We start from the raw sequence: 59,177 nt of genomic DNA on the forward strand, positions 1-59,177 counted from the left end.
AAAAAAAACAAAAACAAAACAAACAAACAAAAATAAAAACAAACAAACAAATAAAAAAAAAAACAAAAACAAAACAAAAAAACCAAAAAAAAAAAAAAAAAAAAAAAAGGGGATTAAATTAAAAAAAAAAAAAAAAAAAAAAAGAAAAACAAACAAAAATAAAAACAAACAAACAAATAAAAAAAAAACAAAAACAAAACAAAAAAAACAAAAAAAAAAAAGGGGATTAAATTAAAAAATCAAAAAAAAAAAAAAAAAAATATATTTATATTCCCCTAGTGGCGCCTGGCCAGGACGCCGGAGCCACGGCCTGGGCGCCTGGTCAGGACGCCGGAGCCACGGCCGGGGCGCCTGGTCAGGACGCCGCCGCCATGGTGGCGGCGTCCTGGCCAGGCGCTCTGGCCGTGGCTCCGGCGTCCTGGCCACGCGCCACTACCATGGTCGAGGCTTCTCCACCAGGCGCCGTTACCACGGTGGCGGCGTCCTGGCTAGGCGCCACAACCACGGCATGGCCTTTTGGCTAGACGCCAGCCACCATTTCGTCCTTACGATGCGTTACGAACCTCGTTTTCCGATGACGACGGCGATTCTCCGGTGATCCTCGGCGATCCGGTGCTGCTCCACATTTTTTTAGTGCGAAAAATTTATCTTCGGTTAAAATTATAAAAAGGGCAAATTTGTCAAAAAATTATAAAATGTGGGCTTTATGTAGAGATTTGCGGGCGATGAATAACAAGTCCCAAAAACAAACATTATTTTGGGCCTCTTCTTGTTTCGGCCCACACTTTTACACGTCTATCCTTCCTTGTTTGATTTGTTTTTATATTATTTTATTACTAGTTTTGTGCTTGGACAATATTAGATTGTTAATGAATTCTAGGTTAATTTTTTGTAAAATTTGATAAAAATTATATCATTCGCTTTTGATAATCTCAACTATAATGATAATAATTCTCTTTTTGATATCATTCGCTTTTGAGTTTTGATAATAATTCGAACTTCAGAAGTATTTTATTTCATTATTAGACCTAACCAAATTCCAACGTGTTATAATAGGTTAAACACAAGTATTGTGGCATATTTCTAATAGATGTGAAGGGCGTCATGTAGCACATATTTTGTGAATAGAAACAATCTAATATCATATATCAATAATAAATAAAGACGGTCTCGCAAGCAGGCCACGAGACAGCGACATTTGGCATTTTAGTTTTTTGCCAAGTGTTGACCCACATAGGTTACAAATAGATATTATTGATTATTTTAATTAGATTAGATTGTTTGGATTTGTTTAGGATAAAAAAAAAGTATACATAAACATACTCTTTTGAGAGAAAGGACCTCCTCTCTCGAAAAAAGGGTGACCTTCTATCCATGAGATAGAATTGCTGTCGGATTCCGGCATAGCTACAGACCGAATTTACTCCCTTCTACTTCGATGGAAGAGGAAATCACAAACAAGTGCGTGCAGTTACAGATTCAAGAAGAAGAAGGAAAATCAATTGATTTGGGGGCCATAAACCCTAGTGCAGAGGAGAATAATTTTTTGCTGATGCTCGTGGGAAAATTGCTCACAGAACGATCCTACAATGTCGAAGCCTTCAAGAAAACAATGACTAATGTATGGGTGCCTAGCCATGGTTTAGTAATTAGGGTTCTTAGCCCTAACTTTTATGTCTTCCAACGGCGTGACATGGAGAAGGTTCCAAATGGCCGACCTTGGTGCTTTGATAATCTTTTGGTGATGAACAACCTCAGATGACCTTAACTCACTCGCCCTTTTGGGTGAGGATTAAGAATTTTCCCTTTGATTGCAGAACGAATGACCATGTTCAAGCGCTGGTTCGGGGTATGGGGGAGGTGTTGGAGATTGAAGATGATGTAATTGGGATAGGCCGATACCAAAGGGTAAAGCTTCTTCTTGACACTTCTATGCCGCTACGAGGTTTCAGATGATCAAAGATAGAAAGGGGGGGAACTCAGGGTTGATTTTGCTTATGAAAGACTCCCTTTCTTTTGTTTCACGTGCGGTGTTATGGAGTATTCTGAGAAAGACTGTCGAGTGGTGGCGGAGGAGGATAAGGAGGAGAAGCTAGGCTGGAGTCTAGCTTTGAAAGCACCTCCTAGAAAAGGGAGGGCAAAGGAGGTTGAGGATGCAAAGAGTTTTTAAGCAAAGATGGGTGCCCTGTTCGTGAATAAGCCTACTGAAGAAGCTACACAGCAATGTAATGATATAGAGACCTCTCAAAGGACTCTAAGCCTTGCTGAAAAAGAGCAGGCAGTAACATCTAAAGAGAAATCCTCTATACCAGAACTTTCTTCCCTTGGGGAAAGCTTAATCATCCCTGGGATTTTGGAGAAAGAAAAACATACCATTTCACAGGAGAATGCAGACTCTTTGAGTGAAGATTTGTTGAACTTTACCCCCTCCTTTAACATTGGTGCCTATTGTAGACACCTGATTGTGTCTCCCCAAAAACCAAACCTAGTGATGAGTACCTTTCACGTCTTTGATTATCGTGTTAGGTGAAGACTTGAAGAGTCTCGTAAAGTTCTGTTAAGCCTTGACCATTTCTAACCCTTCCTTAAATGCTTTAAACCAAAATCATTTATTTCGTGCTTATAAAGCCAAAGTCATTCATTTCGTGTCCAATTGTAAAAACTTCCATACTAGTAATTTTTAGTCCATAATTCTGGTCCAATAATTTTGTAGTTGGATAGGGTTGAAAAGAGCTTTCCAACGATATATTATAAGCTCAAATCCGACTTATAATGAAGAAGTTATGGTCAAAATACTAAACCGGGCCCAAACCAAGCTTTACCTGCGACCCAATGAATGTGGAGGGTCATTAATCTTAACCTCATTCCTAAACCTATGAGCTTCTAGAATCCTCTAGAAGGTTGCTTTAGATCTTAAATCCCTTAGGATTTATAGTGAGCTTCCGGAAATCCTTTAGAAGGTTCTAATTTGTCCTATTTTTGAAAAGATAAAGATTTAAGAATTTAATATCGGATAAAACACTTGTTTTTCGATGATTTTAGTTCTGATAAAATTAGAATACGTATGGAAATTCGATTAACCCAATTTGATTAGAAGTCGGATTCCGTACGGATTCTTTTTCTAAAAGCATCGCTGAGTGATATAATTATCGCGCTGCGATAAATCTATCACGTCGCGATAGAAACTTGTTTTACTCCGGTCGGATTCTGAATCTTTTCTGATCTTCGAACCTCGTTTTTCCCTATAAATAGAGGTCGTTTTACCCCGTTTTCAATTATCAACAAGCTTGATCACCAACAACCATCATCTAATCCCCTCTATAAGCCAAACGTTTTTCTCTCTCTCTCTCTCTTTCTTTCTAGCCTTAGCCTAGCCTAAACACATCCCAACACCTTCTTGGCATCATGCACCATACCTCCTTCACGAGCCTTGAATACGTACTCCAAGCCAATCTCGTAATTGCCTTCGACCTCAACGTGAAAGGTTGATAGTTTTGAGGGTTTGGTCCCAAATCCATATTTCAATTCTTATTTGATTTATTTGTTTGATTTAATCTTTCTTGAAGTTACTAACGTGTATATTGTTTTGATAGAAAGAGGTACGAGGCATCAAAGTGAGTAGATCTACTATCTTTATTCCTCGCTTTTGATATAGAAATCATGCTTAGAATATTATTTTAATTTCTGTGTATCATGTTAGGATGCTTTTGTGATTTCTAGTATCATGTTAGGATGTTTATTATGATCCCTAGCATCATGTTTAGGGTGTTAATTAATATTTCTAATATGCTTTCTAGTATCATGTTTAGGCTACAACTTTGATTTTTATTGTTTAATGACATGGTAGGGTTTGTTATTAATCCGTTTAGTATCATGTCTAGGATCTTGCTATTAATCATGATTTAATGATATGATGATTGTTGTATCAATTTATTATATGTTGCTTAATTATTTATAATTTATTGTTGTTGCTTGATCACGCCCTTTTTTGCATGTTTAAAGGGATGAAATCACGCCTAATAAGATAATTAATAATTTGATATTAGGTTAATATGATTTTAATTCAAGTGATCGCCAATAATAGATTTACTTGTGCATTAATAATCAATCAACATAGATTAAACAGGTTTAGGAGTAATTTATTGTATGTATGTTGATCGAAAAGCGCGCATGAATATCATAAGAATTAAGTAGAGGCCAATTTAGGGCGGGTTCAATCTCTTTTAGGTTGGATTCATACCATCATCCCCGAATATCCAGTCATGGTTCAGGACCACTATGGAGTTAGAGATCTCCGTGATCGTGAATGGGGTGTAACCTTCACACCCGTGAACAGTTTACAAGTTCCTAAAACTTGTTGGCGACTCTTTTATCTCTAGCTTCCTTCCCTTTGGGACGCCACCATGCCTAAAAGCATGACCACAGTGGGGCTCAAAGTTGATGTTTGAAATATTCCCTACACCTATACTTCAAGAAGCAATGTGGAACTGGAGGGCTTCAAAAAAGGGCGCAAAATAGTGAAAGTCACTAAAACAAAGATGTACAGCACAAGGCAGACACCCCTTTGACACAACATAAACGAAGACTTTCACAGACAAAGGTAGTGTTGGAGGATGAAGAAAACCCAAGGAAGCGACATAAACATGAATTGGTTGTTAATATGGACACTGATATTTCGCCGGAGGTTAGCATGGACCAACCCCGCCACGTCCAATGAGTATCCTTTGCTGGAACTGCCGGGGGATGGGCAACTCCCGGTCAATTCGTCAACTCCATATGTGGAGCAATGCTTATGCCCCCGACATCATCTTCTTGTCGGAAACCATGATTAAGAAGAATGAAGTAGAAAATCTAAAGGAACGCTTTGCCTTTCCTAATGCCTTTGGTGTTGCTAGTAGAGGCAAAACTGGTGGATTGTGTATATATACTGGAGAGATGCAATTGATTTTACTTTAGTGTCCTTTTCTACATTTGTGGTGACATTACTCATGGCGATGTGAAGTGGAGATTTGTGGGTGTCTATGGGTGGCCCAAGGAGGAAGACAAATATAAGACATGGAAACTCATTCGGCATCTTTGTGATAATGTTAATTTCCCCATTATTTTTGGTGGGGATTTAATGAAATTATTTCTTACGAAGAGAAAGAGGGAGGCGTAGACAGAGAACGCCGTGAGATACCTAACTTTTGTGATGCAATTGATGATTGTTGTCTCCGTGATTTGGGCTATAATGGCCAATGGTATACACGGGAAAGTGGAAATTCAGCTGACAATCGAGTTTGGTAACGCCTAGATTGCTTCCTCGCATCTCAGGATTGGGTGACTTTGTTTCCGAATCATACAGTTGAGCGTCTAGTGCGATACAAGTCTGATCACACCACCACAATGTTGCGTGAGATATCTCGGGGAAGAAGGAAAAAATAGAAAAAGCGAGAGTTCAAATTTGAAATTTTTTAGTTACTTGATGAGGTATGTGAACAAGCTATGAAGAGGGCTAGGGAAAGTTCAGAGGGGCGCATGACAGTAAACAAAATTGCAACCATGGATCGAGGTTTGTCTACCTGGAGTGTTGAAAATTTAAACAAAATTGAAAAGTAACTTGTGGAGAAGGAAAGGGAGCTACATCAGGCGCAACATTTTGATATTTCAGAGGAAAGTGTGCGAGAATGTGCAGCTCTTGAGAAGGCTTTAGATGAGTTTAATGAGAAGCTAGGAGCGTATTGGTACATCAGGAGTTGTGTTTCGGAAGTCAGAGATGGGGACAAAAACACACAATACTTTCATCATAAAGCGTCACAGAGAAAAAAGAAAAATCGCATTGATGACCTTTTTTACAATCATGGTTCGTGGCGTTCTGATGAGGAAGACATTGAGCACATAATTACTCACCACTTTAAGGGACTATTCACCTCGGATAACCCCTCAAATGAGTGCGTCCAGGAGGTTCTGCAAAATGTGGAGAACCTGATTCCACTAGAGGTTAATAGAGAGCTCTTGATGCCATTTTTGAAAGAAGAAATTCTAAGTGCTCTTAAGCAGATGCATCCTTGTAAGGCTCCCGGTCCCGATGGTTTACATGCGATTTTTTATCAACGCTTTTGGCACATTGTTGGTGATGAGGTAACACATTTGTCAGCAATATTTTACATGGCATATCTTCACCAAAATGTGTAAATAATACTAATATTGTCTTGATCCCGAAAGTCCAATTCCCCACTACCACAGCCGAATTTCGGCCTATTTCCCTATGTAAAGTGCTTTACAAAATTGTTTTAAAACACAATTGTAATGAGATTGAAATCTGCCCTCCCTGCTATTATTCCTCACTGCTAATGAAACGCCACTTAATTGAGTCTACATCATGCTCGTGGTGTGGAAATGTAGAAGAAACAGCAGGTCATGCCATCTTTAGCTGCATACGAGTCCAAGAACACTGGCAGGAGAGTCATTGTTTAGCGATGGTGAATTGGGAGAATTTTGATTCAATGAGAGATCTTGTAGCAAGTTGGAAATTGGTGGATACAAGGACACGACAAAGAGGTATGTTCTTAGCTTGGTGCATTTGGGTGAACGAAATAGGAAGGTTTTTGAGAATTGTTCCACACCAAATAATATCTTACTTAGCCATGTCAACCGTCTGGTGGATGAACATGGGAAATATGCTCAGTGCATTTATAAGAACTCGTTACCACACCCAGCTGCAAGTCCAAAGAAGTGGTGTTTGCCATCTACTGGGAGCATTAAAATCAATACTAACGCCTCATTAAGGGAGGAATGCTGGATTAGACTTGGATTGGTTGCTCGTGATCATAATGGTGTTGTATTATTTGCGGCAACAAGGAGGATGAAGGCTTATTGGCCTCTTGAAGTGGCTGAAGCTAAGTGTAGGGAATTTTTCAGCTCTCGCCCTACTATGGTTCATGCTTTTAGGCATGACGGCATTCCAAGAAAAAGAAGCTAGAAAAAGAGTCGTCAACAAGTTTTAGGAACTTGTAAACCGTTCATGGGTGTGAAGGTTACACCCCATTTATGATCACGGAGATCGCTAACTCCATAGTGGTCCGGAACCATGAGTGGATGTTCGAGGATGATGGTACGATTCCAACCTAAAAGAGATCGATCCCGCCCTAAATAGACCTCTACTCAATTCTTATGACATTCATGTGTGCTTTTCGATCAACATACATACATGAAGTTAATACTAAACCTGTTTAATCTACGTTGGTTGATTATTAATGCATAATCAAATCTATTATTGGTGATCACTTGAATTAAAGTCATATTAATCCCAAATCAAATTATATTATCTTATTAGGCGTGATTTCAAGTACAAACTTTCTTTAGACCTGCAAAAAGGGGCGTGATCAAGCAATAGCAATAAATCATGAATAATCAAGCAACATATGATTAATACAACAATCATCATCATAACAACATCATCAAAACATCGTTAGTAGTAAGATCCTAGGCATGATACAAAACGGATTAATAACAAAGCCTAGCATGTTACTAATAACAAAATCAAAGCGTTATCCTAAACATGATACTAGAAATCATAAAACATCCTAAACATGATACTAGGAATTAAAATAACATCATAAACATGATTTCTACTCCAAAATCAAAAGAACAATAATAAGGGTGATTGAATTACTCACTTTGATGCCTCATTCTTCTTGCTATGAAAACAATACACACATTAGTAAACTGCAAGAAAGTTAATAAAGTAAATAAATCAAATATGGATTGAAATATAGATTTGGGACCAAACCCTCAGAACTATCAACCTTTCACGTCAAGGTCGAAGGCAACGTCGAGGATGGCTTAAAGTATTCGAATATCATGAATGAGGTATTGTGACTGATTGGGAGAGTATCAAGGATGTGTTTAAGCTAAGGCTAAGAACATGGATATTCGATGATTGATGATGATTGGAGCTAGGTGATTATAGCTTATGATTGATGGTTCTAGCTGATTTGAAAATGGGGGAAAACGACCTATATTTATAGGGTAAAAAAAGAGTCGAAGCGATCAGAAAAGATCAGAATTTGGAATGGAATAGAACTTTTTCCAAAGCGGGGCAATAGTTGTATCGCAGCGCGTTGGACCTTATCACGGTATGATAGGTCTGACGTGACGCGATGGTTCTGTTGTCCTGCGATGGTTTCTAAGGGAAAAAAATTTGTACGGAGTTCGATCTCCAATGAGATTATGATTGTGAAATATATTTGAATGTCTTTGAATTCGAATGGAATTAGAATAATCAAACATGAAGTTTTGTTATTCAATTTCAATCTCTTTGATCTTTATCTTTTTGGAAAGGATAAACTAGAAACTTCTAAAAGAGTCCTAATTGATTTAGGATTGGGAATATGATATTTGGACTCTCATATAATCATTGGGTCGTAGGTAAGATGGATCTAGGCTCGGTTTGGACTCGGTTTAGTATTTTGGCCATAACTTATTCGTTTTAAGTCGAATTTGGGCTTATAATATATCGTTGGAAAGCTCTTTTCAAACCCCATATAACTAAATATAGTTGGACTGAGAAAATAAACCAAAATAATCTGGTTTAGACGTTTTTAAAGTTTGGATACAAAATGAATGATTTTGGGTTTAAAGACACAAAATGAATAATTTTAGGTTTAAGGACACGAAATGAATGATTTTGGATTAAAACATTTTAGGAAAGGTTAGGAATATGGTCAAGGCTTAAGGAAAATTTACGAGAATCTTCAATTCTCTACCAAACTCGTTAATCAAAGACGTGAAAGGTACTCATCACTGGATTTGGTTTTTGTGGAGACACAAGCAGGTGTCTACACTAAGGCAATTGCCATGGCCTTGCGTTTGGGCAGCAAGTATACGGCTTAGAGAGCGTGATTCTAGAATCAGATTGTCAACAATTGATCAACCGTCTTTCGAAGGGCTCAATCTTCTTTAACGACCTCGATACAGTAAAGGAGATATTTTTGCTTTGTGTGCTCATTTTAATTCTGTTATTTGGTCCCATGTTAGGAGAGATAGTAATTATGTAGCTCACTATCTTGCTAAGCTAGTTCCTTTTGGAGTCAAGCAAGTCTGGGAAAATCATTGTCCCCACGATATTGCTCTCTATGTACACATGGATAATTTATCTTGTAATTAATGCTAGCTTTGGTTTCTTTCAAAAAATAAAAATTATAATTTTTTTGAAAAAAATTTATCTTTTTATTGACAATTGGATTTTACTTATAGCAACACACTTACACACCACATATTATAATTGTACACCGAAAAATATCTCCCCGACCATAGCCCGATGACGAAACAACCTCTTATTGCCTAATTTGGTCCGATTTACATAATGGATCTAAGAATTAATTGAATAGTCCTTTTATTCAAGCCCAAAATTATTTTTAAATCCATTTTATCCATTTCGTTATTAGCCCAAACTTAGCCCCTTTTCCCTTTTCACAACTCCAGTCCCAAAATCGGTAAAAACTGAATTTTGTGCCTCATAGTTTTTATCCAAATCTTGTATGGTTGGATAGCCCTTGAAATAAGCTTTCCAATTATATACCATAAGCCTAATTCCGATTAGAAACGAAAAAGATATGATTAAAATACCACACTCTATCCAAAACTGACACCGTTCCACTATTTCGATCATATCTCAAATTTTACAAAAGATATCAATCTGATTCTAATTGTGTTGGAAATTAGAATTCCAGATATTTCCAACGATATATTATTTATCTTATTTCGATTTCTGGATCAAAAGTTATGATAAAAACAAAAACCGCAAAACTGCTGTCCCTCGCTACGAGTTTTTGAAAATCTATTTTCTTCCATAAATCTATATTCACCCGATTTTAAGCCTATAAATACCACCATTATTTCTGATTTTTGGAAGAGATTTTGACAACCATAAAAATATTTTATTAATCCCAAATCATCCCAAAAGGCTTAGACTTAAAGCAATTCAAAGTCCAAAACAAGATCCGAAGGTTCTACCTTTTTTAACCAAGGCATGAAAGTATAATTCCGAGGGTGATATTAACTTCTCTAACTCTTTAATTAATTCTTGTGAATTATTATTTTTATTGAAGTTACTAATATTTATTCATGATGTAGTATTCAAAGTTGCACATTCTAATTCTAAGTAAGTATTTAATTCTTTGATTTATTTACTTTAATTATTTTTATTGTTTTGATTACTAGCATCATGTTTAGGATCGTATTTTTAATTATTTAGTAACATGCTAGAATTGTTATTATTCTATTTAGTATCATGTCTAGGATCTTACTACTAACGATATTCCATGATGATGATTATTATGATAATTATGTGTTGCTTGATTATCGATGATAATTTATTGTTTGATTACACCCCTTTTTGCAGGTTTAAAGGGAATTTGTAATTGAAGTCACGCCTAATAAGATAATTAATAGTTGGATTTAGGTTTAACATGATTTTAATTCAAGTGATCACAAGTATTAGATTTAATTGTGCATTAATAATCAACCAACATAGATTAAGTGGTTTAGGATTAATTTGATGTATGTATGTTGATCGAAAAGCGCGTATAAATATCAAAAAGAATTAAGTAGAGGCCTATTTTAGGGTGAGTTTTACCTCTTTGAAGGTTAAATTCGTACCATCATCCCCGAACATCCAGTCATGGTTCCACACTACTACGGAGTTAGCAATCTTTGCAATTGTGAATGTTGTGTAACCTTCACAATCGTGAACGGTTTACAAGTTCCTAAAACCTGTTGGCGACTCTTTATCTCTACCTTCTTTCCTAGGATCACCGGCATGCCTAAAAACATAACCCATAGTAGGGTGAGATAAAAATTCCCTACAATAATTAATGCGAATGTCCAATTAACAATAGAATCTTACTCCTATACGAATAACCACGTAATTATAATTATAAATATGGCCATGTAGCATTAATTTTTTTTTTAGTCTACTATTGATTTACCATTAAAACTTTTGAATAAGGTATTCTTCATATTCAATTGTTTTTTTTTTTTTTTTTTTTTTTTTTTTTTTTTTTTGTAAATATTTGTGATTTTGTTAATGAAATTAAATAAAATAAAAAAAACTACTAAAATTAGGACACAACAGAAATGATACAATACAATGAAATCTTGAAGTGAATTCAGATCAATGTTAGCAAGGTTTTAGAACTTTATGGGTTTTACAAGGCCTCTATAGCCTATTTACTAGTCATATATTACAAATGGTCCAATTAGGCCAATAATAAAATTTATTGATTTTACTTGTCAAAATAATAATTACTTTAAAATTATATTTATTTTATTATTTTTTTACCGGCACACTCTTCTTTTCACAAGATGTAATCCCTCTATTATTTTAGTGTCCCATTGAAATTTAGCACATATGTCGACATAGAACTGTCGACATAGAACTTTGATAAAGAATATCTTATTTATATATATACACAAACATTGGTCGTAAAAGACTGAGTGAATATAGTGCAAATTACAAAAACAGAAAATAATTAATAAAAAACGTGAAAAAAGAAAAATAGGTAGTGTTTCTACTCTTTTTTGTATATAACATTTTATTAAAATATAAATACTAATAATAATAATAATAATAATAATAATAATAATAATAAAAATAATAATAATAATAATAATAATAATAATACAAAACATGCCCACAAATAAGCAAATTCTTTAAAATGGGTATCCGGGGCAAAGCCCGGACACGTACTAGTATATATATAGAGGGGAGTTTTTTCCCGAGTTTTTAAAGCACCAAGTAGGTTTTTAATTTAATTTTTTTTTAAAAAAAAAATAGAGTGCCATGTAAGATTATGATTTTTTTTAAAAAAAGTGCACTAAGTAGGATTGTGATTAAAAGTGTGAGAATAACGATTATCGAATTAAAAAAAAAAAAACTTATTAAAATTAATCTTGAAAAAAACTAATCCTTATAGATTAATTTTGTAAATAAAATTATTGATTATCAAATAAAAAAAAAAATCATAAAAATAATCCTCTTTGACGACATCAAAAAAAAAAAGTAAAGAGATTTTTTGAAGACACTAAAATAATTAATTTTTAAAAAATGATAAAATTTAAGTTGAAAGGAAGATTTCCTTAGCTCCTTGGCACAGTCTGATTCCTTATCTTTTATTTTTTCTTATTATAATATGATTCACAATTTATATAAATAAATACAATATTTTATTTTTATTATATTAAATACAATATTTTATTTCTTATCATCTCATCATAAAATAAGTTACGTTTAATATCAATTTGTAAAGTGCATATTTTATCCAAAATTACATTTAACATTTGTAATTATTTGTTAAAATATTTTTATCCAATTTTTTTTTCCAAAAGTAAAATAATTTGTAAAAATATTTTATCTAAAAAATTACGTTTAATATGAACGTATAGAGTACGAACAGTTTTTGAAGACATTAAAAAAATTACAATTTAATAAATGATAAAATTTTAAGTTGAAAAAAATATATGATTTGATTTCATTAGCTTATGATTTTTTCTTATTATAAATAAGCTTTAATTTAATTCATGCACCACTAAAGAAGCGAACAATACTTCATACGAAACAATTTGGGATTTCATATTGTGATTAAAAAATTTTTGTATAATTCCTTAAACTACATTCCTTTTTTTTTTCATTGCATGAAATATTATTAACTGAATTCTTTTCATTGCATTGTTTTCTTAGGTTTATTTCGTCGATTCGAGAAATAAATCCTTGCAAAAATAATTGGAAAATTAAAGTACGTGTATCAAGGCTTTTTGATGTTTTGAACTTTCGAAAACATAATAGTTTGATTAGTATGGAGTAAAAGAAGTTTGCATTTTATAATATAAAATTCTAAATGGCGTACATATCACCCTTCTTAAAGAAAATTGGAAGATCAAAGTTAGGATTGTGAGACTTTGGTACGTTTCAGACTACAATAAACCTGAAATTACCGGTTCAATTGACTTGGTTTTGGTTAATGAAAAGGTACACTTTTATTTTTATTGCTCCATAATTTATTCAAACTAACAATGCTTTCTTTTTATTTATGCATATATAATTACTACAATCTTTATCACAGGTGTCAAAGATGCAAGCTTGTATAAAACAAATACTTATTCAGCGATTTGAAAAATTTGTGAATGAAGGCTCAACTTGCATCATTTAATCTTGAAAAATTATTGTTCAAGGTTCAAATTTCAAAGTATTGTTTAAGGTTCAAATTTCAAAGTACAATCTCGAAAAATATTAGGATAAGTTTACAGTCTTCAAAATAAGTGATGATGAAAATTATTTATTCAAATACTTTTTGGAAGTCAATAGTGATATGGAGGTAACTAATGACATTATAAATCTCATCATAGATTATGTGCAATTATGATGTAAGGTCAAATTTTAAAAGCATTTTATTTATTTTAATTTTCAAGAAGATGATGTCGATGTTCAGTCTTTCAATAAATCAATAGAAGCTTCATCTGAGAAAGAAAAGGTAAATTTTTACTTTATAAAAAGTTGCTACATAATTAAGTATATGGTGTAGTTTAAACATAATTGATTCAATCAATCAAAGCCTTAATCTCATAAATGGGACGATAGGAATATGCTAAAACATAATTGATTAATGTACTAAAAAAAATCTTGAAATTTATGTTATAGGAATATACATCTGTGATAATGGGGATCCAAGTGTTTTCTTAATCACTCCAACAAAAAGACCTCTTGAGAATGTTTCGTATGTTGATATTGAAGACGAATCAAGTTATCAAGTTTTGCACAACACTCTACCAATAAAAGGAAGATAGTGGTAAAACAAGAAAAAGAGGACAACTCTAACAAGGACTGAAGTTTGTATGAAAGATAGTTTATGGGGTCAAAGCTTTTAGTATTATTGTTTTGTTTCCAAGAATAATTAAATTTTACCTATTAGTTCAAACTATAATGAGATTCGTGGAATATAACTTTGCCTATTAGTTTAGTAGTAAATTTTTAAAAAATATTCATTATTTTATTTGTCTAATTTGACATTGCCTATTTTAGATTTGAATTGATAGTAATATGGATAATGAAAATAATACACATGAGAAAATTTTACTCCAAATGTTAACGTATAAAAAACTCCTCTGTTTGAGGTACGTGTATTGATGTAGAGAAGATTCCATAAATCCCATATATTGAATTTGTCGACTTATTTTCAAAACGGTCCGAAAATTATGTACTTCATGACCAACTTAGGTAGTTATGAAAAGATCATATACAACAACCTAACTATTTATTTCCTAACCATTTAATTCATATAATGAAATTCAATATCTTCATAGGGTAAAAAGATCCATTAACTTTAAGTTTTTTTAAATAAAAAAAATAAAAATAAAAAATAAAAATTCAAATGATACCTAGATCTTTTATACAATAATCGTTCATCACATATTGTAGATTCATTTTATAGTGCATCTTGTAGCTTATGACATAGAGGGTAGATAATGGAATATACACTTGGGAAGGAAATAAAAATATATTTAGGCATAGTATATAGATTGTCAATAATATGATTTTCTTGATTCCAATATATCTAATATATATGATTAGTAGATTACATGATCAGCTTAGGTAGGTATGAAAAGATATACGACAACCTAACTATTTATTTCCTTATTATTTACTTCGTATAATAAAATTCAATATAGTATATTCATAGGGTAAAAATATTCATTAATTTTAAGTTTTTTCCAAAAAAAAAAAAAAAAATTCAAATAATACCTAGATCTTTTAGACAGTAATCGTTCATTTTGTAGTGTAGGTTCATTTTATAGTGTATTTTACAGTAGCTTATGGAATTGATCTGAGTATAGAATAAAGATAATTAATTATTATATAAATGATAAATCAATATATATCTACCTATAATTAAAACTAAAGTAATAATCGCTGACATCATCTTTGTACACATGTCATTATTTCATGAAAAATTTCCCTCCAAAATTGATTATGACATCATTTCTTACTTCCATTTTTTTTTTACTTCCCAACAAAATCCAAATTCAAAAAATCAGAAAGATAATTCTTTAATTAAAATATATAAAAGTACTAATCATTTATGTGATTGATGCAAATACATTACAAGAATTTTTTTAAATAGTGCATCGCAGTAATCTAGTCTATAACTAAACTAAAGTAATAACCGCTAATATCATTTTTGTACACATGTCATTATTTCATGAAAAAATTTCCCTCCAAAATTGATTATGACATCATTTCTTATTTCCTTTTTTTTTTACTTCCCAACAAAATCCAAATTCAGAAATTAGAAAGATAATTCTTTAATTAAAATATGTAAAAGTATAAATATCAATTAACAAAAACACATTAATGACCTTTTTCTTCCGAAACTAATCATTTATGTGATTGATGCAACAACATTACAAGATTTTTTTTTTAATTTTTTTTATTCTAAAACGTGCATCGCACGAGTACTAATTTAGTATAATACTAAAACAGACACCAGGAATGACATGTGTCATTTCCTAGAGCTGTTTTTTCCCTCCAAAAACAATTTCCAAACAAAAGGTTATTTATTTCTTCTTTCAATATCTTTTTTCATTGACAATCTTATTTATGGACAATAGATATATTTGTATTGACTTTATAGATTATTAATAGCAATTAAAGATTCTTAGTGATGATATTAATATTATTTGCTAAGAATGATTTTTCGTAAATAGATTTCAGTCAAAAAGATTTAATTTAATGTAGGGAATAGAAAACATCTTTATGTAATATTGGATTAAATTGACATTAAGCATCGAGAATATTTTCTATTACATTATATTACTCCCTCCGTTTCATAATGTTAGTCCTATATGGAATCAATCACATAAAATAAGAAAAAAGAATATTTGGAATCTAACATTAAAGTACGAAATAATTCATAATTAGTTTACTTTATTTAAGTTTTTTTATTTCTTTTTTGGAAAAGCATAAGTCATAATGCATAATTCAAGATAAAAATTTCCTTACTTAGAGCCATGTCATCAATCCACAACCAATTAATTCCAAAAGAATGAAGTTAAAAATGGAACATATTCAATATGGGTAGATATTTTTGAAACGCCCAAAATAGTATATGGAACTAACTTTATGAAACGGAGGGAGTAACATATTAAGTGCATATATTTTATAATGTTACGATACAACAGATACCAAAATTACACAGGTTACTTGCTATTTTAAAATTTTCAGCCAAATCCCCTATAAAAGGAAAAAAAAAATCATAATAATCATCCTTACTCCACATTATTTATTTTATTCTGTTATTTTTATTAACCAGTTATGAATGAAAAATAAGACGTATAAATTTTATTATTTAACTTATAAACATATAAAAATATCGTTACCTAATATTATACACCCAAAACACCTAAAACCCACCCATTTAATAGGGGACTTGTTAAACATCGCCCGCGTTTTTCTACATAAAGCCCACATTTTTTAAAAATTTTGACATTATTGCCCTTGTTTTAATTTTTACCGAAATTGAAAATTTTCACTCACCAAAAATGTGGAGCAGGACTGGATCGCCGAGTGAAACCGAAGAGCCCTCAACGTCGGCTAGATGCACCGGAGAGACGCTGTTGACGCCGGAAAAGGAGGTACGAAGCCATCTAAAACCACGAATTGGCGGCTGGCGTCCTGCCGGGACGCCGTGACCGTAGTGGTGGCGCCTAGCCAGGACGCTGCCTCCGTAGGTATGGCGCCTGGCCAGGACGCCGCCACTGTGGCCGTGGCGTCTGGCCAAGACGCCGCCACCATGAAAGCGGCGTCCTGGCCAGGCGCCATCGCCACGGTGGCGGCGTCCTGGCTAGACGCCACCGCCACGGTAGCGGCGTCCTGGCTAGGCGCCACTGCATTTTTTTTTTTTTTTTTTAATTTAATTTAAAATTTGTTTATTTTTTTTTTTTTTTGTGTTACAATTTTTTTTCGTTTTTTTTTGGTTTTTTTTTGTTTTGTTTTTAATTGTTTTAAAATGTAATGTAAAATTTTGTGTTTGATTTTTGTGTTTTTGATCGCTATGTTTTTTATGTTTATGTTTTTTTTTTGTTTTTATTTTTTTGGTTTTTTTTTTATTTAATCTAAAGTTTTGTTTATGTTTTTTATTTTTGTGTTTTGTTTTTTTTTTTTTTTTTTGAATACTTTTTGTTTATGTTTTTTATTTCTTTGTTTGTTGTTTATATTTTATTATTGTTTTTGCTTTTGTGCTAATGTTGTGTCAAATGTATTAATTTAATCTAATCTTATGTGATTATATTTATATGTTATTGTTGCAGGATTATGGTGGAGACGGAAATGATTATAGTGGGATTTTTGTACACGATGGTCTGTTCGAAGATGCTCAACAAGCGGTTGATTGGGCGAAACATGTTGCAATTAGATCAGGTTTTTGTTTAGTAGTAGCAACTCATAAATCTCAACGGGATGGTAGAATGGATCGCATTTTGAGATGCGACCGTTATCGCAAAAGGGAGGAACGAGATTTCAGTCAAGCGATTCGGTTTGATACAAAGCGGAAAGGTTGTGGGTGTCAGTTCAGAGTAAAGGTTCGACAACAGCAAAGGGGTGACGGTTGGGAAGTGAAGAGTTACGGTAAATGGGGGTATCACAACCATGAGATGATCGCATATGAAGTGGGTCATCGACAGTTAAGTGGCCTAAGTCCTGGTGCGAAACTAATTGTAAAAGAAATGAGTGATGCTCAAGTGAAGCCTGCTAAAATATTAGCATCTGTGTTGGAGAAATTTCCTGAAGACCAGCCAAACCGAAGACACATCTACAACGTCAGACAGAAATTGAGGTTTGAACGGTCAGAGGGAAGGAACCCTATACAGCAGCTTCTACACCAGGCACAAGCACGTGGTTACCTGTACTGGTTTGAATCTGATGAAGACACATCGGAGGTGACTCATTTGTTCCTTGTGCATCCTGATTGTGCTGATATGATTTCGTCTTGGCCATCTGTGATTCTGATCGATTCAACGTACAAGACAAACAAGTATAAGTTTCCACTGGTTGAGATGGTTGGGATGACTCCAACGAACCAGAACTTTTTGATTGGTTATGCAGTTATGAAGGATGAGACGGTTGCGAGTTACCGTTGGGTGTTGGAGAAGTTGAGAAATTACATCGGCCCAATATAAAGACAGGATCCCTAACATCATGATGCCGTTCCTGGACGGGTGGAATGATGTGGTTGCAGATGGTAACTGCGGATTTCGGGTTGTGGCTGATGTGTTTCAGATGGGTGAAGACAACTACGGTTTAGTGCGTCAGTTGATGTACAGTGAAATCGCCTCAAACCGAGCTGTTTATCGCCACGTGTACGGACAGGACTTGGATAGGTCTCTGCAGCGTATCCGGTGGGGAGGAGGACGTTGCGGTCAAAATCATTGGTTCGACGCGCCACTTGATCTCTTCGCCGTTGCAAACATCTACAAGTGTGCAGTGATGCATTTCGGCCTTGGTTTGCATGGTGGAGCTTACTATCCATGTACCACGGTTCTGCCTTGGTGTTCGCGTGAGACCGTCACCAGACCGGTAAGAGAGGTTGCTATTGGATTTCTGGGGCCGTCATACAGACATTTCATCCGACTAGACCTGTCACCCGATTTTCCGGTCCCACCGATCATACCAACGTGGTACACCATTCGTACAGCAAGCGTAGAGGGCTGGGATGCGCTATATCATGACCGGGTGCAGCAGTGGAACAATCTAGTTGCCTTTTCTATGTGACCTTCTATTGTTATTGCTATGTTTTTCCCATTTATTTAATTTTCGGATTCTAATTTTCGTATTTAGTTTTCCCATTTAAATGTGAACTTGTATTTAATTTTCGTATGCCCACTAATTACAACTTAAAATAAAAATTATAAAAACTAAAAATATAATGTCAAATTCTAAGAACTTAAAATAATAATTATAAGAATAGATAATGTTAACTTTTACAAACAACTAGGAAAATGTTATATAATCTCTCTGCCGACATATCAATAATCTCTGCGGGCCGAGGCCGAAATACCACGGGATCTAACGTGTCTGGGCCCCGAGCTCTCCATTGAGTAGATCGTACTCCTCACGACGTCAATACTCTTCCCCACACCAGGTCCAAATTGCGATGCCTAACTCCAAGTAAATAACGAAACATAATAACGAAAACAAATTAAAAAAAAGTCGAAAATAAACACAAAAGCAAATAAACAAGTTACGGAAATAAAATTATAAACATAAAAAATATAAATATAAACAAGACAATATACATATAAACATAAGAAATATAAACATAAACATATACCAAAAACAAAAAATATAACCAAAAACAAAAAATATAAACTACAAACAAAAAAAAAACAAACATAAACAAAAACAAAAAATATTACCAAAAACAAAAAATATAAATACAAAAAAGGACGAAAATAAACACAAAAGCAAATAAACAAGTAACGGAAATAAAATTATAAACATAAAAAATAAAAACATAAACAACACAATATAAATAAAAACATAAAAAATATAAATATAAACATAAAAAAATATAAATATGAACATAAAAAAATATAAATATGAACAAAACAATATACCAAAAACAAAATATATAACCAAAAACAAAAAATATAAACAACAAACTAAAAAATGAAAAACATAAACAAAAACAAAAAATCAAAAATGCAAAGAAAAACCAAAAACAAAAAACTAACAAAACTTAAAAAATTTAAAATTGCAAAAACTTAAAAAAAGAAGAACATCAAAATTTTAAAGAAAATTTATAAAAAAAAAAGGGAACTTATAATTTTTTTACATACAAAAATATAATTCAAAAAAAAAAAAAAAACAATACATAGGAACATAAAATTAAAAATTAAAACCAGAAACAATTTTTTTTTTTAAAAAAAAATAGAACATAAAATTAAAACAAATAAAAAAACAAAATTAAAAAAAAAAAAGGGAACATACAATTTAAAAAAAAGAAAAACAAATTTTTTAAAAAAAAATAAAAAAAAATTTCGAAAATAAAATTTAAAATTAAAAAAAACAAAAAAAAATTAAAAAAAAAAAAAAAAGGAGGAGGCGCCTAGGCAAGACGCCTGTACGGTGGTGGCGGCGCCTAGCCCAGACGCCACCACCACGGTCGTGGCGCCTAGCCTATCCGCCGCCGCCGTGGTAGTGGCGTCTGGGCTAGGCGCCGCCTCCACCGTACGGGCGTCCTGCCTAGGCGCCTCCTCCGTGGTGGTGGCGTCTCGCCTTGGCGCCCCACCGTCGCCGGAGGTTTTTTTTTTTTAAAAAAAATTACAAAAATTACCTTCTCGCCGGCAAACCGCCTTCCGCCCACCGCCGGAGCCGCCACTTCCTTGCCGGGCCGCCTCGACATAGCTCGGGAAATAATTTAGAGAGAGAAAGTGGAAGTAGAGAGTAGAGAGAGAAATTGTGTTTTTTAGTTTGAGGGCAAAAGTGTCATTTCACTCTTATTTTGTGGGCTTTATGTAGGAATTTGCGGGCGATGTTTAACAGTTCACTTTAATAGAACCCTAACCCAGAAATCGTCACCATCATCACCTTCAATAAAAACCCAAAACCCACACCCTAAAACCCTAACTCAGAAATCCGACCATCATCATCACCTTCAATCGAAATCAAAACCCAGAAAATCAAAACTCAGAAAATCGAAATCAAAACCCAGAAAATCGAAATCAAAACCTAGAAAATTGAAATCAAAATCCAGAAAATCAAAACTCAAAAATCGAAATCAATACCCAAAGAATCGAAATCAAAACCTAGAAAATCGAAACTCTGAAAATCGAACAAAACCCAGAATATTCGAACAAAACCCAGAATAATCGCACATCATCTTCAACTGAAACTTGTGAAGGAGGAGAGATGAAGAGGATTGTTCGTCGATGGTGGGAGCTAAGGGCCGTGGTCGTAGGGAGGAGAAAGACGGTGGTGGGATGGAAGGTGGTTGTGAAGGAGGAGAGAGAATGGTGGTGAGAGGGGCGGTGGTCGTGACTCGTGAGGGAGGAGGGATGAAAAGGTTGAAAGAGATGAAGAGGGTGAAAGGTTGAAAGAGAGGTTGAAGAAAGAGATGAATGGGTGGTGGCCTGGTGGGTAGACTAGGAGATGAGTAAATGGGGTGGGTTGAATTAGGTTAATGATTTTAGATTAGATTGAAAAAGTTATTGTGATTAAATTAAGATAGGGTAAAATTAAGAAAATCAAAATTTTTAAGTAAGGGTAAATATGTAATTTTCAGGGTTTTTGTTTACTAAAAATTAAAAGAATACAGAGAGTTGCACATGATCATCCCGTTTTGACAAAAGTTACGGCTAACATTTAATGGAGATAGTAATACTTTTGCCGACTAAGATAGTTATGAAAAAGTCCCGGTAAAAAAAAAAGTAGTTATGAAAAAGATAATGGAATATACACTTGAGAAGGAAATAAGAATATATTTAGGCATAGTACTATATATGATTAAAATAGTGTAGTATTTCCTTATATGACAATTTTATTTCATTCTATAATGATAAACATAAAATATTTTATAAGTAATACAACTTTTTTTTTTTTTTCTTTTTTTTTTCTTTTTTTTTTGTGAAGGATAAGTAATACTACTTTAATACACGGTAAGTGAATTATATCATATTGAAAAAAACCTTTTAAAAGATTTTTTTTAATTAATTTTGGTCCAAAGGAATTGAAATTCATAAGTTGCAGGCTGTAGTTTCAATTTTGATGTCATACGCAAACAACTTCATATCAATATAAAGTACGTCTGGGTCAAAAAAAAAAAAAAAAAAAAAACGTCACATGTGAAATGGATAACTTGTATTTATACATGGTGCTACAAAATAACTTAAGTACCTAAAAAAATATGGCCTTAAGATTAGGAATTTTATAATGTAGATTATACGGTCTCCATTAGATACAAAACATAAGGTTTTCATTAAATGGATAACTTGTATTTATAACATGGTAACTTTTATTTATCTTGGAGTAATTTAAGAATCTGATTTAAATTTTTATGACCACACTAAGGGACGGAGAAAATATTAATATCTTGATTAAACCAAAAGTACACACAAGGGCAATATATGAAATATATGAATGGCATGAGTAGTTCTAATCGAAAAGATAAAATGTGTAAAGGCCATAAACCTTTTTATATCTCTAAATCTAAATTTTTTATTCAACATTGAATTAAAACTATGATATGCAATAACATGATAAGATGGGTATATATTATTGCGAATGAATAATCAAATAATGTAAGAAAATATCACTATTATGAGTTAAGCTAACTTTAGTTTCGATTTTGTGAGATTTAATATTTGAACTTTCAAATCCGTGCAATTGCACAGTACTATACGATATGTGTAATACTAAAACATACACCAGGAATAACACATGCCACTCCCTAGATTCCTGGTGTCTGTTTTATCCCTCAAAAATCTCCCTTATTTTATTTATTTTTTCCTTTTTTAGCTAGTGACATCAATCACCTATTATAACTTAAATACAAAAATCCTATGATTGTGATAATTTTGATTCACATACTTTCCATTTCTGCGACATCCATATCTATTACTTTTTATACCATATATTTTAAATTAAATAGCACAATACATCATATTTATTTTATTCTTTCATATTATTGATAGATTCTAAGACAATGTAATTTTGTAACAATGATAATTAAAAAAAAAATACACTGATGAATCTATTGAATAAAGATTCGTAGTTCGTACTACACAAATTATTACTACTACCATACTATTATTTCATTTGTTTGTTTTGTTCCTGCAATATTTTTCATAGAGAAATTCCAAAATATTATTAGAAATCTTCCTACTAACAACATATTTCTTAGGAAAAATTTCCATGACTAATTCCAACTTTGCTTCTTCCGCTAATATTAATCTCAACTTCCGCTTATTTTTTATTAATCCCAACTTTATACCATATCCGCCAAAAACACTCCCAAGTGACTTGCAACCGGCTAAGCAGGTTAACATTTGTGAGTTGGATATTTTTTGCACACGCGTCAACACGTGATTGGTCAATTATTTTTAAAAAAATTAACCAAAATTTTTAAAAATTAAAATATTGGCAGCCACCATAAAAGGAGCCGGAACGGGGATAGGATGGGAGTGGGTGGCCGGATTCGAGGAGAGAGATAGGAATGGTGGCCGAATTCGGGAAGAGAGTAAGAGTGGTGGCCGGATTCGAGGAGAGGGAAAGAGTGGTGGCTAGGAGTGAGTGGCCGGAATCATGGGAAGGGAAGGGAGGGAATGGCTAGATGTGAGTTGTATGTGGTCGTCGGAATCGAGGGAGGGGAAGGTTTTGGTTGCCAGAATCGAGGGAGGGGAAGGTTTTGGTTGCTGGATCCAGGGGAGGGGAAAATCGGGGGAGAGGAAGGCTGTGGTAGACAGATCCGGTGGGAAAGAGGGCGGAAACGGAGGGGTTGGTCGGAGTTGGATAGGCTGCCGCCTGCTAGAGGTGGCGGGGGCCACCTGTTGGGTTTAGGTTTAATTTTTTTTTTTTTAAAAAAAATTTAATTTTTAAATTTGTTTTAAATTTTTTTTTGGACCAATCAAGTGCTGACATGTGTCTGGTAACTTGCTATATCAAGTTGGATGATCGGTTGGGTGCAATGGAAGCGAATTGGGTATAAAGTTGGGATTAACAAAAAATAAATAGAAGTTGGGATTAATATTGGCGGATTGAGCAAAGTTGGGATTAATCATGACAAATTTTACTATTTCTTATTTACTTATTTATGTTTTGCAATGTCACTGTATTAAATGCACAATAATTTATGTTCCATGTAATTTTTTTATCTTCTCAATATTTTGATTTGATTCTCTTTTTTTATTATAAAAAGAAATTTTTTTTGTTTTTTTTTCAATGTTTTAATTGGTTTCTCGCCTCTAATATGAAGAACATACCGTCAAAAAAAAAAAAAGTACATAAGAAAACGAAGGGAGTATAACAGTATACCTTAACATTATAAACTCTATTCTATATGCATGCAATCATTAATTTTTACTTCGTATATTATTATACTTTGTCAGGGGAAAAAATTGACCAAATATCATTATTCATTAAAACGGGGTTATTATTCCTACCCGACCCAAGTATAATACATAATTTTAAAATACTTATTTGATCAATAAAAAGGAAAATAATACTCATTTATGATTGAATTTTTTAAGATGTAGTTTTAATATAATTAAATCTAATCGACTCTTTCGTTATATTCCATGTTTATTTTTATTATATATGCAAAATAAGAAGAAAAATAAATACGAAATATATTATAGTTGTATTTTGGCCATGTTAATTTCACAAAAAAAGTTTTTTTTTTTTATTTAATGTAGTGAAAATACCATATATGACACGAGAATGTAGTGAAAATAACATACATGGCATGAGACTACTCATGAAGACAATTGTGCTGTGTTATTTTTTTATTTTTGAAACATTTTATGTTTGATAATACTAATGGTTATGTGACTATTTTTTTTAAAAAACATTATATGAAATTGTATTTTGCTGAATTTTTTTTGCCATACCCATTTTTGGAAAATTTAATTTGATTTTGCCGTATCCCGTACTCGTAACCATACCCTTTTTTGTCCCCGAATCCATTTCCGTGCAACATAGATGATAAGACAATAGGCTTGAAGAGAGTGGGTGAATGCAAATGAATATAGCATATTTGCAAACTTTATGCAAATGAGCAAACATGATTAAAATATATATATATATATATATATATATATATATATATATATATATATATATATATATATATATATATATATATATATGGAGTATGTAATAACAAATAATGGTTGTTCATCGTAAGCTAATTAACAAAAAATCCTACATATAAATTTGGTTTGAAATAACTTATTCATATCTAGCCAAACCGAATATTTGATTATGCCTATACTCCCTATAGTATTAGAGTTTATAATACTATAGACGAACGAATAAACCAACGATAAACCCTAAATAGACAAAGCTGAAATCTAAATCAACGATAAACCGTAAGTTGTAGCAACTATGACTTCATAATCAAAGTAGGAGAGTAAATTTAGTCAGTAATTCAATAATTCGAACCCCAAATTGAGTATACTGGCAATTAAATTAATGAAACCTAGATTGAGAGATTGATATTCAAATGTTTGAAATTAAATCATCTTACCTTTGTAGTTGCTTATGATGATGAGGATGACAATGAAAATGAAAACCCTTCTGCTCAGAAGAAAATGTATTAATTAAAAACACTATTATGTTAAAAGTTTATGTTAAAAACACCAACACTATTATGTTAAAAGTTTATCACTTAACTTTTTTTTTTTGAAGTTTATCACCTAACTTCATTAGACATATGTATAAATTAAATGCCGCTCTAATGATAAAAAATTACACATTCTATAATTCCGTTAAATTTCACAAAATTGGGGGTCGCCCGCGTTGCGGGTGCTCCCACAACTAGTACAAATAGAAGTAAAAAAAAAAAAAAAATGTTTGATGTCGAAACCTTTGATAACCGTCCATTGTTTCTTAAATAAGGATCATCACCGGGCATGAACTCTTGTGAAGTTGTCACTGACACCATCAATGTGACCTCACTGAGTTGTAGATAGATATGTATTTTCCAGCTGCATTATTCCAACTGTTGTCGATTTGCATAATCTTCATTACAAGCTTTTGCCATTCATCTGGCTCTACACAGAGTAGAAAAAGTATGAGCACTTATGATAGAACTAAGCTAAAAAACTTGACAAAATGAATTAGAGAAAAGGAAAAATTACATGGAATAATCCCATTTTTGGGGCGTCCGCTAAAAATAATCCCACGTTTGGGGTGTCCGCTAAAAATAATCCCACTTTTAATATCAATCCGCTCAAAATGGTCCAAACCGGTCATGTAACTTGTTATAACAAGTTACTTGACACGTATCCGCCTGTGATTTGTCAAAAAAATAAAAATAAAAAAAAAAAATTTAAGAAAGTTGGCGACGGCGGCGCGCCTGAACCCCCTCCCCTACACCTGAACCACCAAACACCTTCGAAATATAAATAAAAAAACCACCCCCATCAGCCTAACCACCTATCATGGCAGCCCACTCCCACCAACCCAACCGCCGTGTTGCTCCGACCGTTGTACCTCTCCCCTTGAACGCGTCGACCGCCGTATCCCTCCCCCCGAACCACCAAACACCTTCAAAACCTTTCCCCGTCCCAATCCCGACCTCCCTCCCCCTTCCCCCGCCACGTTTTCGACCCTCTTCTCTTGTCCCTTTCCCGGCCCATAAAATCATTTCGCCATTTCCGACCCGATCCCGGCCTCCTCCCCTGCCCGATTTCGGCCGCCCAGACCACCCACAATCGTTCGGCCTCTGTCACTCTCCCTTGCCTCAATTTCGGTCGCCCAGACCACCCACAATAGCGACGACGACGACGCAAGCTTCGATCTGATGGTTGATGCAATTCTGCGATCGAGTATTACGGTGGCTGGGGTGGTGGAGGGGGTGGCTGGCTGACTCCCCCCTTTTTTTATAAATTCATTTTTTTTAATTTAAAATTTTAGGCAAATTGTATGGTGACACGTGTACTTTAAACTAAAAAAAAAAAAAAAAAAAAAAACAGGTAACCGGTCAGTTGGGACCATTGAGAGCAGATTGGGGGGTTAAAGGTGGGATTATTTAAAAATAACCCAAAAGTGGGATAATTTTTAGCGGACGCCCAAAGGTGGGATTATTCCGGACAATTTTTTCTGAAGCTAAATGTATAAATATATCTCCTCTCACAACTTAATCATTTTCTTTTATTTTTTAAATGATGAAAGTAAAATAGTAAAGTGGCATAGAGATATATACATAAAGTTGTGAGAGGAGATAAACTGAAATGTTAAAACCTGGGCTCCCTAAATGAAATAAGTCTTTGACGCAAAAGAAAATGCAAGAACTAAGGAAGTCGATGAGCTTACTATCTGAATAGAATGTAAATGCACGATCCATAGCTGAACTCAATGACTTTTCATCAATCCCTTCAAACACAAACCTTGGGGAAGAGAGCAAATAAAGGTTATCAACCATCATTAAAGCCTAACCATCATCACAAAAGAATGATGATTACTAGGTAAAGAAAACAAAAATCTTAGTTAAAACCTAAATTAAGTTGTATAATGTTGTATGCATGTTGATGCGCTCAAACAATAAACCATGTATAAATTAATTAGAACAACTTTCTTGAATAGTTAAGATTAGCATAGTTTCATTTCATACAATGAGCTAGAAGATCTTTTGCTCTCAATGCCTGTCCAGTGAGGCAGTGAGAGTTAAGAAAATTTTTGCAAGAATAAGCGTCTTTTGCCATCATCTAAAGCGGTTGAATTGATTGGAACATCATCATAGAGTGCTAACAAAATCCGGCAACTCCAACCTTTCTAGTTCAGATTGGAGCAAGCATTACCAACCATTGAAGCTTCATCAATAGTATCTTACTCCCAATGATTCTGAACATTCCATTTGTGATCAAACAACTACTTTCTTGGACATTCAATTTGGATATTAGTCCATATTACAATTAAACTCAGTCTATTAAATTAATTAGGCAAATTTTGTCCAGAGCACAAACTAGTGGTTTCTTTGTAGGAGGGGGTGATGGAAGAATTAGCAGCTTAAATAAGTTCTGATGATATCGAGTTTCCTGCTGTGGACTAGGGACCCTCCCCTCACAAATTTATACCAGCCATTTATCAACAAAATCATAATGTTCAAAGAAACTGATAAAATCACATTGAATTATAGTGTGTGCAACAAGATTCACATAGAACCAAACATGAGATACAACTAGTTCAACATCATATAATTTTATTAAAGATAATTGAGTTTGTAGATTACCCATTTGACACCTCATGTTTAGACTTGTCATCCATATCAAATACCGTATCTGCAAGACCACCTGTCCTCCTCACAATGGGAACCTGAATTGATGAGACGACGTGTCATTGCAGTTTAAAAGATTAGAAGTCCTCTGGAATAGTAATGACACAAAAGTAGAGGTACACATCGTTATATTCTTATATACCATTCCTAGAACCCCATAATAGAACAGAACTGATAGGCCTCCTCCAAAGATCCTATCATCCTTACTTTCCTCAACAACCACAAACCCAAAGGCACAACATCAAAGAAGTTATCTGATTCTCTCCAAAGCCAACATGAATTCAAAGGTTTGTTGAAGATGCTAATAGACTATAGCTCAATTAATCCACTCTATTCTCAATCCACATACTCCACACTAAAGCCCCTGTTTCTTCTATTTTACTCAACGTTCAATATGACACTTTTCATGCACCCTTTTAACCGTCTTTTGTGCTCTTACACAAGGAAGAATATAGTCATGTGGGATCTTGTTAGGTTCAATTCAATAATATTTTCAATCTATCAACTTATTATCATATTCAATTATAGATAATTACAGATATTAATGGTCAAAGTTGTGTGTTGACAAACATAAAAGTCAAACCTAATAAAACAGAGTGACACAAACATGTGAAATCTTGTTAAATTCAATCAGATATTACTTTCAAACTATCAATTTATTATTACATTTGTTTATAAATATTAATGGTCATGCTACTGTTTCTCAGGCTGGAAGCAAATGAAATTCAACTCAACTTGGCACAGGTAAGGTATATCAATCCTTGCGGTACAGAATCACTTATTGTGAATATATCACACAATAGATCTATAGCCAAGATAAAGAGACTAATATTCTTGGGAACATACCGCTCCATAGCGCATACCAATCATCTGAGCAAGGCCACAGGGCTCGTATATGGAAGGAACTAAGACCATATCTGCAGCTGCATAGAGCATATGTGACAACTCCTCACTGCAAGACAAACAAACCAAACAGCTATAAGCACCTAGATTTTGCACCAACATGCACAATCCACATAGGATGATCATTTGCAACATATGTTACTCGGACTCGGGTACTAAAGTCCAACACAGGTACTAAGTGTCAGACTTAGCTATTTTGTGAAAATTTTCCATGAATTTTAACAAAAAGGAAGTGTCTTAAGTGTCCTAACCACGTCCGAGTGTCGTGGGTCTGATATAGGTACTTGGATGAAATGAAGAGTCAAAACATCCAACAAAATTGCAACTGCATAAATGATCAGATAAAATTGACCATCCAACCAAACATCCACATCTATGTGCTTGCACTCATTCTATTGGTCAATAACCACCATTGAGGATAGCTAGCCTGATCACCACTTTGGTTGAATATTCAATATTCCGTTCAGTTTAAATGGTATTTTCTACTCACATAAAACTCTGAAGGCCTTTTCCTTTTGAGCCACCCAACATTCATACAATGAACAACATATTTATCAATCTCTATTGGCCCCATAATCCAAAATGCCCTTTCCCCTCTCAAGTTATGAACAAGAATGTGAATTTTAAATTTCACCATCATTGTAAAATTACCTATAAATCAGAAGGATCCGAATGCTAGAACCTTGGTTATGCTGCAAAGGGAAGGATAACACAAGTTAGCTCCTTATATACTTAACATTCCATGTGAAATTTCAAGAATAATGAATCTTTAAAAGGGAAGTGCAGAGAAGATTAAACAGTGGACTCTACAACAATATATATGACTACAATGAACAGCTATCATCTCTTCAGTAATGTTGCTGTTTCAGCCCGTATCAATCCTTTTTTTCCTTAAAGAAAGTTGTTACACCTACTCAAAAAATGCTTAAAAACTAGCACATTCTGTTCAAAGTATGGGTCTTGGAAATACAAGAAAAGAACAACAAATTTAAACTGAAGTGCAATTTACAAAAGGCATTTTCCTGTAAAATAGTACAAAAGTACATACATAACGTAAAGAAAACAACCACTTAATGAAAAATGTATGAATTATGTAGCTATGTAACGAAAACGAAGGAGAAATTTGCAATAACGTAGCGCAGTTTAAGTGCCTAGAAGGTAAAAGAGCAGCCACTTCTCTCATTCCATTCTCAATAATCATCAACAAAAATTAATTAATCCTTACAGCTTCAAACATATAAGTTTCATAAGCAAGACCACATAAAGGATGTTAAAAATAAGATATCAAGGTCCGACTGAATTAATTACAGATTAAGCTTGTTTCACTATTCGAATATTTCAAATTAATATTCAATTTTTAGAAAATTCAGAGTACGACTTTCAAGTGATTGTGGTCATTACCAAAGTCGCAAGGCTTTCAAATTCCTTTTCCACTTGACCGTTTGAAGCTCTTCCCAGCACAACCATCTGTCCACCCTATAATTAAGATATGAATTTCAATCAACATTCAAATTTAATATCGTAAAGGCGTCTTATGAGTTAATGAGGTAGCCAAGAGTTCAAATATAAGAGAAAATAGAAACTGAACAAAACATTCATGCAAAGAAATACTTCCAGATAAAATGTCGTTTAAATACGAAGGTCATAAGAAACAAGGTTCAAAAAGCAGAACAAATGAAGATGTTTTGGTTCACACACCTGGCACCCCTCCACAATTTCAACTACACCCCCCCCCCCTTCCTCCCTCCCAACACCCCCAACTAAAAAAAAAAAAGAATCCATATAGAACAACAACTATAAGATCTCTGGAGAGCAGACACCATACAACTTGACACTACATTAAAAATTCAGAACAGCAAATACGCAGATGTTCTGGAAGACCTTTACATCGAAATACAAATCTTATGAGGATATACAGCTTTACCTTTGCAACAAAAATGTACAGGTTGATTAAAAGGACTAGCACCAAATATGAATTCAATTCACAATGTACAGTTGTCCATAATTTTGGTTGAACAATTAATAGGTCAAATACACAAAATCTAAGTCATACTGTCATAATGAGCAATAAAAAATAGGGTTTTGTTTTGGTAACTCATAGCAAGAATAGCCTTTGAGCTGTGCTACAAACTGTTTTACAAGCTCAAAGTCTTTGTACATCTTTGCACAAAGGTCAACAGGACAGATAGAGAAGAGAGGTCTCATTGAACAGATGAAAAGCAACAATGCAACAACCAATAAATGCATTATAAAGAAACAATAGTGAGGTAGACTTACTAGTTCTTCAACATGTTTAATAGCATGGCGGATCAAATGAAGACCTTTCTGAGCAACCAAACGTGTGATGCAGACAACCAATGGTACCTTTCCTTTCACATGAGTACCAGATCCAACAGATTTAATGGGCAACCCAAGTCCTCTTTGGACGTACTCTTTGCATATGATCTTCCCAGCAAGACTTTGTGCTGCCAAATAAATCAAACAAATGCATCAGAGAAGAGTATAAGGAGAAAGGTTACAGTTCTCCAATTCATTTTACCCAGCAAAGTCTTAAAAGCTACGCCTTCTTCTCGATGATTTTTAAGCAATTAGTACATGATTTCATATATGTAATGAGCTGCCCTGCCCCCTTGATAGTGAACTAGTGCCAACATGTAAAAAACACAAGATAACTGCAAGTAGGACTTCTATATCAAAGTAGCAACAAAGAAGTGACAAGTGACAGCATCTATATTACAGTCAGGTGTCTTTACTTTTTTTTTCTCTTTCTACAGGATGGAATTTTTTTCACTAATTCAACAAAGAAATATGATTATGAATGGACCAAAGTCTAAAAAAGAGTCCAATGATTGTATTCTTTTTCTCCTATACAACCTTCCCCCCCCCCCCCAACCCGCCGCAGACCCTTCTCTTCACAATTATAAGTAACCACACATCAACAAAAAATGGTAACCACCTTGATTTGAGGGAAGGGAAAAGACAAGCAACAGTCAAGAATCATGCAATAATTTCACTCCTTTGGGTAGAGGGGAAGAGGATACTAGAGAGAGGACCCCATGTTTTCATTTATTACCATCAAACTTAGCTGGTAGGAAAGGATCAGTGGCAGGGTTCCACAAGGAAGTATCTATGCCATTTAAAACACCATTGTACCTGCAGAAGGACAAAAATATTGAGATGTAAGCTAACAAAGATAATTATAGAAAAGCTAATGAGCATTCCAAAAGGTACAAGTACTAACAGTAAGGCATTGCAAAAATCATGAATCATGGAATAATGAACCATTCACCTAATCAACCCCCTCCCCCTTCCCAAAAAAAAAAAATGAAAAAGGCAAATTAATACATGAATGTGGTACATTTTGGCCTACTGAAACAATACTAGATGTCAAAATGTTTCCCTGTACCCAATCTTGTACTACAAATTACTCTCTTCGTTTACTTTTACCATAAATCCACCTCAACATATGCAACTCTACTATTCCTGTCTTCCTAATATGATCCTTCCTGAATGCACCATTCTGACCTATGTAACAACACTGGTGGGGTATCCAATAGAATTTTTCTTTAGCTCCAAAGGCATGATAAGGTCACAAAATACCCATGTTGTTGCTTCCCATTTGAGCCAACCAGACTTAATCATGTAGGTTCCATCTTTGACAATTTAACTACTTTTGCATAATCGACCCAAGGTATTAAAAACACTCACTCATGGGAACTTCCTTACCAACCAATGTTACAAATTCTCACCCATCTTCCATGTAGTGTTAGAAAATAGAAACTACATTCCATGTACACCTCCAACTTAGTCTAAACCTCTTGAGATTCTTAGTCTAAATTCCGCCAGTGAGACTTTTGCCTTGATAAAGGAGGACGACTGCGGTAGACTTGTGACAGCTAGCGTAAAAACCCCGTCACATCTCATAATCATGAACCTTGATGATTTTTGGTTCCCCTTATCTTTATTTAGAGTTCATGTGTGTTAGTTTTATCCATTATGATTTTTGGGACTCATGATCTTTTGTTTAAGCCTTGTGTTCTTTGGAATTCATGTTCTTTTATTTTAGCCATTTTGTTTTTTGGGTTCATGTTTAATTGCTTTTAATAATCCTCTGTTGATTACAAAGGAGCGCGCATTTTATGTTTTAAGGGATGTCGTTTTTGAATGGATGCACATTGTGCACACTGTATATCCACCTCCGCCATCCAATTATTACTTAAAATGATCTTGATTTTAGGAAAAAATTAAAGAATTAAGCTAGGATCGGATTAGGTTTAAGCTTAGCTTAATTGATACATAATGGGTTTTAAGTAGCACTATTTGGATTGGGTTTTTTGAAAATCAAACAAAATTTCAACACAAAAACCGGGTTCATACTGGTTAAGACTAAATCTAAGTCTATTCCAGTCAAATTTACACGCATAAAAGGAAAGGCTAATGCTAATGATGACCATCATATAATACTTTTAGAGTATTTACTAATTATTTAATTAATATCATTAGGATATGGTGTTTGTCATTAATTGTTCTTAAGAATGAAGAAATTTAATGATTGTGTCTCCATTGTTCTTTAGAAAAGTATGTATTCACGCCTAGAAGATTATATCCCCAAGTTTACATTGTTGTAAATCTTGTTTCTCCCTAAATTAAATAAAACTTCTAAAACATCTCAAATTTATTATCTATGTTCATATAAATAAAAAATATACTCATATCAATTATCGTGCATCAACCCATGCTAGATCTGGGAAGAATAAAGGGAACACGTTGAGCAAGGACTTGACAGACATGAAACAGCTGCACAACAAAGGGATAACTAAAGACGTTGACGAAACACTGGAAAACTTACTTGTCCCGATATTTGATCAGAATACTTGAAAGCCAACCGGAGCCGAGTGTTTCCTTCAGATAGGATGGTGAGACTGTACTGAAAAGGAGGGAGCAAAAAACAAGCACTTTATCAGGGTAAAGGCTAAAGACTTTGCAAGGAAACTATTCCAATAACAATTTCACTACAATTACATAAAAACTCTTCCAGCATTCATCTCTATTCCAACAATTCTCTCATTCTCTGAACATCCATGAAACTCACTAAGCTAAAAGTCATTTCATGTCAAAAAGACAAAAACTCGAGATTTATGCCTAAGAGCCACCCAACTTTAGCCCAAAAATGTAACTCCTACTACATATATGAGTCAAAATTGGGATACGAACCAAAAAAATCTTTATCAAATCATGCAGATTTAGGATCCAAGGATGGGAGAAAACGAAACCGTAATGTAGAATTCCCAACAAGATTTAGTTAGATATATCTGCTGTAATATCGGCCTCATATTTCTCTTTTAAGTGATAATTATTTTTATATAACTAAAAGTAAAGCAATCAGTTCAAATGTCATACAAACAAAAATTCTCATATCAATGGCAATTCTCAATGAATACATGAGGATATATTTCTAGCCCATCAATAGGTATGAATTGTGTGATTGTGTCCACTGCAACATGGAACTTATTCTGATGATAACTGAATTATAAGAAACTTGAATGCTTAAACCTCCGGGATGAAGGTTCCAAAAAACAAAATTGTCAAGCATTTCTTATTTTTACAAACTAAGCTACTTACACAACTGCATTGCTGTATACAATACCCCCTTTGAGTAAGCTCAACCTCTCTGGATTGTGTCCAATAGTTCTGTCATCCACCGCCTGCAATAATGAGCAGGAAAGAGTTTCAATTTGTTTTGTTAGAAGCAAGTTAACACAAGGTTTCACACAAGCACAGAAAGAATGAAGGAACTACATGATACATATTCAGTTACTAATCTAGTGCTCTGTATCAATTGGGCAGAGAAAACAAATGGATGAAACTTCACCTCCATCAGGAAGCCACCTTTCCAAAGTAGCAATATGCTGGTTACCCAGAGTTCCAATACAATATGGTTTTTATTAATTTAGAGAAAGCGTATGACAAGGTGCCAATAGAGGTACTTTGAAAGGTATCCCATGCGGTACGTGGACCTAGTTAAGGATATGTACTAGGATGTGTCAACAAATGTGAGGACATGTGGAGGGTTGACAAAAGTTTAACGTATTACAATTGGATTGCATCAAGGGTCTGCGTTAAGCCCTTTTCATTTTGCAACGGTTCTAGATGAAGTAATCAAGCCAATTCAAGATGAGGTTCCATGGTGTATGTTGTTTGCGGATGATATCATTTTGGTGGATGAAACTAAAGATGGGGTTAATGCCAAATTGGAGCAATGGAGGAAAAGGTTGGAATCTAGAGGGTTTAAACTAAGTAGGGGTAAAACTGAATTTGATATGCCGCTTTGGTACACAGAGGAGGACAAGCGATGATGTAGTGAGTTTGGACGAAAAAGATTCGACATGAGTGAGTATATTAAATATCTAGGGTCGATCATCCAAATGGTGACAATGATCAAGACATGGCTTCCAAGGATTAAGTCAGGGTGGCTTAAATGGAGAGCGGCCACGGGAGTGTTATGTGACCAAAGCATTCCTTTACAGTTGAAGGGGAAATTCTAGGAGAAATTCTATAGGACTGCCATAAGACCATTGTTGCTCTATAGTACAGAATATTGAACTTCTAGAAAGGAGCACATTAAAAAGATTGAGGTTACGAAAATGCGCATGTTAAAATGGATGTGCGGGAAGGCCGGGAACACTCTAAGATATAGAATCAGAAATGAAGTTATTCGCAAGAAAGTGGGTGACTCAGGCATTGCTGACAAACTAAGGAAAAATCGTCGGTATTGGTTCGAGCATGTAAGACGCACACCAGGGTGCACCGATACGAAAAGTGGAAGAGTAGGATCATAGAAAGGTTAAACGAGGTAGAGGGAGACCGAAAATGACTTGGTTGGAAGAAGTTAGGAAGGATATGAAGCATATGGATTTGCATGAGAATGAGGTATTTAATCGTAAGGGATGGAGGAGGAAGATTTTTGTAGATGACTATACGGAATAATCACTTTTGGTTCTTGTAACCAACCCCACTTATGGAATTAAGGTTTGATTGATTGATTGTTATGCTACTTATAATAGCAGTACATGTAAATATCTAATCTTGAAATTAAAAAATTATAACACAAATAATAATAAAAATAAGCACATCTTACAAGTAGTTTTGCATTAGTAATCAGCTGATATAAATAACTATGCTCTAATGTCTTTTGATTTAAAAGTAGTGCTTTATATTTTAATCTTGCTACACAATAGACCTGGCAAACGGGTCATTCAGGTCTAATTCGGGTCAGCAAATATTCGGGTCGGGTTCTAGTCAATTTGGGTTTCGGATCAAATTCGGGTCAGCACTTAGGGTTAAGTTCGGGCCGGGTCAATTTTGGGTCGGGTCGAGTCAGTTCGGGTCGGGTCAATTTTTAGGACCAATTTTCGGGTCAATTTCAGGTCGGGTCACCAAAATAAATTCAAATAAAAAAAAATTAGTTAAAAAAATAAAGTAGAATTGTTAAGAAAATATCGTGAGTAACTATTACTTAGGAAAGAGAGAAGCCTTAAAATAAGTAATTCACCATTTCACCTTATTCACTTAAGGAATCGGACCCGGTCAATTCGGGTCGGGTCGATTTGGTCAATCAATTCGGGTTTAAATCGGGTCGGGTCAAGTTCGGGTTTCGGGTCAAGTTCGGGCATCGGGTCACATTCGGGTCAACTCCAATTTCGGGTCGGGTCGGGTCATTTTCTGGTCAATGGTTTCCGATTACGGGTCGAGTCAGGATTGCCAAGTCTACTACACAATGGTGGTGTGTTATTATATCAACAAAAAAATTAATAAAAAAAAAATACCTTAGTCCCTAAAATGGAAATAATTTTATTATATATTATTGATTTGATTATTATCAATATCACAGTTAATATCTGAGCTAGCTGATAATAATAATAATAATATGAATAATAATCTTATACAGTAATTATTATTATGGGATATATATTCTGAAACAAAGTCTGATTCATCTGATTTCTGCTAATCCTAGCTGATTTATTCTTATAATTTTACCAGTTTATCAGTATGGTCTCAAAAGATCATATTATTGAAATTTGGTTTGATCCAATCTGTTAGTAATAAAATTCTAAAATAAGATGATAAACATAGCCTAAATATGCATCTATTATCAAACAAAATTGACGAGCCAACAAAATAAAAACTCTTATTACTGACTCAGCTTCTAATAATGCATGACATACTTTTTACGGGAATCTAAACTACTGTAAACACAATATTCACCTTGTCAGTAGTAGCATAAACATCTCCATCAAGACCGGACTTCCCAAATTGCTCTTTACTGCCAATATGAACATATAAACACAGTAAGACATCAAGAGATATTAACAAAGCTATAAGCAATAAAATTGTCAACATGATTATCAACCACACAAACCACAGGTTAATTAATTAAGGCTTCAAACTTTCACCCCAAAAACCCTTATCTAGAATTGTTTGACCTTACTTGAATTTACCGGAACCAAAGCGAACTTATTTTTATAACATAAACATGATATCCCTTACAAGATAGCCTAAACTTACCTCAACTTGGTTTTAAGATGAAAGTTGACAGAGATGTTCAGTCCATGTAAATCAGGTGTTAGATTTATAAAACATATTCTTGAGGGTTATTAATGACATTGCAACGATTGCATCATATTAAAAGTCAAACAGTCACCCTTTAACAAATGGCCAACTCCCAAGCACGATCACAAATGCAGTCAGAAAATCAAACTTTGGTTGATTATGTCTACCCTATCACACTGAGATACATTAACATAATATGAGATTTTGCAGCAGAAGAGAATTTGGACGTGTGAATCCAAAGTTGATCACACACTGCAATTTTTACCTATTGGTCAAACAAAGTATCATTGGAATTCTCCCTATTCTAGCACACAACAGCTTTTCTTACATCAGTTCACAATTCCATTCCACACATACAGAAACTACATATCTGCAATTAGACTATTAGAGTGTCCCTAATGATTACACTTAAGAGCAGATTCACTTAGCACCGACTACAAGGCTAGAACATTGATTTTTAATTTTTTTGAATTTAGGCTAAATATTGATCAAAGGTAATTCCATTGTTTCCCTAAAAAACTGTTTTCATTGCACAAGAATGCTGAATATATTGGTACGGAGTATTAAACACACACACACCCACACACACACAAAAGGACTTCTGTTAACCACAACAGTTTCCAACTTGAGAGGTTTAAAAAAACAGATGACACTCATTCCCATAACTGTTCTGCTTGATCTTTGCTTCAATTTGATTGCTTTCTATTCTATAGAGTCAACTACAAATAAAATATAGGTCGTGTGATACATGTCAATAACTAATTTTGTCCAAGAATATCCAAAGTGATTGCACACAAAGAACAGGTTAAATATACAGTTAGCCCTCACTTCTATAACTACATAAGGGTATAATGGCATACCGACATTCTCCATAATGCTCCATGTTGTGGATTGTCAATACTATTCTTGGTTTCTGAAAAATTTAACACATCAAATGGCAATTATATATTAGATCAACTGAAAGGAAACCCCTCCCCATAACAAGAAGAAGAAAAAGAAAGTAACAACGTAGAATTTTTGAATTATAATAAAAAATATAAACTACATACCAGTATATATTTTGATTTTTACTACCTTATGTTTACCAAATTCTGAATTTTGATGCCTTTGGAATGTTCTTTTCAATTTTTATTATTTTATTTTCCTACCTTTTGTTTATCAACTTTTCAAAAGTCTGTACCTTGGGGTGAATGTTATGTACTGCAGAGTTAGTACACACAATCACAAGGTAACGACATTTGAAGAGTTAACAAACAAAAGGTAATAAAGTCTAAAATCGGTAAACAAACTGTAGTAAAAAAAAAAATAAATAAATAAATTAAAAAAAAAAAAAAAAAAAACCTTTAAAAAAAGTACCATGACATACAATAGATAATCTATATTCTTGCCTTGAGTGAAAGGAGATGATACATATCCCAATAAAACAAGGATAGTGCACTTGTCTGCCATTCATGTACATGGATTATATCTGGTTGTGTACCAGTCACCTGTCAGAAGTCATGACAAAATAGCTAGTCAGGACAGCGGAATGAATTCAGATGACAACTATGGGCTGCAGTATGAAAATATCATTTGAATCCAAACTTAACAGTGATTAAATATGAATATGTGGTGTAAAAAGTCTCAAGAGACGGAAGATAACTTCAAAAAAATTAAACTAGTTTTCTCAGAAACTAAGCAAATCAATAAGTCAAATAGTCACTAGACAAACCTGCATGTACTCAAGGCAGGCACGACAGAAAAACAAATATGCCTCCAGCTCATCATATGAACCTCCGTATATTCTTTGGCCTTTAAAGAATTGATTGGCTGGTTCAATTAAAATGACAGGGATACCTGAAGCTACAGCACGATATGCATTTGTTTGAACCCATTTGCCATCATGGTACGAATCATATGTGCAGATTAAGTTAAATTCAGTCATCTGCTGCTTTGGGAGACACTCATAGAATGGAAGCATAATATCCACAGTATGACCGCGTGACAAACATGCACGAGCAAGTCCAGTTACCACATCTCCTAGACCTCCCACTTTAGCTATGGGTGCCATTTCAGCCGTAACATGGATTACATGCATAAGATCTGAGTCCTTGTCCACACTAAGAGGAGCTTCTATAGTCACGTCAGATGTAGTAATGCTACTTTCCCAAAAAGGGATTTCATCATCAGGTGAAGGCATTTTAATGTTTTCTAATGTTAGACCAGGTGATCTAGTCACTCTCACGGTACCCACCTGCAGATGGAAAGAGCCATAAATGACAAAGGTAATCAAACACCAAAACATGTAAAATACATGCCTAAAAAAGAAAGAGTCGTTATCAAAAGGCATGCTATCCTGTTAAAAAAATACAATTATATTCTCTATTTTACTGAACATTAAGCCCACCTGTTATTTTTTATTACTACATATTCGTAAATTAAAATTACATCCTCATGAAAGTACTTAACAGCAAAATGATGTTTACACAATAAAATTGTACATAGTGCAAATTTTATAGATTACACAATAAAAGTAAGTTTTGACCTTTAAAAGAAACTATGGTGGATATTTGGAATACAAAGAGTACATGATAAAACATTAAACTAACAAAGTCTTCCAATGCTGGAGTAGAGAAGTCATATTAGACAAAAGCCCAAAAAAAACCTAAAAATCACTATAAAATGAACACTAATTCCCATCAAAAATTTTAAATTACTAAAAACATGTACTTTCAAAGTTTGTAGCTGCCTTTCTACTTTTCGATCCAAAACTTTTGCCTCCATAAAAGCTCTATAAAGATCCAAGACTCACCAAACATCTCAAACACCCTAGACCGTCATCCACCTATGGAGCTAAGGCCTCCTACTTTGTAGAAGTGATACAATATCTAATAGCCCATTGCTCCAATCTATCAAATTGAAGAGGTTCAACCATAACGGTTGACACGTATTAAATCCACTATTACCTCCGCTTCATAACATTTATTAAAAAAAATGTTACACATTATGTGCAACAAATGTTTTCTTTCCTTTTTTAAATTGTCATTTCTATCTATCTCTCGCCTATGAGTCTGTGTCAAGGCTTTTGTTTCACATGATATGAAACAAAGGTAGTATCACTTAGCTGATATTTCTAAGTATTCATGTTAGAAGTTGAAACAAACACTTATATTTCCATGAATTTCAGGGTGCGTTATTTTCACCTAATTTTCACTCATCTAACCATATTTTAATTGCATATTAAACCTAGGTGGCCCTTATTTTACCTGAACTTAAAGAATCTAAACTTATTATATCGGAACTTATTAACCTATATTTGAACTCATCTGAATTTGTTATCTGTGATATAACTAGAATTAAGGCCTTGAGGATCAACCCAACCTTAGAGCCTAAAGATATTGGCTAATAATTTCTGGGGAAGAAATTATCTAGACAAACCTTACAAGGCTTAATTTTATGCTCCTCTATCATGTCCCTCCTTGATGCCTTATCAGCTGATGGCTAAGTGAATCAAAGTTCTCTTATGAGTTATGATCAACTTTCTTCTAATTCGTGCCATTATCACACTAAGGCTTAATTTTAAAGTTCAACCTAAGTTAAAATTGGCACAATTGTCGCATTCTCACATTCAAAAATAAAAAATATTTCTCCTTATGTAAACATGAATAATATTATGCTCCTCTATCATCATCCAAAATTCAATGTACATTGTCAATCTCTCTTTTCCTAAGTGTCTTAGTCTTTTTTGAAATATAAATAAGGAAAAAAAAATTAAAAAAAATCATAAAATTGACATCTTTCCACATCAACAAACAATCCCTACATTATAAACTCCCAAAGCAATCAAACAGATCATAAAAAAAAAAAAAAGAAAAAAAGAAAAAAAAACCATTACAAATAATCATTGAAACATACAAATTACAATAAATTTCCCAAATCACAGCACCTAAATTAAAAGAAATTATAACTTTTTACCTGAAAAGGATGATGGGTATTGTGGAAAAATGGGAAATTGATGGAAAAGGCATCATTTTTCTTGATTAAAGAAGTGAATAATTTCGTGGGTGACTTATAAATAAATGGGTTATTGTGAATTAAACTGGAGGAAGAACTCATAATTTTCATAGTTTCTGGTACCAAAAATACCATTTAGAGTAAAAAATAATTGAGTTGATATCAGTTCACTCTCTCTTTGTTGTGTTTTAATGAATGAAACATTTCAAGGAAATCAAACAAAACTAGGAAAGGAGTATATCCCGTGAACGGTTCCATTTTGGCCAGGTGCATGACGTTGATTTTTGGAAAATGCGGTTACAACTTGGAAGATCCGCAAATATTTGTTGCATCTGCACTACTCACTAATACATGGACGTTTTAGGAAACTAAGCTTCCCGAAGAAAATAATTACAAATTTGGTTGCGTGGCAAAAGTATTTACAAAAATAAGCTTCTGGGGTAAACCGCTGCCTCGGGCAGCGTTTTACCCTCTATTTTTTAAAAAAAAAAATTCTGCTACAAAAACGCTGCCCCAGGCAGCGTTTTTATAGTTTGACTTTTTTTTTTCCTCGTTTATTTTTTTAAAAAATTAATTAAAAAAAAAGGCAACAGCATAAAACGCTGCCCCAGGCAGCGTTTTATATGTATATATGTTTACAGGTAAAACGCTGCCCCAGGCAGCGTTTTACCTGGTTGGCAGCACCAAACCAGTTTCTTGCCCCAACCCTCAACATCCTTCCAACACCACCCCCAACCTCCTTCCACCACCTCCAACCCCTTTCCACTACCGCCCTCCACCACCACCGCCTTCCACCACCACCACCACCTTCCACCACCTCCAACCCCTTTCCACCACCGCCCTCCACCACCTCCAACCATCACCTCCACCACCTTCCACCTTCCACCACCACCGCCTTCCACCACCTCCAACCACCACCTTCCACCACCACCTCCAACCATCACCTTCCACCACCGCCTTCCACCGGCTTCCACCGCCTTCCACCCCGACCTCCCACCACCACAACCACCTTCCAACAACCGTCCACCACCACCTCCAACAACCTTCCACCACCACCACCTCCAACAACCTTCCACCTCACACCACTACCTTCCACCACCACCGTTGACAAGTCAATATATACATAAATCAAAACATATTGGGAAACAAAGAACATAACACACAAATGTTGACCGAAAAACATTTATTATATTAGAAATGTAAATGTTATATACCTAATCTATACAAAAATTTTACTACATGAAATAACTAAGCTAACACTATCCCGATTCATCTATCCGGGGCAATTGATCTAGGTCAGGTTGCTCGGCCCTCTGTCTGACACGCCGCCGCCATCTCTAAATCACATCCAACTAACCACTTTGGAACAACTAAGCATCACTAGGTCACCATTAACAAGCAATAATTCTAGAAATTCAAATACTTAACATCTTCAATATTTCAACACCAACAATTCTACATTATCCAAATTAATATTTAACAATCACAATTCATCAACTCAACCCTAAACCCCTAAATTCAACAAAAACCCCCAAAATTCAACATGTAAGACGAGGGGTTTGTCACATTTTATTGTTTTTAATTTTAATTCTGAAATTTTACTAGCCGTAGTAGTGGTGGCCAGCGGGCCGGGTTGGACCCAGCCCACCCTGACCCGCACGGTTGGTGGGTCACCTGGGTCTGACCCGGTATTAACCCGGCATAGATCGGGTTGTGTCGTGGGTCCAAAATTTTTGACACAACCCATTTCGACCCACCTCGTTTCAACCCATTGAATTCAACCCACCCAACTCGACCCATCCCACCTTGCACGCCCAACCCGCACGGCCCACGACATAGCCCACCCTGCACGCACGACCCACCCAACCCGCACGGCCCACCCTAAACTATTGGCTATAATTGATATTTGCATGGATTTTTTTTTTAATTTTGTGCCCAATTTTTTATGGAATCGCTGCTATTCGTGACCTCAGTGTCAAAACTGGAGGTTTAGAAAATCTTTTTAAATTTTATTATAATTGTTTAAGTATTGATTTTGATATTAGTGAATATATTAACAAATGTAAATTTGCTTTGGGAGACCTTTATGATCATTATACATTTATTTATGGTTCTGATTTAGCTATATTACATATTACTAGCACTTCCGATTCTAGATTTGGTTCTCTTCTTGACAAAGATGTTGAAAAAAAAAAAAATTTGAATTTTAACACCACAAAAAAAACACGAAAATGGTTTTTAACACTACAAAAAAAATAAACTTTCATTTTAACACCACAAATTTTTAAATAAATTGGCTTTTACCACCACTTAACTTATTCATGGATGGAATCCGTTAGTGGGGTCCACAATGCCTACATGTCAGCATATTATTGGTCTAAAATAATAAAAAAAATTAAAAAAACAAAAAAAACCTAAAACTAACCCAGCCACCCCATCCCCACCGTCAGCCCCACCTCCAACAACGCGCCGCTGCCAATCCCTCACCCTAAAAGCCCCGTTCCTAGCCCCTGTCACCGGCAACTTCGCTCCCTCCCTTCCCCCTCCCCAAAACTAGCAGCTCTCCTCAACGACCACCAAAAATGGCCGCCGTTTTGCAAACCCATTTTAAACGGCCACTTACGGTCGAAATCTGCCGATTTAGGGCCGAAATGGTCGATTTCGACCATAAACCAGTCGATTGCGACTGTAAGTGGCCGATTTAGGGCCGAAATGGACGATATCGACCATAAGTGGCCAATTTAGGGCCTTTTAGTGGTTGTTTGAAAAACGAACGACCTTAAATTGTGGTCGTTGGGGGTGTGATTGTTGGTTTTGGGGAGGGGGAAAGGGAAGGAGGGGATTTTTCGATGGCTGGGGCTGGAAACGGAAGGGTCAGGGGTGGGGCTGTGGTGGCGGCGCGGTGCCACTGGTAGGGGTGGGGCTGTGGTGGGGTGGTTGGGTTAGTTTTAAGGTTTTTCTTTTTTTTTCTAAATTAATAATATGGCGACACGTGGCACAATGGACCCCACTTAACGGAATTTTGGATGGAAACTGTTAAGTGGTGGTAAAAGCCATTTTTTAAAAAAATTTTGTGGTGTTAAAATAAAGGAAAAATACAGTTTATTAATCCCAACTTTCACCAATTTACTTTTATTAATCCCAACATTGGATTATTCCTCTATAATCCCAACTTTAAGGTGGTCTATCTTTCTTCAAACCAAAAAACTAGGAACCGGCTAAGGAAGTGAATGTAGAGTCAACAAACCTCAATATTGACTTTAAACACCAATTCCCTCCTAAAATGATGTCCAATCAGCATCTCCTCCAAACGACTCCCCCCGGCAAAATTAAAATCCCGCCATTAATACTCTCTACAACTTTCACTTTCCCCCCAATTACGACCCATTGCACTACTCTGAGAATCCCAAAAATCGTAGCGGGAAAGCGAAATTGTTTTCTAGGGTTTCCATTTGAGGAAAGAAGCAGCTCAATTGATGAAATCGAAGCAGGGGACGCAAGAAGGAAGTAGAGGTAACCTAAATCCGTAACTTTTTGGTCATTTTTTTTGTTTAGTCATCAATTTAAAGCAATTTTGACAGACAATAATGGTTTATAGTTGTGTGAATTCTTGTTAAGAAACGAAAATGCCATAAAAATCAAAACTTGGAATTAGGGTTTCTTTGATGTGAATTTCGCTGCTGTTTGTGTTTCTGTGTTGGTATAATGGTTGATTTATGTTGCGTTGTCTGTATTTTTAGTGTATTATTATTTCGAAATTGAATTTTGATAGTGAAATTCTAGGTTGAACATGAATATGTTGGGTTTCGTAGTGTCCGACACTACGCGGAAGAGAAACTCTCCCAAGACCCGCCCACTAATTAAAGCAACTAAACATGTAATCACATAATTAACAACATAAGAGAGAGAAGGAGAAAAGACATTCTTAACCTCGACGCGTGCTTCGCTCGATTCACGAGCTTTTACTTGAAAGCTTAACCTTGCAAGTGCGAAGGCCTCCTACGACTCGCACCCTAGACTCGACCCGAGCGGTCTTAATCCCGAAGGTTAGTCGGGACTTGACCAAATAAAACTAGAGTATTATGAACTTAAAGGTTTTCTCACTAATGATGAGATGCCTTATTAAGTTCAACTCAAGTGATTTTTCCCAAACCCAAAACTTGGGTATTTATAGGGAAAGGAGACTTGTTCTCCCTTCTCCCATCAATGTGGGAGAATTGCATTTTCTACGAATTTATTTTAATCAAAAAAAAAATTAAAATACAAAGCAATCAATAAGCTCCAATTGGAAAAGCGTGAGCAAGAGTAGGTGAGGACCATTCAAAGGGGGGGACCAATACTCCTTACTCACCAAGCAAAGCCACCAAGAATCGCTCCCCACCAAAACCCCATGAGCAGCCCACACATAGCTGGCAGCTAGCCTGCCTTGGCTGCCAAGGCTGCCTAGCTGGCGCCTGGCACCTTGGCTGGGCTAGCTGGCCTGCCTGCATACGCATGCACGCAGCCAGCAAGCCACGCATACAATGCGGGTTGCTGGTGCTGCATAGCGTATGCTAGGCGCTGCCTAGAAGCTGCTGCTTGTGTTAGGTGCTACCAAGCACACAAGCATGCACAACCACAACATATAGCATGCTGTGATGCCCAACACGCAAGCATGCACAACCACAACACATAACACGCTGCGATGCTATGATGCGAGGTTGCTGTGCGAGAGGCTGCGAGGTGCGTGAGGCTGCTATGCTAGCACACATTGCCATAGCACAGCACGCATAGCATGCTGCTGCTGTGCTTGAGCTACCGATGATGCGGCTGGGTGCGTGGCCCAGCACACTAGCAAGCTAGCATGCGCTAGCTGCTAACATGCTTGCGGCCAGCAGCACCAGCCATGCTAGCATGCTTGGCCTAGCACGCAATGCATACTAGGCTTGCGACATGCTTTGTGATGTGCTTGGTAGCTTAGGCTGGCCTAACACTCATATGGCTAGGCCAATGCTAGCACACATCGCCATAGCACAGCACGCATAGCATGCTGTTGCTGTGCTTGAGCTAGCGATGGTGCGGATGGGTGCGTGGCCCAACACACTAGCACGCTAGCATACGCTTGCTGCTAGCATGCTTGCGGCCAGCAGCACCAGCCATGCTAGCATGCTTGGCCTAGCACGCAATGCATACTAGGCTTGCGACATGCTTTGTGATGTGCTTGGTAGCTTAGGCTGGCCTAACACTCGTATGGCTAGGCCAATGCGAGGCTACAGCCTAACTCAAACTTGTCGCTTGCTTGATTTCCCGTCTTGTCGAATTTTAAACTCAAATCGACTTGCGACGCTCGGTTTCGACGCTCTAATCTCGACATCCGACGTCTTTGTTCGTAATACTCTAATGACTCATCTAATCCTTCGGATTGATTCGTCGTCTCAGATCGTTTATTCGATTGGGGTGCGACCCGAAGGGTTCAGTCAAGATTAAGTCGTAACATTATTTATACATTAATATTACTGATCGGAAGCGGCCTCCACCTAGGCATTCCGATCACTTGACCTCACTGAAGATTTAACTTTCTAATAGAATACTAAAATAAGACAAGATCAGCTTGAAGTTTTGGCATTTTGGGGCTTTTACTATAAGGTCTAATAGTGAACTGGTGTATGTGGAGGGAAGGGTAATACAAAGCAGGTTGACCCAGATGAGTTATGTGTGTGGGACATTGTATAGATGGGGACTGAGTGTTGTGGTGGGAAATCTGTTGAAGCTATGTTATATTTGATTCCTGAACTAAGTTTGAGTAATGGTTTGAGGAGGGTTAATGGTGATGAAGATGTGAGGGGGGTGACAAAATTAGGTGCTAAATACAAAATTGTGGAGATGTATGTACACCATGGTGCTGAGTCACCAGTGCTGGACCCCACAGACCCACCTGTTGTCCAAACACATTTTCAACTATTACCCTAAGAAGAAGAATCTGATGAGTGTGATTCCTCCATACCTAAAACCCAGGGAAAAGAAGAAGAAGAAGAAGAAGAAGAAGAAGAAGAAGAATAAGAAGAAGGGGCCCACCTAAAGGTAGTTTGACTCTAAGTCCAAAAGAAAAAGCTCCCACCCCCTTACATTTAATAGGTAAAGGTAATCCCACACTGAAAAAGAACAGTTTCTAGCTCACCTAAAGTTAAATTTGTCTCTAAGTCAGCCAAGCTCCCTCCTTCCAGTACTTCTAATCTAGATCTAGGTTCAGGGTACCCTCTTCTTTTAGAGTTTTCATCCCAAACAGAACCTCCTGTATATGAAGATTACAATTGGTTTGATGACAGACCCGAGTCTCCAATTCCCTTACATGAGTTAGTAGGAGGTTACACTGATATTAGTGAGGACAGAGACCATGCATATGACCCTAAGACTAATAAAGGGAAGGGAGTTGCAGTACCTGGTGAGAGGAGGGTGTTTGGTGATGTGTACACTAATGAGGATAGTGATGAGGAAAGTTATGATGTAGTGAAACCTGGTCCTGCAGCTGAAGAAGAATTGGATGTAGGGTTGGAGCAGTTAGATCCAGAGGTTGAGAAAGAATATGAAGATGCAATTTTTAATGAGACATTACAGACAGATTTTGATGTGAGTGATGAGGAGTACAACGCAGCTAAAGAGAGGGTTAAAGCTTGCAATAAGCAGTTAATTCAGGTTGCATCTAAAGTTATACATGAAGCAGCTGAGGGGAAACTAAGTGTCCAAGATCTAGTGACTGAAGGTGAAAATTTGAGTGATGGTTGAGGAAGAGAAGATTTGCACTGCTTGTAAGCCCAATACAGACTTCAGTCAATTCAAGTGGAAAGCGGGTTTAAGATTTGCCAAAAGGGAGGATTTCAGGGAGGCAGTTGCCAAATATGCTGTTTTACACGGTAAGAACTTAACTTTTGCTGTTGGGAACAAGAAGAGACACTAGAGGTTAGGAGTGAAAAGCATTAAAGGGTGTCCTTTCTATGTTTATGCATCTTGGCATTCAAGAAAGGCAGCCTTAATTGTGAAGAGGGTGAGTGGAGAACATACTTGCCAGAGGAACATGAAGAAGAACAGACAGTTAAAAGCTACCTGGGTTGCCAAGCAATTCCTTGAAGTATTCAAAAGCAGACCTTATTGGCCTGCAAAGGAAATAGTGGAGTGCATTAAAAGAGCTTTCAAGGTCATTGTGAATAGGGTGTTTGCTTATAAAGTGTAATATGCTGCCCACACCCTCCTACGTGGTTCAATGCATGACCATTACCAAAAAGTGGGATCTTATCTTGCATCTTTGCAGACAAGCAGCCTTGGCAGTACAACTGAGCTAGTGACTTTACAACAGAAGAATGGTCCACCTGTGTTTCAAAGACTTTTCATGTGCTTTGAGGGGTTGTCCAAGGGATGAAAAGATGGTTGTAAGAAGGTGTTGGCTATTAATGAAAGCTTTCTGAAGACCTTTCTAGGTGGTCAATTGCTTTGTGCTGTTGGAAGGGATGCCAATGACCAAATGTTCCCAGTGGCATGGGCTGTTGCTGAGGGTGAGAATAATTTGAGTTGGGAATGGTTTTTTGTGCATCTATAGAAAGTGTTAGAGTTGGGAGATGGTGAAGGTGTTGCAATCCTGTCTAATGAGCACCAGGTATGAGTACTCTGACTTTTATTCACTCTTAGCACAAATTTATTTTCAATTATTTTTTGTAGACTTACTACTTATTGAACTTACTTTGATTTTAGGCTATTGTCAATGTTGTGTCCTCTGTTCTGCCCAAAGTAGAACATAGGCATTGTGCTAGGCATATATTTGCCAACTGGCACAAGACCTATAGAGGAGATGAGCTTAAGTTGCAATTCTGGAAGATTGCTAAGTGTTACAACAAGCTAGATTATGATGATGCATTGAAGGAGCTCACTGTAATCAATCCTGAAGCAGCTGAGGCATTCAAAGCCTATAATCCTAGCTTATTCTACAGAGCTTTCTTAGGTACTTCAATGAAGACTGATGCAATAACCAGCAATATTGCAGAAACTTTCAATGGCTATATAATAAATGCAAGAATAAAGCACCTGTTGTACATGTTAGAAGAAATCAGAACATGCTTGATGCAGAGGCTACTCAAAAAAGGCAAGAGATGGAGAAATGGTCAAGTATTCTGTGCCCAAGAATTTAGGCAAAATTGGACAAGGAGAAACACAAGGCTTCATACTGTGAAGTGCAGCCTTCCTCAGACCAATTGTTCAATGTCACTCATGACCTGGACCAGCTTGTTGTTAATTTGCAAGAAAAAACTTGCAGCTGTAGGAAGTGGGAAATGCTTGGCATTCCCTGCTGCCATGCAGTTGCTTGCATCTTCTTTTTGAACAAAGAAGCAGAAGATTACGTGGAAAGGTGTTACACAAGGAAAGCATATCTACAGGCTTATGCAGGTATACACTAACTTTTCTCCCCTCTAAGACTAATTTACCAACTTCTACTACTAGTTTACCTGATGATGCTTCTATAAATTGACTGGATCAGGTTCAATTCCACCCCTTGAAGGTGAAAGGTTTTAGCCAAAGGTGCAATGTCCCCTAGACCTACCACCAATTAAAATTGGTCCAGGGAGGCCAAGAAAAAAAAAAAGAAAGACCCTTTTGAGAACCCTAAACAACCTGGCTATTTGACTAAGTCTGGTGTTAAGATGACCTATTCCTTGTGCAAACACAAGGGGCACAACAAAAGAAGATGTCCTAACTACCACCCCCTACTGTACCACCTACAAAAAGGCCCAGGGGGAGGCCCAAAAATGATGGCCAGCCACCTCATAGCAATGTGGCTGAAAACCCTCAAACTCAGCTCACAATATCTTCATCATCTCCACACCATTATTCATTCCCTGCCTAGCCTACACAGCTTGGGAGAGGTGGCAGAGCTATAAGAAGAGGGTTAGGATCAAGAGGAGGTGCTTTGAGTTCTGCTACATCTGCAGCTTCTTCTGGTGGGAGAGGACAAGCTTAGAACTCTACAGGGAGAAGAAGAGGCTAAGCTGCCCTGCAGGTAGAGGAAGAGGCCAAGCCAGAGGTGGTAGGTACAGTGGTGGTACGGGAAAACAGAGAATTCCAAAAGGAGTGGGTGTGTACATTGCTTAGGATGGGAGTATACAACCCAATGTATGTGTTTAAAAATTGCAAATTGGTTTTGTTATTTCTGTTGTTTCAGCTATTCTAACTTAGCCTACTTTTACATGTAATAGGTGCGTGGCCAATCCAATAAGAGAGGAGGACTGACACCGAGGCCAAGACATGACCAAGCTTTGAATTTCATAATCCCAAGTCAGCAATCAACCCTCCATCAGTCAACTAAGTAAAAATCTTTTCATGTCAAAGATAGTTTAGTTAGCAAACTCCCCCTTTTGTGCAGTAGCAGCAGACTAATTACTATTACCTTAGGTTTAATTGGATATTGTTTCACTTAAGAATTAGGGCAGAATTTCCTTTTGTGTATGAAACTATTTGCTGCAGCTCTGTTATTTTGGATTTGTGAACTTATATGTTGGGTTGGTACATAATGTACCTATTTTGGTAATGACTTTGAATGATTATTTGTTTATGCGCAAAAAAAAAAAATACAAACATGTTATTCAGAAAAAAAAAAACCATACCTTATTTCATTTCATTTCAAAAGGTTACAACCTACACACCATAAATCCTACTTTAAGTACGACACCATTATGGCAAAAAAAAACCCAGGAAAATAAAAGAGCCATAAACAAATTAATTAGTCTCATTCCTTGAACATTGCATGAGCTCAGTCCTCATGTCACATAGTTCTTCTTTCAATTGTTGCATCACCTCCATTTTTTCCCGTTGTCCTTGCATTATCTTCAATTTGTCTTCAAGGAATTTGTTATGCATCTCCAATTCAGCAATTGTAGTGTCCCCATCAAATATCTGTAATCGCAGATCATCGCCATTAGTACAGTCAACCCACTTCATAAAATTGCAATTGGTATCCTGTGCCAAAAAAGACCGCTTTTAATCAAAACCCTAATTACAATTGGAATTTAAATTTGCCAAAAAAATAAACAATTTGGACTAAGTAAACCTTAATTAACTAAATTTAAACCATTACCTGCCATTTTGGGCATTCATAAAATCTGGATCCAATGTTATGCCCCTTTTTCATAGTTCGCACAACGGCGTCTAAACCACAGTTGCATTTCGTCGTGGTGTACAAACCTCCTCGCGAGTTTGAAGAAGACCTAGAGGAACCAACTGGTACACTTCTACCTCCAGCCATTGCTAATGGTGAACTGTGAGAGAAGAAAAAAGGAGAGGATGCTGAAAAAGAAAGAAAACAGAGGGGATGGGAGAGTTGTAACGGGAAAATAAGAGAGAGAGAGAGTGGGGAAGTAATAAAGGAGTTAATTATTTTTAAAAGAAAATAAGAAAAATTAAATTAAAGTAACAACTCTTGCCACGTAGGACTGCAACCTGGTACAATAGGTTTAGTTACCGGTTGGGTATGAAGAAAGATAGACCACCTTAAAGTTGGGATTATTGAGGAATAATCCAAAGTTGGGATTAATGAAAGTAAATTGGTGAAAGTTGGGATTAATAAACTGTATTTTTCCTAAAATAGAAGGGGTTTTTTTTTTTTTTTTTTTTTTAATGTTAAAACTTAAATTTGTGTTTTTTTGTTGTGTTAAAATTCAAAATTTCCAAAAAATAAAATAAAAACACAAAGCATCTACATCATTCTCACCATCATCTTTCTTCAACACTTGTTATTAATGATTATTTGTCATACCAACATGAGACCAACAAAAGCTTTCAAATTATAAAATGGTGGCAAGAACATCAAAAAGTTTTCCTATGTTGGTGAGAATTGCAAAATATATACTTGTAGTTCCCGCCTCATCCATTGCTTCCGAGTTTGCTTTTAGTGTAGGTAGAAGAGTGTTAGATTAAAAAATATCTCTCGCTTAACTCCAAAAAGCATTCAAAATTTGTGTTTGTAAGAAAGATTAGGATCAAGCTGAAAGAAGAACTCAAGGCTTAAAGGAAGACGAAGAAGATGAAGATGATCCTGTGATGATATTGGAGTCGTCAACTGATGATGCAGCTTCCGAGGATGATGATGCAACAAACATGGGTGGCTAGAAAAGTCTAAACCAAGTAGTAGGTACGCTAAGAACTATGTGGGCTTTGATTCCTTCAGGATACGTAGGCAAATTATTTTTTGAAAATTACAATTTAATTGCAAAATTAAATTTTAGTTTTCTAAAGATATGTCCAAGCCCCCCCCCCCCAATTCCAAAAGATATACAATCTAAGAACCACGTCAGTCTTGATTCCTTATTTGTGATATAAGGATACGTAGGCATCTTAACTAAGATCAAGCCATCAAATTGTAAATTTCGCAAAAATTAAAACTACTTTAACAATAAATATAATATGTGCAAAATATTGTTTCAAAATAAAAGTTTAAATCTATTTAAAACAACAAACTTGGATATTTGATCCACACAACCCACTTAACCATTTGGCCCACCCGACCCTAATCCACGAACCCAGCTCGACCTACCCTCTAACCCAGCTCGACCCACCCTCCAACCCATGAACCTAGCTAGGGATGTCAACGGGGCGGGTTTTGGCATTCCCATCCCCATCCCCGCCTCACATTTTCATCCCCATCCCCACCCCATCCCCTTGACGGGTCCGAAAATTATCCCCATCCCCGCCCCGACAGGTCCAACTCCAAAACCACTCCTGCCCCATCCCCGTCCCCGCCCCATACCCACCAATTTCCTTCGCTGGAGAGCCCTCTCTAGGCCTTCTCCCAGCCTTCTCCAACAACTTGGGGTTTTTTAGAGATGGCTAGGAGAAGCCCAGGAGAGCCCTCTCCAGGCCTTCTCCCAGAAAACTTGATATTAAAATATGGCATATTAAAAACACTACATATTAAAATACTAAAAATTAATTAGTAGTACATACAGAAAAAAAAAAAAAAACAGTAACTCCAAATTGTCCAAAGTTCAAATATTAAAAATACTACAAGTCTACAAATATTCAAATACATAATAAGAAATTCATTAGGCCTTGAATTATTCGGTGCAAACTCCACTTGTTCCGGAATCGATATCCCATGTTTCAAATCCTTCCTCTAATTCTCCCACTAATTTAGCATATTCATCATCCTTAAATTCTCCACAATCTGCAAACACAATGTGACTTAATTAAAAAAAAATAATAATATTATTAATTAAATAAAATGTTATTTAGCTATTTACCTTTAAGAGCAGCCCATATCCAATTTTGAGTACACATCAAAGCTTCGACAGCTTCCGGTAAAAGCCGACTACGATAAGGATTAAGAACCCGACCACTTGTGCTAAATGCGGACTCCGATGCAACAGTAGAAATAGGAATGCTCAATATATCTCGTGCTATTTGCTGAAGAATGGGATATGTGCCTCCATTTGTCTTCCACCAGTTAAGAATATCAAAATCTTGGACTAGAGGCACATTAGCAGCATCTAAATACTTATCTAATTCAGAAATTTCATGACTTGGGTCCTTATCTTGTTGCAAAAATTCTGCAAATTCTTGCATAAAGGTCTCTTCATTGGCTTTGCTACTACTACCCAAATCAAAAGGTTGTTGGCTGCTACTACCTTGAGTTTTACCAATCTTAGACCCATATTCATCAACCAATCTTCGTGGAAGATCACTAATTCTACCAACCTCAATTTCAAAGTCATGCTCATAAAAAAAATTTGCAAAATAAAAGCGAATAAGAGCCATTTTGTATCTAGGATCTAGTATTGTTGCCATTCCCATTAAACCATTCACACTAGCCCAATACTTGTTATATTTCTGTAACATAATGTCAGCCATTTTCCTTACATAATCATGGGGAGATAAAAGCCAACATGAAATAGCAATTCTCAAAGCATAAATTTTAGGGAAAATAAAGATTGGTCGTAGGGTAATTTGTTCCTGAAAAATTAAGGGTAGTTTTACTAAACACTTCCAAATGTTCACATATTTTCTCAACTTTTTCCCAATCTTCAGGGGTCGGTGGATTCTTATATAAATTATTACGAGCACTTAAAACAACAAACACTTCTTTATAACTAATAGCAATAGAAAGCATTTCATAAGTAGAATTCCACCGGGTTTTGCAATCAAGTGCTAACTTTCTACTACACTCAGGAGCCATTTGCTTAGCCACTTGTTCAAACCTTTGTACTCTCTTATCAGAAGCAGTCCAAAACACAACACTATCCCTAATTCTTTGAACACCATTTGATACCACAACACTTAAACCATCTTGAATAATCAAATTTAATATGTGAGCACAACAACGCATATGAAAAAAATCTCCTTTCAAAATTTCCATCATTGCATCATTAGTTGAACAATTATCCACAGTTATAGAAGACAACCTAAGATCAAGATTCCATGATTGAATCCTTTCTTTCAAAGCATCAGCAAGAACCTCGGCAGTATGAGGGGCGGGGACATATAAAAACCTACCAAAACCAATTAAATTGACTTAATTATCGGTCTATTCAATAATATTGTGGATATATGGGCTCATTATTATCATCCATCATCATAACTTATAATTATTATGATTTTTTCCAGGGAACAACAATATAAAGGTATGTTATCATTTTAAATCGCACACAAAAAACTATAGCAATACAAAGGCAACCAAAAAATTAAACAAGTTATAAGTAACCAGAAAACGATACCTTATGATCCGACTTTGCAACTTCCATGTATTATCAATAAAATGTGAGGTGACCGCCATATAACCTTTTCTCTGGTTGTCAGCAGTCCACATGTCAGTAGTTAAGGCAATCTTACCCTTTGCTTTCCTCAACAAGGTTGCAACATTCTCCTTCTCAAGCTCATATCTTTTCATAATATCTTTTCTAGTTGTGTTGCGAGACGGCACTTTAAATCCAGGTTGGAGTGTCTTGCTATATTTTCTAAAACCCATATGCTCAACCATGCTAATTGGATACTCATGCAAAATAATCATCTCCGCCAAGTCTCTTCTTCCATCTTCTTGGTGGAATTCGTAAGGAGCCAATGTCATCGTGTCATTCTTATCATTCAAGTTTTTTTTTGTATCAAGCATTCTTGTTTGTCGAAGATCTTGACATGCTCTCTTTGGACATATTTTTAAATGATGTTTCAAATGAGTAGTTCCTGCTTTCGACCCACCAGCAAATAGCTTGGAGCAATGGTTGCACTCAGCTTTTACCACATCACCAACTCTCTTTCTCTTAAAGTCAGACCACACTGCTGAAGTATGCCTACTAGTTATTGGTAGGACATAGGGATCGGAATCAGTCTCCACGGGACTTTCATCATCATCTAATGCAATTGGAGTATTACTAGCTGAAGTGCGAACACTAGCATTATTCTCATTCTTTGATGCCATTCTTCCCTATAAATTTAAATGAAGGCAATTAATGCACTAGACATGAACAAATCAGTGAACATAGAAAACCAAATATATGAAAGTGATATTAATCCAAAAACACAAGTAGCTAGAAGAAATTAAAATCACATCAATGCATTTGTCATTTCACTTTAAAGTGTAAAGCTAAAATGAATTTGTCATTTCACTAAGAGTATATTTTCTTAGTTAGATTTTTTTAATAGAATTTCTTAGTCAAACAATAAGGTTAATCACAAGTTACTATTTAGCTAATAGATGGAATATAATTTAGATTATGAGAAGGTAAAAAATGAAAGTTGAAATTTGAGATAAAAAAATAAAATAAAATAAAACTTTGGATTATTTAGCAATGCATTACAACTGAAAGAAAAGAGTCTTATTTAAGTAAGAAAGAAAGAAGGACAAATCATGAACAAGCTCAAATTTCAAGTAATAAAATAATTACACTACCTACTTATAATTTGATTACACCCCATATATCTAGTTAGGGATATGATATCCTTTGATTATTTGTTATTGAGTTTCATCCTACTGCACAACATTTGCCAAAATCAAGTTACAATCAAATATCACAAACGATGAAACGAACCATAGATGTCATCCTTTCTAATTCCTTAATTGACAATATTAATAACAAGCATTTTGTTATAAATATAAAGCAGACCTATATGATCAAAGATTTAGAAAAAAAGGGAATTAAAATTATGTTCACATACTAGTCTGAAAATTCATTGAAAGGCTTCAAAGAATCAAAACCCACCCCATAAAAACCCACGAAACCAAAAAAATGACAGAAAAATAAACGGAATTCAGATGAGCAACATATGGGTTACAAATCTACAAAAAAGGGAAAAATACCAGAAAATTCAAAGATTGAGAGTGCGAAAACGTTTACCTGATGAAATCCAGCAAATTGAAGAATTGCAGATCGAAGCGTTGAAAGGAGAGATTTGATCGGAGCGGCGAGATTCAGAGATGGTAGATTTAGAGCTTGAGGGGAGAGAGGTAAGAGACTGAGAGGAGAGACTGAGAGAGTAGGCTAGGGTTTTAGTTTTGAGAATGAGTGTGGGTTACTGGGTTCTAGAGACTTCATTAGGTTTAGTAATTATTATTATTTTTTTGTTGTATGCTATGGGCGGGTATAACGCAGGTATGGGTCGGATATGGGGTGGGTATAACGCGGGTATGGGTCGGGTATGGTGGGGCGGGGCGGGTACGGGGTGGGTCAGGCGGGGCGGGTATGGGGCGGGTCTGGGCGGGGCGGGTATTACATAAAAACCACCATTGCCCCATCACCCATGGCGGGTATGGATTTTAGACCCATCCCTGCCCCGCGACCCGCCAAAGTTAGACCCATCCGCGCTCCATCGGGGCGGGGATGGGGCGGGTCTCCTACTAGACCCGCCCCATTGACATCCCTAAACCTAGCTTGACCCACCCTCCAACCTAGCTCGATGCACCCTCTAACCCACCTAACCCACAAATCCAGCTCGACCCGTCTGACCCACGAGCCCAGCTTGACCCACCCACAACCCGTCTATCCCACGAACCCAACCCATGACCCGGCCCACCCTACCCCTACATGGGTCGTGCGTGTGTCATGAAACCTTAACCCGCGACCCACCTAACCCTAACCCAGCTCGCATGACCCGCACGGTGGCCACCTCTAGCCATAGAGTACTTGTAATACCATGGTAATTTTCTTCTTTCAAAATACTCTTTTTACTCTAAATAAAACTCATTTTAAGAAATAACCAAAATATTACCGCCATTATGATAACGGCTAAGGCTATTTTCAAAGTTACACAGTAGAAGTCTAAAATAAAAATCAACTTTTCAAAATAAATAACTTGATGAGTTCACAACCTCAAAACATGAGTCAAATCTAAAACATTCACAAGTTGGAACCAATATAAACATGACCCATCCAAAACCCACTTAAAATAAAACATAACAATGTTAGTCCATAAATAATAATCAATAACTCAAAATATAAAACAAAGAAAGCATAATAGATAACTCTCTGCACTCATTCCCTTCATGCTCTTACGCTTCAAGTACCTGTCACTTTCTCTTTATTTAAACCCTCTACTCACCATATAAATGGGTCATAGTAGGGCCAATCTAAAGGAAAGTCAAACACAAAAGTACGAATCAACAAAAGCTGAGTACATGTGCACCACACTAACATGATTATCCAAGCAATAATAAATAAAACATGCTCGCCATACAATTCACAAGTCAACTTACGTGGTCTTTGACTCATAACTAACAACATTAATTATTAATAAATAGCTTTGGATTACGCATCGAACGAATTTCCTTCTTAAAATAGCCCATTAAAATATTGAGTTTCCAATTAGGGAGCTACCCCAGTTGGCACCTACTATGTCACTCTTGTGACGGAATTCCAGCGCATTAATAATAAAATAAAGTATAGCGTCCTGTACCCCTGTAGAAGTTATGATCAAATATAAAGTCACATAACTCCCCCCATATGTTCATACTTAAGGTGTATGCGTTCCAAGAGTTTTGGTGTGTATCCTCTTACACTTCACGTGATTTACCAATTTAACTTGTGATGACTTCAACCAATCAATCAAGAATAAACACGACAATAAACAACACACACTTCCATTTAATTCTTGAATTAAGTGAGCACATATAATTTATTTTAGGAAAAATTAACATAAATAATCCAAACTTTTCGAGGTCTTCCAATAATAAGTCGAACTTTGATTTATTCAATAAAACACCCAACTGTACTACTACCATTCTATTATTAGGTAAATGAAAATTTTAACCGGATGATGGAGGTTAACTTGCTTATGTGGCATGGGCAGTTGATGAGTTGGAGGTTTTTGTTTGTTTGTTTTTTTTTTTAGTTGAACCTCTTCTATTTGTATTCTTTCTTATTTATTCTTTTAACTGTCCATTTCTTTCTTTTGTTCTTCCATTTCCTTACCTTCTTCTACATTATTAACCTCAACTTTCAAGGTCAATTTTTTTATTTTTATTTTTATTTTTTAAAAAAAGAACATGGCTGGACGTGGAACAACCTCAAATGGGTCTGGCTCACTCGCAAATTCGTCAAAGGCTAATTACTCACAACTGAAATGTAGGTGTGAGAATGATACGGTGGTCAGGACGGTGAAGTCAGGCCCAAATTCACTAATTATGTGTAATGTAGTATTGTGTAC

General features: G+C 35.6%; 2 protein-coding genes across 2 annotated transcripts; both read right to left on the bottom strand.

Annotated features, from left to right (window-relative positions):
• Nucleotides 1–25,359: 25,359 nt before the first annotated feature.
• LOC110710157 (glycogen synthase-like) lies at nt 25,360–41,827 on the bottom strand. The gene is made up of 15 exons (XM_021888420.1): nt 41,493–41,827; nt 39,250–39,771; nt 38,927–39,025; nt 38,399–38,451; nt 37,194–37,251; nt 34,551–34,633; nt 33,778–33,855; nt 32,002–32,081; nt 31,206–31,393; nt 30,330–30,404; nt 29,580–29,620; nt 28,872–28,977; nt 27,981–28,063; nt 27,065–27,138; nt 25,360–25,800 (listed from the first exon to the last, which is right to left on the bottom strand). Exons 1-15 carry the CDS (start codon nt 41,664–41,666, stop codon nt 25,691–25,693), a joined length of 1,824 nt encoding a protein of 607 aa, XP_021744112.1. The 5' UTR covers nt 41,667–41,827; the 3' UTR covers nt 25,360–25,690.
• A 12,632-nt stretch (nt 41,828–54,459) lies between these two features.
• On the bottom strand, nt 54,460–55,956 carry LOC110710428 (zinc finger BED domain-containing protein RICESLEEPER 2-like). The gene is made up of 2 exons (XM_021888721.1): nt 55,259–55,956; nt 54,460–55,033 (listed from the first exon to the last, which is right to left on the bottom strand). The coding sequence occupies exons 1-2, from the start codon at nt 55,954–55,956 to the stop codon at nt 54,460–54,462; spliced, it is 1,272 nt and encodes a 423-aa protein (XP_021744413.1).
• Nucleotides 55,957–59,177: the final 3,221 nt, after the last annotated feature.

This window comes from Chenopodium quinoa, unplaced genomic scaffold (genome assembly GCF_001683475.1).
Source record: "Chenopodium quinoa cultivar QQ74 unplaced genomic scaffold, ASM168347v1, whole genome shotgun sequence".
NCBI classification, from domain to species: Eukaryota; Viridiplantae; Streptophyta; class Magnoliopsida; order Caryophyllales; family Amaranthaceae; genus Chenopodium; species Chenopodium quinoa.

Coding starts and splice junctions, on each gene's coding strand:
- LOC110710157 (XM_021888420.1), bottom strand. CDS start 41,666: ATGGTATTTTTGGTACCAGAAACTATGAAAATTATGAGTTCTTCCTCC. Junction 37,252..38,398: donor GAGCATTATGGAGAATGTCG/GTATGCCATTAT, acceptor TCATATTGGCAG/TAAAGAGCAATTTGGGAAGT. Junction 27,139..27,980: donor AAACATGAGGTGTCAAATGG/GTAATCTACAAA, acceptor CTCTTCCCCAAG/GTTTGTGTTTGAAGGGATTG.
- LOC110710428 (XM_021888721.1), bottom strand. CDS start 55,956: ATGGCATCAAAGAATGAGAATAATGCTAGTGTTCGCACTTCAGCTAGT. Junction 55,034..55,258: donor TTGCAAAGTCGGATCATAAG/GTATCGTTTTCT, acceptor TGGTTTTGGTAG/GTTTTTATATGTCCCCGCCC.